The sequence below is a fragment of the Ornithorhynchus anatinus genome, chromosome 7, assembly GCF_004115215.2.
Source record: "Ornithorhynchus anatinus isolate Pmale09 chromosome 7, mOrnAna1.pri.v4, whole genome shotgun sequence".
NCBI lineage: Eukaryota > Metazoa > Chordata > Mammalia > Monotremata > Ornithorhynchidae > Ornithorhynchus > Ornithorhynchus anatinus.
This window is the reverse complement of record NC_041734.1, coordinates 58,013,301-58,069,165: the sequence shown is the minus strand read 5'-3', so window position 1 is coordinate 58,069,165 and position 55,865 is coordinate 58,013,301. Positions and strand designations below refer to the sequence as shown.

Sequence of the window (55,865 nt, the reverse complement as noted above, 5' to 3'; positions counted from 1 at the left end):
CACAGTCTTAATCCGCATTTTACAGATGAGGTATCTGAGACACAGAGAAGTCAAGTAACTTGCCTGAAGTCACACAGCTGACAAGCGGCTGAGCTGGGATTGGAACCCGTGACCTCTGACTCCGAAGCCCGAGCTCTTTCCACTGAGCCACTCTGCTTCTCTATGCTCGGCAAATAATAAATGCTTAACAAATACCCTAAAAAAACCCGTCTGAGCTGTTGAGTCCAGATGCGTCCCCAGCCCCCAGTCCCTGCAGGGTCACCTCTAGTTATTCCAACCTGCAGCACTGGCCTGTCGGATTCCAAGGGCCCTCCTATGTGCTGAGGGCTTGTCCTGCTGCTTCCAGGCTCCAAAGGGCAATGCCCTGACCAGAGACCTCCCTCCACTTCGAATGAGTCCACGCACTCAGAGAATCGCGGTGTCTGATCAGAGCCGGAGAGATCCCAGAGGGAGCACCCGGCCCAGACACAAACGTCTCGGAGGGGAGAGGGTCACCCGCCTCTTCCCTCCCCTCCTCAGAGGGGCGGGCACCTGTTCCGAGCCTCGCGGGACACTCCGGGCCTGCATTCCCTTCGATGCTGGGCTCCATTCCAACATCTCTTCTCCACGGAGCTCTTGGTGGATCGGGCTCAGGCTGGGACTAGAGGTCCAGGGGCCTGATGGTAGTCAATTTGGGGGGAACCTCTCTGGTTTGACGCCTCCATCGCTGCTCACCTCTTTCTGCCCTCTCTCTACCTGGGTTCCTAGCCCCCGCTGACGCTCCCTCTCTCCCTTCCAAGCCGTGCAGCTCTCTGGCACTCTGACTTTCTTTGGGGCAGCCTTCCCAGTCCCAGACAGGTTCCAGCCCAGCTCAGACCCAGGAAAGAGAATTAGGGAAGACTGACCCAGGCTTGAGGTGTTGGAGTCTCCCCAACACCTCTCTCCTCTCTCTCTCTCCTCACTTTTTCTCCAGGATAGATGTTCCCCACTGTCTGTCTCTGTTGAGCACGGAGGCTCTGGTTCCGGGAGACTCTGCCAGAGTGCGACCAACTGACCAGGCTCTGGAACCATCAACCCACAGCTTGGCCCAAGGGGCGGGGAGGAGGAATGGGCACACAGGACTACCGCGCCCGCAAACAGTTTTGCGCCTTAAACAATCCTCGAATGACCCTCCCTCCCCCTGCAACTAGTCTGCCTTGGGCCCACGGTCCCCCGGGGAGAGCCCTGGTCTGGCCTTTCTCCCTCCCTCAGGAGCAGCTGCCAAACTGTCAACCTCCTGCCCTCAGACCACAGGAGTCTGACCCGCCCCCTTCCACCCAGTCTCCCAGCAGAGCCTTGGCAGTTCCCTGGGTGGGCAGTGGTTGGCTGTGGGTGGCCTCTGGGTAGGGGAGAAGGTGGTCAGCAGGTGGAGAGTCACTGGTGCTGCACCTGACGGCTCCTGAGCGAGGAGGAACTGTGGATTTTCACAGAGGTGTGGGGGCTCGCTCCCGTCCTGACCAGGGCTATGGCTACTGCCAGGGCCGGGTCTGGTGACCCTGGGCAACTTGGGTCCCAAGCATCCGGACCTCACTAACTGCAGGACCCGTTTAGTCCACGCTTCAGCACTCCACAAGAACCTCCAGTGGTTGTTCATCTACCTCTGCATCAAACAGAAACTCCTTATAATTGGCTTTACAGCAATCAATCACCTTGTCCTCTCTTCCTTTTTTTACCTCTCTGATTCCCTACTACAATCCAGTGCACACATCTTGCTCTTCTAATGCCTATCTGCTCACCGTACCTCAATCTCATCTATCTAGCCGCCGACCCCTTGCTCCCGTCCTGCCTCTGGCCTGGAACTCCCTCCCTCTTCACGTCCGACAAGACGGTCACTCTCCCCATCTTCGCAGCTTTATTAAAAACACATCTCCACCAAGAGGCCTTCTCCCACTAAGTCCTCATTTCCTCTTCTCCCACTCCCTTGCACTTGAATTTGCACGCTTTATTCACCTCTCCCTCAGCCCCTTAGCATTTATGTACGCCTCTGAAATTTAATTTATTTACTCATACCAATGTCCGTCTTCCCTTCTAAAATGTAAGCTTGTTGTGGGCAGGGAACGTGTCCACCGCCTGTTAGATTGTACTCTCCCAAGTTCTTAGTACAGTGCTTTGCACACAGTAAGCACTCAACAAATACCAACGATGATGATGACCATGATGACCAGTGTCAGGGTGGGGTGGGGCAGGAAGTCACGCAAGTCCCTTTCTGCTTTGGTATCCTGTCCAGGGAACAGTCAAGCGTTGCCAGGGCAGGAAATGTGTCTACCGACTCTGTTATACTGTACTCTCCCAGGTGCCTAGTACAGTGTTCTGTACATGGTAAGTTCCCAATAAATACCATCAATCGACTGATTGGAGCCTCAGCCCCCAGTAATGGCTCCCAGTCCTAGCAACGTGGAGGGTAGCAGGTCTAACTTCCTGGGGCCTCACTCCACATGTCTGTGGCCTGCCAGATCCCAGGAGGGGGCAAAGGACGTGAGAGCGAGGAGCACGGCCTAGCTGAGGAGCGAGGGCTCAGTGGGCAGTAAGGAAGGGGGAAGCAGGGCCGGTCAGGAAGGAGAGCCCGTCACCGGGCAGGGACTGTCTCTATCTGTTGCCGAATTGTCCATTCCAAGCACTTAGTACAGTGCTCTGCACATAGTAAGCGCTCAATGAATATTATTGAATGAACGAATGAGTCTTCCCACAGCATCCACAACCGTAATTTATTGATCTATATTCATCTCTCTCTCCCCCTCTAGACTGTAAGCTCACCGTGGGCAGGGAACGTGTCTACGAATTGTTATATGGTACTCTCCCAAGCGCTCGGTACAGTGCTCTGCACAATGATCACTCAATAAATGCCATGCATTGATTGATTTAGAACCCCCTGCCACCAGCCCATCAGCTAGAGGAGGCAACTGTACCCCAACCTTCACCCAGGATCTCCCTATGTAGGTGACACTGCTGCAGCCTGGGATGCTCTGGCACCAGGAGAGGGAGACAATTGAGTTGCGGGGGGCAGTTGAGTTAAGGTCAAAGGGATAGGTCCAAGGCCTCGGCCGCGAGGCCCATCCGCCCAGGGGGTTGACGTTCCCCCCCCACCATCTGGCCCGGACATAGACGACACCGCCCGGACGCCACTCCGACAGATCTCTTTATTCTTCGGCCAGGAAGTTCGGAAGCTTCGAGCCGGACCACGGCACAGGTCAGAGGTCGGGCGGGTGCCGGGCGCCGAGGACGGGACGCCGCCCGGGACTCTTCCCGGGGCCTCTTCACGCCGGCCGGCCGGTCAGGGCGCCGCGGACGCAGCTGTAGAGGTACGTGTACTGCTCCTGGGGACGGAAAGGGGCAAGTCCTCCGCTCAGGCCTCCCCTCCCCGACCTCCCGTCCGAGAAGGTCCAGTAGGGACCAGAGGGCTGGAGGAAGGAAGGGGTGGGAGACAAGGGCTTGTTGGCTTCCTTGGGGGAAGCAGCGTGGCTCAGTGGAAAGAGCCTGGGCTTCGGAGTCGGGGGTCACGGAGTCGACTCCCGGCTCTGCCACTTGTCAGCTGCGTGTCTGTGGGCGGCGGGGCTCAGTGGAAAGAGCACGGACTTGGGAGACAGAGGTCACGGTTCCGAATCCCGGCTCTGCCACTCGTCAGCTATGTGACTGTGGGCAAGTCACTTAACTTCTCTGTGCCTCAGTTACCTCATCTGTCAAATGGGGCCTCACGTGGGACAACCTGATTCCCCCGTGTCTACCCCAGCGCTTAGAACGGTGGTCCTCACATAGTAAGCGCTTAACGAATGTCATCATTATTAAGTCACTTCACTTCTCTGTGCCTCAGTTCCCTCATCTGGAAAAGGGGACGAAGACCGTGAGCCTCACGTGGGACCACCTGACGAGCCTGTATCTCCCCCAGCGCTTAGAACAGTGCTCTGCACATAGTAAGCGCTTAACCAACATTATTATTAATTAGTCCTTGGGGCCGGGCCGGTGGGAGGCCTGCAGGGCCTCGGCCTCAGCGGCAGCAGCGGCGGGAACGACGGGGAGGGGGGGCGGCCGGCAGCACCATCTGGCGGCAGAGACGCGCTGCTGCAGCCAGGAGGTCGAGCCCACCACCATTTTGCCCTTTCCCCCGACCCCACGACCCCGGCTCTCACCAGACTCGGGGTCATAGCGCGGCAGGCCCGGGCCAGCCTCAGGACCACCCCGAACACATCCACGGCGCCGTCTTTTCCAGCCTGATGCAGCAGCAGCTCCAGGGCTAGGAGGGTCCCCAACTGCGCCAGGCCCGAGCTGCGAGGGGGGACTCGCGTCAGGCCCGGCGCGGGACTCCCCGGGCCCGGATAGCCGGGCCCTCAGGGGTGGTCCCCGGTGGGGACCCGGGGGAGGGGATCTACCTTGCGTGAGCGAGGAGGGTCCCCGGCTTCTCGTCCCGCGGGCTGGACCGGAGCACGGCCTCCAGGAAGCGGGGCAGGGCCCGGGCCGGGGGCTCCCTCCCGCTCTCCCAGTGCGGGAAGCGGAACCGCCGCAGTTGCCGTTGCTTCCCCTTCTTCTCCCGGGGGACGGTCGGGCCGTGAGCGGTGACCGGCGGGGAGGCCACCCCGTCCCCTCCACCTCCGCCCTACCCCCCGCCACCGCCACCTGGGTTTCCACGGGGGTCCCTCGTCCCCCCCCGGCCCACGGTCGCGGCTGGGCCACCCCTCTCCCGGCCCGGCACCCACGTGTTCGATCCGGAGCCGAGAGCAGGGCCACTCCACCGCGGCCGCCTCTGCTTCCCAACAAACCGTCAGCGTCTCGGTGTGGACGGGCCGACCCTCCAGGGGGTACCGCTCCTCCTGCGGGGACCCCGACCCTCCTCACTGCCCTCCTCGGGGCCCCCTCCGAGCCCACCCAACGGTCAGCCCCGCAGCGCGGACGGGCCGCCCCTCTAGAGGGGACCGCTCCTCCCGAAGAGACCCCTGTCCTCCTCAGTGGCCCCTCAGGGCCCGCTGAACAAGTCGGTGCCTCGGTGTGGATGGGCCTCCCCTCCGGAGGGTACCGTTCCCCTTGCAGAGACCTCCCCACCTTCCTCGGTGCCCCTCAGAGCCCACAGACCCAGCCTGAAGTCACCGCGTGGGCCCCATTGGGCCGGCTCTGCTCTCGGCCCTGCTCCTGGCCCCGCTGACCCCCCCTCAGCAGATCCTAGCTCCCAGAACAGGCTCCCTGTCTAGACCGTGAGCCCCTTGTTGGGCAGGGATTGTCTCTATCCGTTGCCGAGTTGTACATTCCAAGCGCTCAGTACAGTGCTCCGCACACAGTAAGCGCTCGATAAATACGATCGAATGAACGGATGGATGAGTGACTCGGACATCGTGCTCCCACACCAGCCGCCAGAACCTGTCGGCCTGCACCGAGACTGCCGGTGCCACGGAGCCCTGCGCCCGCCGACCCCCCTCACCTGGTCCTGGTTCTCCGGCGGGCACAGGGAGATGAGGACTCGGACATCGTGCTCCCACACCAGCCTCCAGAACTCATCTACCCGCACCGGGCCTGCCAGCGCCACACAGTCCTGGCCCAGGGCTCCACCCTGAAGAGGACCCTGGCTCAGCCCAAGGTGCGGGGGGCGGGGTTGGGGATGGGAGCGGGGGTAGGGGCGGGGGGCAGGGGCGGAGGTGGGAGCGGGAGCAGGGCCATCCCAATCTCTCACCATAAGCTCCTCTCTAGCATCCCTCTGTCATCAACCCTGCCCTTCCCTGATGCCAGGCCCACCTCCCCAAGGCACACATACAGCATCAACACACCCCCAGCAGCCACCCGGAGCCCTCCGGGTTGGTCCTGGGTCCGGGGCCCACCTCCGGCCCAGAACCCTCCTGGGCCTTCAGTAACAAGATACCCTTGAAGGTGTAAGGTGGCTTTGATTTTTCCAAAAAGCAGTGGCATCGTCTCTCCCTCACCCCATCTCCGTGCAATACAGAGCATCGGGGCATGCTAGCCTCACTCGGCGGGGCCCGGAGGCCCAGAGACGTCGGTCGTGACTCGGCCGTGGTCACCCAGCAGACCGGGGTGGAGCTGGAATTGGAACTCAGACGCCCGGTTCCCAGACCTGGGCTCTTTCCACCGGACCAGACAGCTCACCCCCTTCCCAGGGCTGGTCAGCCCCAGCACGGAGATAGAGAGGGGGCTCTGGGAGGTTGTGGGGGGAAGAGGAGGGAGGGGATATCTGGCAACCAGTCCAGGGTCTGGGGGCAGTGATGGGGAGAAGGGAAGGAGGACAAGAGCAGTCCAAGGAAGGCAATCTCACTGGGAAGAGCCAGGCCTGGCCCAGTTCGGAGAGGGGTCCCTGCTCCAGCCGAGAGAACTGAACCCGGGAACGGTCATCTGCAGAGAAATAGGGTGGGGTGAGGGGGCACTGCCTTTCCTGCCCGCAGCTCAGACCACCAGGGCTGACCACCCAGTCCCCACGGCCGAGTCTCCCACAGCCAGGGCTCCGACCAGGTCCGGCTGCTGTTCGGGACTCTCTAGGGCCCCGATCTCACCGCCCGATGCGGCTCAGTGGCAAGAGCATGGGCTTGGGAGACAGGGGACCTGGGTTCTAATCCCGGCTCCGCCACCTGTCCGCTGTGTGACCTTGGGCAAATCACTTAGTTTCTCTTTGCCTCGGTTACCACATCTGTAAAATGGGGATTGAGACTGTAAGCCCCAGTGTGGAACAGAGACTGTGTCCAACCTGATTACCTTGTATCTATCTCAGCGCTTAGAACAGTGCTTGGCACATAGTAAGTGCCTAACAAATACCGTAATTATTATCATCGATAATAATCATAAACGTGAGCTTCTGCCGTCACCTCCTCCGGGAAATTTTCCCAGATTCATCTCCTGACTCCCCCACCACCCACCCAGTCCCCTCCTTCCAGCCCACCCACTCTAGCTGAGACATTTGAGTCTGTCTTAATTGTCCTTTCGGATCGTCAGCATCCCGAGGCCAGGGGCTGTGCCTGCTCCCTGAGCCAGGTACAGAGCTCAGGCCCCAGAGGGCTCGGAGGCAAGCAGCCCGACGGCGAGGCGGGGGAGCGTCCCGCACTCACAAGGCAGGAGCTGGGAGATGGGGCTGCTTGGCTGGTGCCCAGGGCAGGGCGTCCCAGGATCACTGTGGTGCTTGAGTGCCTCCAGCAGGTTCTGGGGGAGGGAGAGAAGGCACATGGGCTCAGCCCGGGCGGGCACTGCCAGCCGGGGACAGAGGGGCCTATGAAGGAGAGGAAGTGGGTGAGAACCCCTCAGGCACCAGGCAGGTGGTCCGGGGGAGAGGGCGAAGCAGGCCAGATGAGCCCGTGCCTTGTGCCCGCCGCCCACCTCGTATTCCCTCAGGAAGCCAGCGTTGGCACTGGCCGACTTCTTGGCAAACTGCTGCAGGAAGCTCTTGGCTGCGATGGGACCGGGGGAGCTGGGAGACAATGGGGAGAGTGAGATGCCAAACCTGACCACCCCCTCCTCCTCCCCTTCCACCCCACGGTCTCCCGACCCTCCTGACCCTCCCTCCTCCAGCCGCCCCAATCCCTCCTCCCCTCCCGCCTCCTTGCCCACCTTGAACTAGTTTGAGTGTCAGCACTGGGAGGAAAGAGACTGTCAAGGGCCTCTGCCACGGCCCAGAGAGGGAAACGCCCAACACTGGTAGGCAACGGCCATATCCGCTGCCCTTTGTTGGGGGGTGGGGGGTGGGAGGGAAGGGGCCGGGACCTGGAAGGAGGGGTGGGAGGGCGGGGGGGGGTTTACATCTGGGACACGGCCAGTTTGGCTCGAGGGTCCTCGGAGATCTTGTCCAAGAGGCAGCTGTGCAGGAAGATGTACTGGGCCTGGGAGGGTGGAAGACAGCCAGGTCGGGGAAGTTCGTCGGGTGACCCGACACCCCCTCTTCTGGTGGGCTGGCGAGGGGGGCGGGAGGAGGAACCAGCAGGGTGCAGACTGGCAGCACGTTCAGAAAAAAATCGAACGGCTGGTGAGGGAGCCAGGGTAGGGGCAGGAGTCAACCAGTCAATATACTGAGAGCTTTCTGTGTGCAGAGCAATGTAATAATAATTAATAATAATTATGGTATTTGTTAATCACTTATTATGTGCCAGGTACTGTTCTAAGCGCTGGGGTGGGTACAAGCAAATAATAATAACTGGTATTTGTTAAGCACTTACTATGTGCCAGGCACTGTACTAAAACCCTGGGTGGATACAAGCAAATCGGGTTGGACACAGTCCCCGTCCCACGTGGGGCTCACGGTCTCAAGCCCCATTTTACAGATGAGGTAACTGAGGCCCACAGAAGTGAAGTGACTCGCCCAAGGTCACACAGCAGGCAAGTGGAGGAGCCGGGTTTAGAACCCGTGACCTTCTGACTCCCGGCCCCATGCTCTATCCACTCTTCCATGCTGCTCCTTCATCTGTACTGAGCGCTTGGGAGAATACCATATAACAGAGTTGGCAGCCGACCACTCAGGGGCCCTTGGGCAATAGGACTGCGGGCCTGGGGAGGAGGGTGCGAAAAGCAGCAGCCTCACCTGACTCCGCCTCCCCCTCTTCTGGCTCCCCGTCCTCCATCCGCCTTTCCCAAGTTCCCATTCCTCGCCTGTCTCCCCCAACTCCGCTCCTTCCAACCCCTTCCTGACCCTCTGCTCTCTTTCCAACCAATCAGCCTCCATGCCACAGTCTCCCACCACCGTCCCCCTGCGGTCCCACCACCCCCCCCCCCCCGCCGTGGCGCCCCGCTCTCACCAGGGTCTGGATCATGAGGTAGCGGTGAAGCCGCAAGGTGTACACAGTGTTGAACACATCCACGGCCTTCTCCTCTTCCAGCTGCTGCAGGAGCCGCGCCAGGGCGATGAAGGTGCCCGTCCGGCCCACGCCCGCGCTGCCAGTTGGGTGGAGAGGGTGAGCGGAGACACCCGCCCGCAACCCGCCCTGCTCCGCCCTGGCTCCGGGAAGCAGCCGGTAGGCCTGACTCCAGGCTGGAGCTCCCCTCCCTGACCCGGCAGGGGCTGGGCAGGCTTGGGGAAGAAGGGGAGAGGCGACCGAGGGGCACATAACTCAGGTCTGAGGACAAGAAACTAGCCACCTGGCCGATAAAAAAGACGGGGGAGGTGGGAGAAGGGATTGAGCTGGATGGAGGGGAGCCAATGTCCGTGGTGTCATTTGTGGCGATGATATGCACATCGGGACCACTGAGTCCAACCTTGGGTAAATCACTTCACCTCTCTGGGCCTCACTTACCTCATCTGTAAAATTGAGATTAAGTATGTGAGCCCCACGTGGGACAGGGACTGTGAACAATCTGATTAACTGGTATTTACTCCAGTGCTTAGAACAGTGCTTGGCACATTGTAAATGCTTAACCAGTACCATAATTATCATTATTATTACGGGCTAACCATTTACCTGGAGATACTAATTACATGTGCCCCGCCGATTATGTGTAAATTATCCACACAGGCCTTCAAGTCTATCCCCACCCCTGTGCCTCTACTCCCCTCTCTTCCTGAGCCTCTAGTTCCACACTGTGGCCCTTCCAATCAATCATTCAATCAACAGATGGTATTTATTGAGCACTTACTATGTGTAGAGCACTGTACTAAGCGCTTGGGTAACTACAACAGAGTTGGTAGACACATTCCCTGTCCACAATGAGCTTATAGTCTAGAGGGGGAGACAGACATTCTAATAAATTATGGCTATGTACATAATGATTCTGTTTTTTGTTAAGCATTTATGAAAGTGCCATGGGTGGGGTGAATATTAAATACTTCCCAGGCCCCTTCCCAAGTCCCAGGTCCTCCATCCAGCTCAATCCCTTCTCCCACCTCCCCCGTCTTTTTTTATCGTATTTCTTAAGCCCTTACTATGTGAACAAACACTGTTCTAAGCACTGAGGTAGGTACAAGTTAATTAGGTTGGACACAGTCCCCGTCCCTCATGGGGCTCACAGTCTAAGTAGGAGGGTGAACAGGAGAACTGAGGCACGGAGGAGTTAAACGACTTGCCCAAGGTCACGCAACAAGCAGTCGGCAGAGCCGGAATTAGAAGTCAGCTCCTCTGACTTCCGTGGGGTCCGTGCTCTTTCCACTGGGCCGGGCTGCTTCCCCCTTCGCCGTGCCCTCCCCCGGCCTGCCCCGCCCCAGCCCTTACCTGCAGTGCACCAGGGTGGGTCCGGCGCCCGCAGCCACCCGCCCTCGCTCCCGCACCAGCTCCACGAAGGCCATGATGGAGCCAGTGGATTCGGGGAGGCCGTGGTCGGGCCAGGCCGTGTAGTGCAGCTGCTGCACCCGCCGCTCCCGCTGCTGGGGACCCTGCCGGCCCAGCGGACAAAGTTAAAGCCTCCTCTTCCTCCTCCTCCTCATGACACTCCACCCGCAAGCCTTCCCACAACTCCCCTCTTCCTCCCCAGGGCTAACACATTTGCCCCTGATGCTATTCTCACCAGGGTGATCACGACATCGATTAGGTGCTTAGTATGTGCCAGGCACCGCTACCGTTCCGGGCAGGGACAAGATCACCCCATCAGAGGCAGTGCCCAGCTCGCTTCTCATGTCTTTGGCTTCAGGTTGGGCATTTGGTGTCGGGCTCGTTCCCATTAGAGGAGCGGCGAGGACTAGTGGAAGGGGCGCGGGCCTGGGTGTCAGAGGACCTGGCTGCTAATTCCAGCTCTGCCACTTGCCTGCTGTGTGACCACGGACAAGTCACTTCACTTCTCTGTATCTCGGTTACCTCATCTGTAAATGGGGATTAAGACCGTGAGCCCTATGCGGGACAGGGACTCTGTCCAACCTGAATAACTTGTATCTACCCCAGCGCTCGGTATGCCACCTGCCATGTAGTAAGGACTTAACGAGTACCATTGAAATAAAAGAGAGAGATGACTCCCCCCCGACAGGATGACAGGATGAACATGACGGGATGTTCCCTGTCCAAAATGAGTTTACGGTCGAGAAGGGGATACAGACAGAAATATAAATAAATATGGATTTGTGCGTAAATGCTGTGGGGCTGAGAGACGGGTGAATAAAACATGCGAATCCAAGAGCAAAGACAATGCAGGAGGGAGAGGGAGAAGAGGAAATGAGAGCTTAGTCCGGGAAGGTCTCTTGGAGGAGATGTGCTCTTAATTGGGCTTTGAAGGTGGGGAGAGTGATCATATGTTGGATATAAAGAGGATGGGATTTCCAGGTCAGAGGCAGGACTTGGACGAGAGGTCGGTGGTAAGATAGATGAGGCACGGTGAGTAGGTCGGCATTGGAGGAGCCAAGTGTGCAGGCTGGGTTGTAGAAGGAAATCAGGGAGATAAGGTAGGAGTGAAGGAAATTAATAAATTACTTATGGTATTTGTTAAGCACTTACTGTGTGCTGAGCACTGTTCTAAGCACTGGAGTAGATACAAGGTAGTCAGGTTGGACACAGTCCCTGACCCACATGGGGCTCACAGTCTTAATCCTCATTTTACAAATGAGGTAACCGAGGCCCAGAGAAGTGAAGTGACTTGCCCAAAGTCACAGAGCAGACACGTGGCAGAGCCAGGATTAAAACACGCCCTCTGACTCCCAGGCCCGGGCTCTTTCCACTAGGCCATACTGCTACTAAGTGATTTAAAGCCTACGGTAAGGAGTTTCTCTTTACCATGGAAGTGGATGGTCAACCACTGGAGGGCCGTGGCTACAGAGAGCACCGGTTTGCTGGTTGACGGGGAATGACAGAGCACAGTGCTGGTGGGGACACGTTGGCGTGTGTGTGTGTGTGTGTGAGTGAGAGAGTGTGTGTGTGAGTGGAATTGGGAGGAGAGAAGATATGTGGGGGAGATGTGGGAGTCCAGCTTGCTTCTGAATTTGAGATGGACAGGGAGGTTGCATGATAATAATAATATTAATAGATTAACAAGAGGCAGAGACAGGATTAGAATGCAGGCCCTCTGATTCCCAAGCCCACGCTCTTTCCATTAGGTCACGCTGCTTCTCTTCTCTGCTAGGTGACCGTGGGCAAATCGCTTCACTTCTCTGTGCCTGAGTGTTCTCATCTGTAAAATGGGAATTAAATCCTACTGCCTTTTACTTGGGATGTGAGCCTCATGTGGGACAGGAATCGTGTCCAACTTGATTATCTCATATCTACCCCAGAGCTTACCGCAGTGCTTGGCATATAGTAAGTGTTTAATAATTATCATTTTTTAAAAAATTCTCTCATGATTCAACCCAACCAGGTTTGGTCTTGTGCTGGTCTGACGTGGCTTTTCAGGCTTAGGACCCCCTCTGCTGGATCTAACTCAGGAAGAGCTCTCCCGGGAGGGTCCAGTCATGGAGCAGAAGGCCACCCAGTTAACCTGACATCTTCAAATAGCCTTATAGTTAAGTCCTAGGCCTTACCAGCCTGACCTGCTCTCTCTTCCCCAGAGGAGCAGAGAGTAAGAGGAACTGGTCCCTCTCCACTCTGGAAGAGTGAAATCTTTATAGCCAGAGGAGTGGGCTGGTGGTTCTGAAAGGCCTCGTAAGCACTAAATAGGAAGGGAGAAATAATAATCTAGTGGAGGGTTTCTAGCCTCAGCTCTACCCCAGACTCTCTGAGGGCAAGTCATTTCCATCAGTCAAGTCTTGACTGAGTGTCTACTGCCTGTAGGGCACTGTTCTAAGCCCCCAGAAGAGGACAGCAAGAGGCCAAAGGCACAATCTCTGTCTGCCCTGGAAAACTACACTTTAACAGGGATGACGGACACAACGTAGGAGAGTCTCTCCCAGGGCCCAGAGAGGTTGAGACTGTGGAATCACCAAAGCCTTATGTCACTTCCCCACAATTCCCCCACTCCTTTGCTGCCCCAGGATACTTACGTAGAACAGCTGAAATTCCCGGGTTGTCCACTCCTCCCCAGTGACCTCGGCCAGGAGGTGGATGGTGATGTGCCCAAATAGAGCAGGGATGGCAGCGTCAGAGGGCCAGTAGTGCTCACACAGTACCTGTAGGGCAGCAGCCAGGAGAGTCCAAGAGGAAGAGGTAGAATCACTGGTCTCCTCCTTCTGGAGCTTGGGTAGCCGCCATTTCCGGGATCGTGGTCCCTCGGGCCGGGCCCGGCCCAAGCCCACTCCCCTCGCTCTCTGCTTCTTCATCTGCTGCTTCCCTCCTGTGCCTTGGCATTTTCCCCTCTCCCTGACATTTCCCACTGGGAAACCCACCCAGATTCAGTGAATTTGGAGGCTCCTCCATAGGGCAGGGAGGCAATTGCCCAGTGTCCTGTGGGATGAATCTGATTTTTCCCCCAGGAGTGAGAGGGTAAAGAGGGGGAAAGTTAGTCATCTCCCCTGCACCCAGTGACGTCTGGAGGTCTTCCCCTTAGACGCTTCCTGCAGGGACCTGGCTTCATGGTGATTCGCCTGACCAGCAAGGTGAAGTAGCCTTCTGGCCTTCTGTTGTGTCCTCCTTGGCCCCATTTAAAGTCACTGGGGTTTGAAGTTTTCTTTGCCCTTGGCTGTGTTTGGCCCCGAAACTGATCTGAATGTGTGATCCACAGCCCGTGGGAATCTGGAACCTGGGACACAGCTGGGTGTAAAGATCGCCTTGATCCACGAGGGATTAGGAGGAAGAAGATTGGTCATCCAGAATTCTCCAACCTCCCTTTCCTTCCAGAGACCTTCTGGAACGACTAATCCCAGTGTGTCCAGCCCACCTTTTGCATTATTCCTGTCAGCCGATCCCTCTTGGGTATGGGCCCCTAGCGCCCTGGAGGAGAGGTGTAAAGTCTAATAATCGTTAATTGCTCATCCTCAGGAAAAAGCTGGGCTGGGAGTAGGGGACTCCTGGCTTGCTGTGTGACTTCTAACCCATGTTCATTCAATAGTATTTATTGAGCACTTACTATGTGCAGAGCACTGTACTAAGCGCTTGGAATGAACAAGTCGGCAACAGAGACAGTCCCTGCCGTTCGACGGGCTTACGGTCTAATCGGGGGAGACGGACAGACGAGAACGATGGCGATAAATAGAGTCGAGGGGAAGAACATCTCGTAAAAACAATGGCGACTAAATAGAATCGAGGCGATGTACAATTCATTAACAAAATAAATAGGGTAATGAAAATATATACAGTTGAGCGGACGAGTACAGTGCTGAGGGGATGGGAAGGGAGAGGGGGAAGAGCAGAGGGAGATGGGGGGAAAAGAGGGTTAAGCTGCGGAGAGGTGAAGGGGGGCGGTAGAGGGAGTAGAGGGAGAAGGGGAGCTCAGTCTGGGAAGGCCTCTTGGAGGAGGTGAGTTTTATTCTGTACTTCCCAAGCACTTGGTACAGAGCACCTGGCCAAGTCAAATTGTACATTTCAAGCGCTTAGTACAATGCTCTGCACATAGTAAGTGCTCAATAAGTACTATTGAATGAATGAAGTAGGTACTTAACAAATTCTTCTTCTGCTGCTACTATTACTAATTCTAGACCGTAAGCCCATTGTGGGCAGGGATTGTACTTCCCAAGTGCTTAGTACAGTGCTCTGCACACAATAAGTGTTCAATAAATATGACTGAATGAATTCTACTGAGCAGAGTGTTCCTTAGTCCCCCTCTGTGTCCCAGAGTCAGAGCTGAGGGTGATTAGCAGGAGGACAGAGTGAAAAATTGCCAGTGGGCTTGGAGCAGAGTTTATGAAAAGACCCATCATGAACCAAAAGCAGCCCCAACTGCTGCAAACAGCCACGTAGCAGGGGATGCGCAACGACACAGGAACACGTGTGTTCTGCAAGGTGGACATCACCGGTCAAGTGACTGCCTTTCAAACACATTTCCGTGCAAGAGATGAATTTGCCAGGGAGGCCTGTGAATAGGCGAGGACTACAGTGGGTCTACCTTGTGCTGCCATGCTTCATCTCTTGGTGTTTGTTAGCAAGTGCACCCCCCCATCCGTGGGGAGCAGGATTGAGGATGACTCACCCGCCCATTTTCCATGCCCACAGTCAGCATGACGACAGTGTTGACCTGCTGCTCCCACACCAGCCGCCAGAAATCTTCCAGGGTCTTTTTCAGGGGGCCCTGGGTGGCAATGAATTCCTGGGGACGGGTGTAGCCCTAGGGGTGTGGAGATAATGATAATAATAATGTTGGTATTTGTTAAGCGCTTACTATGTGCAAAGCACTGTTCTAAGCGCTGGGGGGGGATACAAGGTGATCAGGTTGTCCCACGTGGGGCTCTCGGTTTTTAATCCCCATTTTACAGATGAGGGAACTGAGGCACAGAGAAGTTAAGTGACTTGCCCAAAGTCACACAGCTGGCAAGTGGCGGAGCCGGGATTAGAACCCATGACCTCTGACTTCCAAGCCCGACCTCTTTCCACTGAGCCACGCTGCTTCTCTATGGGATGCCTATATGATGCCTATGTGAGCACAAGCCCCGGGATAGATAGAGACCCTCTCTCTCTATCTCTCTCTCTCTCTTGTTTAGGTCCCCTCTGTTCCCCAGTAATTGGAATCCCCGTGTGCTGAGGCTAGTGGGACGGTCGCAGAGAGTCTGGTTGTGAAGTCTGTTCACCAGAAGCCCACCTTCCCCCGGGTGGGCAGGAAATGTGTCTACCATCTCTGTTGTAGTGTCCTCTCCCAAGCACTTAGTACAGTGCTCTGCAAAAAATAGGTGCTCAATCATTATTGATTGATTGGGTTGGGGGAGACGGAGGAGGAGTATGGAACATTGTGGGCACTAAGCAGGCAGGGCCCGGGACTGGCTTTAGGAGAGTGCCTGCCTCCATGAGTTGAGGGGAGGAGGGTAGGGCAGGAGAATCTCCCTCCCTTCCCAGAGCTGGAAGAAGAGCAACTGGGGGCTTAAGAAGAAACATGTGATTCCCACTCAGAGTTACACCGCCAGATGTGGCCCATGATGAAGAGGCCCGATACCCAGGCAGACAAGTCCCAGGGAGAACACACCAAAATCTGTCTGTCATCTGTTTTTCAAACTATCTTTCCATACATCTGTCTCTCCATCTATCTGTTTACTTACCCATCCATCTATCCATCTCCCTACCCATCTGTCTATATACCTACCCATCTGTCTATCTGACTAATAATAATAATAATAACAATGTTGGTATTTGTTAAGCGCTTACTATGTGCAGAGCACTGTTCTAAGCCCTGGGGTACATACAGGGTAATCAGGTCATCCCACATGAGGCTCACAGTCTTAATCCCAATTTACAGATGAGGTAACTGAGGCACAGAGAAGTTAAGTGACTTGCCCACAGTCACACAGCTGACAAGTGGCAGAGCCGGGATTTGAACCCATGAATTCTGACTCCCAAGCCCGTGCTCTTTCCACTGAGCCACGCTGCTTCTCTACCTACCTAACTACCTATCTATCCACCTATTTACCCATCTAGCTATCTACCTACCTGCACACACTCTTCAAGTATGAAAGACAACTATATCTGCATATGTACATATGTAGGTATATATACAGTTGTGTATATAGTTGTCCTTCTTACCTAGAAGGCACCACAGATGGTGAAATACATCAGCTATTACAGGTATCCACTGAGCAGACAGATGAATAGGAAGGTCAGAGCATGCCGCGACTCACACATGCCCCACAGGCTGACATCACGAAACATCTGCCCAGACGCTCGACAGGCGCACAGCAAGGAAAGACATTCGGCCACATTATCCTAAAGGGGCCCCCGGGCCTGTTGCAGACAGGCGCTATGGGACGTGTGCCCGGGCAGCACTTACCGGGATGAAGTTGGCATTAATGTAGTCCGAGTTGGGCTCATCCTCCAGCCTGCTGAGTCTCACCCGCGAGTGGTCATCTGCCAGGGGACAGGGCTGTTCCCAGAGCACAGCCCCCAGACCCGTCCCCCGATCCTGCCGTCGGGACGCGGAACCCTCCACTTCCAACTGGCCGGCACTTACAGGGCAGCACGTGGGGATAGCGGTTCTTGGCAGTATTGGCAGGGAGCTCCGCCTCCAACTTGGGCTGCTCCTTGCCCACTTCCTTCAGCTCCTGAGGAGATCGGCAGATCGAGGAGCACTTGGGCTGACACCATGCTGACCCATCCATAGGAGACCGGGCTGGGCCAGGTAATCCAGGACCCCGCCTCTTCCCCCGCTTCCCTGGGCACAGGGCCTGCCCCCCCAGAGGGAGAGGGGCAGACACTCTCACCTCAAACTCCTGGAAGAAGGCATAGTGGGCACTGGCGCTCTTCGCGTCGTACGTCTGGCGGAAACTCTGGATGGGGATAGGCCGGTGGATGTGCCTGGCGGTGTGGAAGGGAGACAGGCAATGACAAGCCGGTGTCCGGTTCAAGGAGTGTCACCCTCCCTGGGGGATGTTCAAGAATCACACTCACCGGAGGTTGAGGGTAGCCATCTCTTGAGTTAGGTTTCTCTTCTCGGCTCTGAAAACGATCAATCAATCAATCAATCCCTCTGAAAGGGGAGAAAGGGGAAGAAATCAAGGAGCCGCCGGGAGGGGCCGGAGTGGGCGGGGGTCAAGGAGGCCTCATCGTGATTATCGTCATCAACGTCATCATCGTCCTAATTATCATCATTAATAGTATTCACTGAGCGCTTACTATGTGCCGAGCAGGGTACGAAACACTTGGGAGAGCATAATAACAACTTGGGAGAGTTGGTAGACAACGTTCACCGCCCACAGTGAGCTTACACAAACTCTGCTAGTCGCCCAGGCCATTTCAATGGTCTCTCATGAATCTAACCTCAATCCGTCCTGCTGCACCAGCAGCCCCAGGGAGAGCCAGGCCGCCCACCCCCTCCCCGTCGGCCTCACCTCTGCCCCGACATGTGTCTCCAGTAGAGCAGACCCAGCACAGCGCCAGCTGTCAGCACGCAGCCTGCCACGACTCCCGCTGCCACCGGCAGGGGCACGGATGCCACCGAACGGCTGGCACGCGGCTCTGGAGAGACCAAAGGGGAAAACACGGGGCTGGAAAAGGGCCGAAGAGCTTAGACATTTCCACTAGGGGAAGACCAGGCATCTGGACTGAGGCCTGCTGGAAGTAATTTGTGGCTGAAGACCTATCAATCAATCATCATTGGTATTTACTGAGCACTCACAGTATAAATAAATAAATTGTGGTATTCGTTAAGCGCTTAACTATGTGCAAAGCACTGTTCTGAGCGCTGGGGGATACAAGGTGATCAGGTTGTCCCACGTGGGGCTCACTGTTTTAATCCCCATTTGACAGATGAGGGAACTGAGGCACAGAGAAGTTAAGTGACTTGCCCAAGGTCACACAGCTGACTAGCGGCGGAGCCGGGATTAGAACCCGGGGCCTCTGACTCCCAAGCATGCAGAGCACTGTGCTAAGTGCTTGGGAGAATACAATGTAACAGAGTTAGTAGATATATTCCCCGCCTACAATGAGCTCACAATCTAGAGGGGGTCACTGAGGAACCGGCCTAGGACTCCTGGCTACTTTGGGTGCCCCAGCCCCTCCTGGGCCCAGAACTGGGGCTCAGGGCCATCTTGGAACTGGGACAGGCCCTCAGTGCCCAGCCCCAGCCTCCGGAACATGCCCTCTCCCCCAGCTGAAGGTCAACGGGGTTGGGGCGGAGGGTGGACAACCGAGCGGAGGGGGCAGCCGCTGCTGGGTCAACGGAACGAGAGCTGACCAGAATTTCACACAAGAAGCTGGGCTTCACCAACAAGAATCACCTTCATGAGTGCAGACCCCATTCGGGTGGCTTCTGAAGCCCCTGGGGGAAGGGGCAAGAGAATGATTCTGCCCTCAGCCTCTCACGCTAGCCTCTACCTCCCCAGGAAGTTCGCTCCCCCAGCTTCCTTGGATGCTATAGGTCCAATATCTCAGGTGCCTGGATTGGGGTGGGGGTGGGGGTGTCGGGATTCCCCCTGCCCAACCTCCCCGTCAACAGCTGCCTCCTTACCCGAGAAGGCCGTGAAAGAGACGTCGGGATCCACGTGGTCGTATCTGGTGAAGGCTGCAACGCTGAACCTGGGGCAAAGAGCCCAGGCGTCAGGGACCCAGAATGCAGTGGTGATGGCCGAGACATTTACACCGTGCACTGGGCTGATCACAAGATGAACAGATCTGCTGGCTCCAGGCCTCTCCCCACAAGAGACTCCAAGTCAGATGGAGATGGGCGGTCTCAGGGCAGCAAGCCCCACTGGTCCTCTGCCATGCCAACAGGTCCTCTGCTCAGGCAGTGTCCCAACCCCTGCTGCCTCATTCTCCCCTCTATTCCCAGGACTTCTCCCCAGGGGGTAGAGAGTGGGGATAGACTAAGATAGGAAGAGGAGGAGGAGAGAGCCAGAGGAAGGGGAACAGGAGAGAAAATTGAGGCTGGACAGAGTTGGGGGCCAAGGATCCCGCTTACTTTGGCACTGCCCCATGGCAGTCCAGCCCTGCGAGGCCTCCGGCCCTTACCTGTACTGGGTATCTGGTTTGAGTTGCCCATTGCAGGTGTGCTTGGTTTGACCGCAGTCCTCTGTGCCCACGGGCACCGTCCAGGAGCGGAGGGCTGCCGGGGGACCTGGCCGGAACGGGTTGGGGAGCAGCAAGGCCAGATAGGAGTCCTGCCCCCCATAGTAGTGGTCGTACCAAGTGTGAGAGATGGCTTCCCGGTGCGGGCGCAGAACTGGTCAGGTGCGGCCGGGGGCGAGGGAGAAGGGACACAGACCGGTCTGTGTGGAGGGTAGTCGTCCACCGGGAGCCCGCCCCTCCTTCACGTCCCCCCAGCCCTCTCCCTTCCCTCTGCTGCCAGTCCCAGAATGCTCTAGTGCCTGGCCCAGGACCCCACCGTGTACCACCCCCGGGCCTGGAGGCAGGTCCCCGACATCCCTTATGGGGCTCTGACTCCGACGCCCCCTCCCCCTGACCCTCACGGGTGGTGTTGGTGGTAGCCACGATGCCATAGAACTGGATGTGTCTGTCCTCCTCGCCAAACATGCCAGGTGTGATCACCACCCCGGCTCCGGCCTCGGGCTCCAGGCGGGGAGCGGCTGCCAACTTGGGGGGTCGCCAGGCTAGGGGCAGAGAAGAATTCAAAATCCAGACGCGGTGGGGAGAGAGGGAGACATACGATTCGCAGGAGATTGCGGGGACGGGCAGGAGACCGCAGGAACCCCAAGGCTGCCGCCCCGGGACCCGATGCCAGAGTGCATGGGTCTGCCGGGACAGGAGGGCAAGAGTTCTGGTACCCAGGCACCTACCTTCCGTAGTGGTAGTGCACAGCAAGGTAACCGTCCGACTCCACAGCCCATTTCTGCCCAAGACAGTGAGGCTGAGTCGGTAAGAGGTGGCAGGCATCAGACCAGAGAGCAAGAGGGCATCCTGGGAGGTATTGGCATAGAAGACGGGCAGCTTCGCCTCCCCAGTCGCCAGCTGCTCTGCCGCCACCAGACAGGTGTCCACATCACCCGTGGGCACTGTCCAGTTCAGAGTCAGGCAAGTAGCTCCAGGCTGGCACTGTATATCCTCCACTGGGCCCGGCTCTGAAGAGTAAGACGCCCATCAGTCGGCGGGCAGAGCCGGCCGGATCAATCCGGAGTATTTATTGAGCGCTTACTGCGTGCAGAGAACTGTACTAAGCTCTTGGGAGAGTATAATACAACTGATTTAGTAGACCCGTTGCTGCCCGCAAGGAGCTTAGTCTAGAGGGGGAGACAGACATTAATATATACCAATAAATTATGGATCCTGGGGGAACCCTCACCTAGGCTCAGAGTCTAACTGGAGGGGCGGCTAGGTACTGGCTACGAAATGAGGGACTGCCCAGACCAGGACCAGTGCCAACTACAGACTGGCGTTACGTGCCAGTAGGCGGGCCTCCCCCTTCAGCGTTCCCAACCTACCAACAGGCAACACCACCGGGCCGGTGGCGGCCCAGAGCGGCCCGGCCTGGCACAGCACAGAGAGGGAGATGTTGCGTCCGGGGGTGAGCCCTCGCAGGACCAGATGGGCTTGGCCTGGCTGCAGGGGCTCCCTCTGTGGGGAGCCCCCAGGCTCCGAGAACCAGGCCTGGCAGTCCCCCTGCCCCGAGGTCTCGGCCCAGCCCAGGGACACAACCGCACTGTCGCCTTGCATCGCCACCGACAGCTCTTCGGGGGCCAGGGGAGCTGTGGGCAGAAAAAGAGGGAGACTCCCTGAGCCCTCCCTGGCAACCACCTCCTTCATACACCCCGCCGCCCCCCTACAAATCACCCTGGAGACCTGCTCTCTCGCTGGCCCTTCACAGGGGAGCAAACGCAAACAGGACACAGAGCAGGGAAAGGAGTGTGTCCCGGAGCTACGCAAACAACCCAGAACTCCGACCTCTCTGGCCCCATCAGCCCCAGAGTCAGCTGTCAGAAGTGGCCTCCCAGTCGTTGCCGGGGGGCAGAGGTAGCCATGAGCAGCCCGGAAACGCCGGAGCAGATCTGCCAACGAAGCCCTAAGTCTCCCAAGCGTTTGGTGCAGCGCTCTGAACACAGAGGTGCTCAATAAAAAAAAAAAATGCTTTTGAATGAGGGATTGATTAATAATAATAATAATAATGATGTTGGTATTTGTTAAGCGCTTACTGTGTGCCGAGCACTGTTCTAAGCGCTGGGGTAGATACAGGGTAATCAGGTTGTCCCACGTGAGGCTCACAGTTAATCCCCATTTTACAGAGGAGGTAACTGAGGCACAGAGAAGTTAAGTGACTTGCCTACAGTCACACAGCTGACAAGTGGCAGAGCCGGGATTCGAACTCATGACCTCCGACTCCCAAGCCATGCTCTTTCCACTGAACCACGCTGCTTCTCGAGCCACGCTACTTCTCCTCTGCCTCACAGATCCCTGACTCGGTTTCTCCGGGTTGGAACGAGCTCATGCTACCTCCTTTTCTGAGGGAATTCAGAAAAGAATCTGAAGGAGTTACTGGAAGCCTGGTGGTGCCCCTCTTCCCTCCATCCCAGTGCCCCGCTCACAGGTCCAGGTGGTGATGTTGGCCGCTGCGACACGGTGGGGCCCTGCCTGGGAGCTGACTTCAACCTCATACTTGGTGCCTGGATTCAGCCCCGAGAAGCTGGCAGTGACCACTTCTGGCCCCACCTCCTGGGGGTCCACCACAGCTCCTTCCCGGTACAGGGTGATGAGGTAGCTGCCCCGGCCCCCAGGCGCCTGGCCCCAGGACACCCGTAGGCTGGTAGGGCCCTCACTGCTCGCATTCAGGGCCACTGGTGGCAGGGGAGCTGCGAGGGAAGAGTAGCAGGGCTGAAGGTCAGAGGGCGGCCCCTCGGCCCTCCATCCTAACCCACAGCCAGCTACGCGTGGGGATGAGTGCAAGAGAGCCTAAGGTCAATGAGCCCCAAGATGAGGAGGGGACACCGGTGGAGAAATCAACTGAGACGCAGGGAGAACTTTCCTCCAAGGAAGGTTGAGAACCGGTGGAAGCAGAGAAGATGCTCGGTAGGGGCAGAGAGGAAGCTAGGTGGAGAATTCCCATCCATGAGAATCTTTCTCATTTGAAGAGGTTCCTAGGCCCAGGCCAACACTGCCTGGGCCTAGGGACCTCTTCAAGTGAGAAAGATAATAATAATGATAATTACGGTATTTGTTAAGCAATTACCATTTGCCAGGCATTTTATTAAGCACTGGGGTAGATACAAGCAACTTGAGTTGGACACAGTTCCTGTCCCACCTAGGGCTCACGGTCTTCATCCTCATTTTACAGATGAGGTAACTGAGGCACAGAGAAGTGAAGTGACTTGCCCAAGGTCACACAGCAGACAAGTGGTGCCGCCGGAATTAGAACCCATGACTTTCCGACTCCCAGGCCCGTCCTTTATCCATTAGGCCAAGATACCCATGGACGGGAGGCGGGGGAAGGATGAGAATGTTGAAAGCAGACCGGGTACCTACAGTGCCGGGCACCAAGAGGGCACCCGATCAAAGAGGCCCTCTGCTGAGTCCGAAAATCCTGGAGTCCTGGGCCCTCCACCACCACCCCTCCCCGCTTCCCCTCGTGCCCTCCTGCCGGGCCCCGGGAGCCCAGCCCAAGTTGTCCCACCAGGTGACTCACGTGTCCAGTGGGTGATGTTGCGGGCCCAGGCCTGGTAAGCTCCTGCAATGGCCCAGGCCCTCAGGCCGTACTCTGTGCCCGGCTCCAGTCCCCTGAAGTTGTGTTCTGTGGCACTTCCCGGGAGGATGAGGCGGTGGATGACGGTGCCTTGGGGCAGCTGAGACAGGGTGAGGGCACAACTCTGGGCTCTGCCCATCCTCCAGAGTGCCTGCAAAGCTGGGGCTTCGGGGCTGCCCACGTTGGTCAGGGTGAGGTTCTCTGGGGCCTCGGGGTCTGGAGGAGGACCACGGGGCGGGTGAGTGTCAACAGACACCGCCTCCTGGCCAGGACGGCAGAGTCCACTGGCAGGCCGGAGTTGGAAGGGGTGGCCCCAGCGCCCGGGGTTTCAGAAAGAGCCCAGGAAAGCAGGATTAAGGGCCGGGTTCCACTCACATGTCCAGCCGGTGGCGTTGGCAGCGACTCCCTCCTCCGGACCCCTCAAGACAGCCAGCTGCACCATAAACTCCGTGCCCAGAGGCAGCCGTGCCCAGGAGAAGCTCCGGGCCGCGGGGCCCAGGGTGAGCTCCGCCTCGAGCCTCAGGGGTGCCAGTTGGTACAGACGCAACCGGTAGCCGTCGGAGCCCCGGGAGGGCGGCCCCCATCGGGCACACAGGACGGGGGGGCTGCCCTCGCTGTTCAGGCTCAGGTTTGAGGGAGCTGCTGGGGCTGAGGAGGCAGAAAGAGGCCGGATTGAGATTCCCTCTCCTTCCCCGTCCCCGGGATCCCCCACACAGAGATCCCAAGCCGCTGCCGAGAGTCAGTGGAGCAGAAGGAATGGGATGGGACCTCCCATAGGAGGCGGACCTTAGGTCCGGCTCTAGAAACCCCGACAGACCATGATCATTCTTCTACAAAAACGTTCAGTCTGCATTTCCCCACTCCTCAAGGATCTCCAGTGGTTGTCCATCCACCTCCGCATCAAACAGGAACTCCTTACCATTGGCTTTGAAACACTCAATCACCTTGCCCCCTCCTCCCTCACCTCACTATTCCCCTACTAGAAGCCATCTCACACACTCTGCTCCCCTAACGCTAACCGTCTCACTGTACCTCGATCTCTTCTATCTCGCCACCGACCTCTCACCCGTGTCCTGCCTCTGGCCTGGAACGCCTTCCCTTTTCATATCCGACAGACAATTATTCTCCCCACCTTCAAAGCCTCACTGAAGGCACATCTCCTTCAAGAGGCCTTCCCTGACTAAGCCCTCATTTCCTCTTTTCCCACTTCCTTCCGCCTCAGCCTGACATGCTCCTTTTATTCTCCTTTAGGGGCCCACAGCATTTATGTACCTAACCGTAATTTATTTATATGAATCTCTGTTTCCCCCCTAGACTGTAGGTTCGTTGTGGGCAGGGAATGTATCTTTTTATTGTTATTTTGTACTCTCCCAAGCGCTTAGTACAGTGCTCTGCACATAGTAAGCACTCAATAAATACAATTGAATGAATAAATGAATGTGTCTGATATTGTAGTGCTGTCCTCTCCCAAGTGCTCAGTCCAATGCCTTGCACACAGTAAGTGCTCAATAAATACGACTGATGGACTGACTGACTCCCCTGAAACCCAGACTCACCTTCCAGCCAAATGTCTGCCCGTGCCAAGGCTCTGTGGGGCCCTGCCAGTGCTTCGAGTTCCAGGGTGTAGTGTCCCGTGGGCAGCGGGCCTGGGAGAGTGGCATTGAGGGCACCGGGTCCCAGAGAGATGTTGCATTCAGCTTGTCCCCTCAGGTGGAGCTGGTAGCCCTCCCTCCTGCCTGGCCCTGCTCTCCAGCTCAAAGAGAGCCCAGGGGGCTGGGATGTTGGCACTAGGTCAAGTGGGACAGAGGGATCTGTGAAGAGAAAGAGATGGAGTGGTGTGGAGCCAGGGAGGGAACCGTGGCGAGGTTGAGTCAATTTGGCTTCAGGGACCAGATCCCAGACAAGGTCGTGGACTCTGGAGGCACCAGCCTTGCTGACTGAGTGATAATCTTGTCCTCCGAGTCCTTTCTCCCCCTGGGCATAAGCCTTGCCACGGGGGTGGCAAGCCCGAGATATTATCAGTCCAGCAGGCACTGGAATTTGGATACCACACCGTTTTTTGAAATCGAATTTATTAAGCACTCACTACGTGTTAGGCACCCTACTAAGCACTGGGATAGATATGAGATAATCGGGTCGGACGCTGTCCCTGTTCCACACGGGGCTCACAGTCTTAATCCCTTTTTTTACAGATGGGGTAACCGAGGCACAGAGAAGTTAGGTGATTCGCCCAAGCTCTCAGAGCAGGTATGGGGAGGAGCTAGGACTGGAACCCAGTTCCCCTGGCTCCCAGACCTATGCTCTTTCCATATGGCCACGCTGCTTCTCTTGCCAAAGGGGCATCACTTCCCACCCCCCGATGCCCAGAGATGGTGCCCACTGATCCCCCAGGTCCAGTCCCCCGTACCCTCTCCCAAGGCCCTTCACCCCATGGGCACTCACAAGTCCATTCGGTGGCATCGGGTCCTGAGGCCCTCAGGGGACCAGAGGTAGCTCTGACTTCCAGATGGTAAGGAGTGCCCGGAGTCAGGTGATTGAAAGTGTAGTTGGAGATGCCCCGCTTGGCAACTGCACTGCGGTTGGCCCCGCCCGTGAGATCAGACAGGATGAGATGCATCCAGGCGGCCCCCTCCGCTCCACTCCAGGAGGCCTGCAGGGCAGTGCTGCTGCCTCCATGGCGCAGTGCCAGGTGCTTGGGGGGCACAGGATCTGGGATGGGGGTGGGAAAGTTACAGGAAGGACACGGGGCCATGGGGGAATGGAACCAGCCTGGGCACAATCAGGGTAAAGGGGAGTGGCATGCTTAAGGCACTTCAGGAGCCCAGGGAAGCTTTCCCGGCTCCCTACCACAGCCAGGGCCTGGCCCAACTAACCTGTCCACTGGCGGACGCCGGTGCTGGCATGGAGCTCCCCGGCCCAGGTGGTGACCCGGAGGGCGTACTCGCTGCCCGGCAGGAGGCCATCGAAGAGGAAGGAGAGGGTGTCCGGCGGCACCGAGAGGTTCCGGGCCAGCGTCTGGGAGTCCAGGTGGTAGAGAAGGAGCTGGTACCTGTCCCGCTCCCCGGGGGCGGAGCCCCACGTGGCTTCCAAGGCAGCGGGGCCCCCGGGTCTTTGGAGCCGCAGGAGGCCGACGGGCACGGGGGCTACATCGGAGAGGGAGACACACCCACTGGGAAGGCCTGACCGGCTGAGGCCCGCTTCCTCTCCGGCTCCCAGCCCAAACGTTCAACCTGGGCCTCTTCTGGCAAGCCCCCTCCCAGGCCTGACCCTGGGCTCTTGGAGGGACAGAAAGTTCGAGATACTCTGCTGGGCTCCTCCCTGTCCCCCTCCGCCCCACTCTCCCTGAATCCTCTGGTTCCGACGCCCCGGGTAGGGCTTCCCCGCTCCCCGTCCCTCTGCCCTCTCAGTGGCCTTGCCCCGAGGGCCACCTTCCCCTCCCCAAAGGTTACTCACTCGTCCAAGCCGTGACACTGTGGGTGGCATTCCGTCCACAGGGCAGGGCCACCGTCGTCTCCACTTGGAAACGGGCGCCAGGTGGCAGATCGCGGAATTCGAAACCGGTGGCATTGGGGCCGGCCCGGCCCCGCCATTCTTCCGGGGAGCCGCGAGTGCCCAGGCGGGTGAGGCGGAGGGTGTAGCCAAGCCCCTCGGGCACTGGCACCCCCCAATTCAGGAAGAGGGTAGGGGGGCGGCCGTGGCTGCTGACTTGCAGGGAGAGCCCTGAGGAGAGGGGCGGAGCGGCACGTGAGCGGAGAGCCCGAGGAGACCCATCGGAGGCGGAGAGGGTGGCAGCGAAGGGCACGGTCCCTCCGAGAGGAGGACGGGCTGACCGAGTCCGGACGGATTACCTCCTTCCCCGGCGGTTTGCCCAGAGCTGGGTACGTAGTAAGCGCTTAACAAATATGCAGTTAATGAGCCTTTAGGGCACTCCGTCCCTAAAGGGCCTACCGTCCAGAGGAGCCGCCGCGCACCTACCTGTGTCCTTGACCACTGTGGGCCCCTCCGGGTCGCCGCATCCATCTTCCTGTGGGAAGGGTGTGAACACGAAGGGCACAGAGGGTGAGGTGGGCGTGGAGGGTTTAATGGGCAGAAGGCAGAGAGGGTGATGTTGGCATGGAGGGCAAAGTGGGCACGGAGGGTGGGTGAAGCGGGCACGGGGAAAGGGGGAGGTGGGAGAGAGGGAAGGCGAGGTGGGCACAGAGGGTGCACAGAGGAGGCAGGAGCAGGAGGGAGGGTGAGGCGGGCGCGGACGGTGGATGAGGCGGGCACCGAGGGTGAGAGGGGCAGGCTTGGAGGGTGGGAGGGGTGGGCTCGTTCATTCGTTCATTCAATCGTAATTACTGAGCGCTTGCTGTGCGCAGAGCACTGTACTAAGCGCTTGGAAAGTACAATTCGGCAACGACCCCTGCCCACGGCGGGCCCACAGTCTAGACGGGCATCGGAACGAGTAAACAGGAACGGAGGGTGAGTGAGACGGGCTCGGGAAAAGGAAGAGACGGGCACGGAGGGTGGATGAGGTGGGCTGGGGGAGAGGGCAGGGAGAATGACGTGGCCCCGGAGGGAGGAGGGTGGGTGGGACGGGCACGGAGGGGACCCCGGAGCCCGGGCTCCTCGGTGGGGAGGGTCGGCAGAGCCGGATCCGGGCCCAAATCCGGGACGGAAGCGGGCCAAGCCCGGGGCAGTGGCCGGCGTCGCCCCAGCCTGGGGGCCCCGGGGGAGGGCCGGAGTGGGGGCAGCCCCGGGCTGAGCCCTGACGAGGACCGGCTGCGGGCCCGGGGAAGCCGGGGACCCCCCCGGCCCAGGGGCCCCCCTTACCGCGCCCAGGGCCCCCAGGAGCCAGAGCAGGGCAGTGAGGAGCGGAGGCCTCATCGGAGAGTCTGCAAGGCAACGTTGGGCAGTCCTGGAGGTGGAGTCCCCTCCTTCCTCCCGCCCTCCCTCTCCCCTCCTTCCTCCTCCTCCTCCTCCTCTTCTTTCTCCCCCTCTCCTTTGCCCCACGTTCCTCCTCTCTTTCTCCCCTCTCCTTTTCCCCACATTCCTCCTCTCTTCCCCCATCCTCCTCCTCCTCTTTTTTCTCCCCCTTTCTTTTCCCCCACATTTCTCCTCTTTCCCCATCCTCTCCCTCCTCTCCTTTCTCCCCCTCTCTTTTTCCCCACATTCCTCCTCTCTTTCCCCCTTCTTCCTCCTCCTCTTCCTCCCTCCCTCTTCCCACTCTCCTTTCCCCCCCCTTCTTCCTATCCTTCCTCCCCACCCCATGCCTTTCCCTCTCCCTCCTCTTCTCCATCTCCCCTCCCCCAAAGGTGGCTCCCCTCCCCATCTCTCTTCACTGCCTCCCTCCTCCTCTTCCCTCCCTGGAGCAGCTGCGGGACGGAAGGCAAGAGCCCTGGCCGGTGGAGAAGACACCGCCACAGCCCAGCCCGCGGCCCAGCCCACGGCCCACCCGGGAGCACTCCCCACGGCTTGCCACACGGCCCATCCCACGGCCTGTCCCGCAGTCCGTCCAGGGCCGGGATTCGAACCCGTGACCTCTGACTCCCGAGCCCCTGCTCTTGCCACTAGGCCACGTTGCTCATCCCGCGTCTTGCCATGCAGCCTGTCCAGCAGCCCTCCTCGCCACCTGTCCCGCAGCCCCTCCCACAGTCTGCGGGGCAGATCGGGGCTTTGGCCACGGCTGGGGCCGACGGGGTCACTCTGCTGAGAAGGAGGGTGGGACTCTGACCCCTCCCTTGAGTGGCTGGACCGGGGCTGGGCTCCGGGCCGTGAGCCTGGCTTGTGCCAAGGCCCTGGCCACTCATGGGCACAGGAAGCGTGGCCCGAGGCCTTCCCGGTTGTGTGCGGTGCACCAAGCTGCCCGGCCCGACTATGCCTACTGTGCTCCACGGTGCCCTGCCTGGGTGAGTGTGGTACTCTGCAGGCTGTTTATGCAGTGGGAGAATCCCCGGGTAAGACAACGGCAGGCTCTCCAGGGTAGTTCTGCCTGTCCGGGGGTTGGTTCCCAAGAACAGCGGACAGGGGCTTCGCCTCAGCTCTGCCAACGGGACGGCTGGCGTGGGTCCCCTTGGTTCAAGCCGGGTTAAGGGAGGGAACCCCAGGACTTCCCTGAGAAAGCTGCTGGAGGGAGAAGAACTGGCTTCTGCCCTTGGGGTCCCTCTCACATGCCACCATCTGCAGTGAAGATGGGGCAACTCTCGACCCCTAGTTCTCTCTTTCTCTATTCCCCCCACCCGGATTTCCACTATCCAAAATACTTCCTCCTGTTTGGGTGGACCCACCTGGGTGCTTTGGCACTGACCCCATCCCCACCGGGGCTCCTGGTAGGGGCCGGGCCCCCGGGGAAAGAGTGGGAAAGCCAGGAGCAGCCCCGCCCCACCCTGGAGCCGGCTACACCACAAGAAACCCCTTCCTCGGGAGAGAAGCCTCTTCCTCGGGAGACATGCCTCTTCTCCCGGGAACCTCCAAGCGGCCGCCCCCTCGAGTGGGGAAGAGAGTTTTGCTCTAGCAAGACGGGAGTGTCTCTAGACTGTAAGCTCATTATGGGCAGGGAATGTGTCCCTTTATTGTTGTACTGTACTCTCCCCGGCACTTGGTACAATGCTGTGCACGAAGAAGGAGCTCGATAAATACGACCGAACGACGTCGACTTCGGGGACCGGCTGAGGAATCTGGGATTCTAGGGATATAGGAAGTCTCCGAATGCCACGGGGTTAAGAATTCCGGCGGATTGAGATGTCTGCAGGAACTGGGAGTTTGTGAAATGCAGTCCAGAAGGAGGCTCAGTGGTAGGTACGGTTCAGGACCCGCTCCCCCTAAGGCTCGGGGCCTTTTTCACCCAGCCTGCTTTCCTCCAGGCTCAGAACCGCCTGGTTCCCCCTCTCCCCTCATGAGCTGAGCCCCCTCTCCTCCCCCTCACCCCAGTCCCCAAACCTCAGAGCCGCCCGCCGGCCCAGACCGCCTCCGCCCCTGCTCAGCACCGCTGGATCGGGGCCTGGAAACTTAGGAGCTGCTGACTCGTCAGATTTTCCAGGCCACGGTGGAGGGGAGGCAGGCAGGGGAGGGAGGAGCATCCCAGCCTGCTTGGGTGGGAGGCATAGAGGACTGCCCTAACTCCTGCCCTCTCCCGGGATCCCTCTGTGACTGCCCCCCAACTCCCTCGTAGCCTCAGTGTACCCATTTCAAACAGAAGAGTACCGGAGGAGTGGGCGAGTGGGAGTGATAGGGGAGCTCATTCCTGCTGGGGAGTGTTTGAACTCGGGCACTGGATGGAGGGGCCACGAGGGGCACAGTGCTCTGCACGCAGTAAACGCTCAATAAGTACGATTGAATGAACGAAGGGTTCTTCCCAGGGCTCAACCGTCCGAGAAGGGAGCAGGATATAAGGGGGTGGGCGGCATGGACCCGACATCATATCCTGGCCTCCGAGGTACAGGGGGAGTCTCCTGCTGTTGGCACGGGAACTACGTCCAAGGGCAGCCCGGCCCACTCGCTCCGCCAATTTCTCTGGAAAGAACTTGGGCACACAGCTCTGCTTCTCTCTGCCTAGCACGGGGCCTTTCCCTCTGCCCCCTACCCTCCCACCCTACTCTGCTACTGGAAAAAGGTGGGCGGCTCTGGGGCGCTGCCAAATTGCACCTTCGGGTAGGCAGATCCCGACGAGCCAGGGACCGCTCAGTCTTTTTGGCTCCTTCGGGGGTCCCCGCTGCGCCAGGGCCACACGGATCTCTTGAACCGCCGACCGCGGCCCGGCCAGCCTGGGGCACCGACTCCCGGCCGCGGGCCTGGGAGGAGACCCAGTCTCAGCCCCGGTCGACCCCGATCCCAACGGCCCTTGGGCGGCTGCTGGGCTGGGGGCTTCCCAAACCGAACAATCCCTGAACATGTGAACTCTCCCCCGCACTCAGGGCCTTGAACAAGTCACTGTCCCCCGAGATCTCAAAAGTCTCTCTCTGGGTGACTGCCTACAAGGGTGCCTAGGGCCAGCAGATGGCACTCTGGAATTAGCCAGGCGGGCCCAGGCACAGTCCCCGGCTCTTACCGAATCTTGGTTTTCCAAGAAGGCAGAGAGCAGTCGGAGGCGCCATCTGCCCCGCTCTTCATCCACCCTCTTCCACGGGCAGCCCCAACTCTCAGGACGCGGTACAGTCCTCGGGGAGCCACCCTATCCAGGGGCCCATGAGAAGTCTCTTCCTCCTACTCTTCCTCCTCCCCTCAGATTAGCTCAGCAACCCGCGATCTAACAGAGGAGGGATTGTAGCCTGGGTGGGCTACTATCGCACGGCAAGTGGGCATCCCGGAAAGTAGCCCAGCAGACAGGAAGAGGGCTCTCTTCCTGGGCCCTTAAAACCCCTTCTCTTCCCCTCCACTCTGCTATCCTACTAGGCCGACCCAGGACCCCAGATCGCCCTGCCTCCCAGGCTCTGCTCTTAGTTCAGCTGCAAGCGAGGAGCCCAGGCTGGGTGGGAAGAGGCTCTCCTCCTCTCCTCACCCCTTCCCCACCCAGCATAAGAACCACACCAAAGGCACATGTGGGCACCACTCTAGCCTGGGAACCCCAGGGGTACCAGACTCCCCATTCCCGCCCCCCGTCCCGGCTCACCTTCCCGGCTCCGCGGCCCGCTCCCGGAAGAGGCCTCCCCGCTCTGCGGATCTCCTCGTATTGTACGGGACAAGTCTCGGCGGGCGGGAGGGCGGGTGGGAGGGGTGGGGAGAGGCCCGGCCTTGGCTCTCCCGGCCTCCTACACGGCCCCAGACTGGCAGCGGGGCCGGGGAAGGGACGTCCCGGGCCACGCTGACACACATCAGTCTCTCCATCTGCGGGGAGTGGGAAGGGGCACCGGCCTCAGTGCTCTGGCCCGGCCCCCCACCTTTCTTCTCATTTCTCTGGGGAAAATCCGGAATCTGCTGCAGCAGCTCCTCCTGCCTCTGAGAGGAGCATCGGGACCCCCCAGGGGGCCCGTGCTGCGTGCCCCATCCCGCCGCTCCCGGCTGCCAGGGCAGAGATTGGGACAGGGCAATCAATGGATGAGGACCCAAGCACCTGAAAACAGCTGAAAGGGTTTGGAGGGAGGGAGGCCAGGACCTGAAAACACCCAAAACTCCAGGATCTGTGGGGGAAGAAGGTCAGAGGTAGACAAAGCAGCATGACATGGTGGATATAGCACAGGTCTGGGAGTCAAAAGTCATGGGTTCCAATCCCAGCCCCACCAGTTGTCTGCTGTGTTTCCTTGGGCAAGTCACTTTACTTCTCTGGGCCTCAGTTACCTCAGCTATAGAATGGGGATTGAGACTGTGAGCCCCGTGTGGGACAGGTACTGTGTCCAACCCGATTTGCTTGCATCCACCTCGGTGTTCAGTACAGTGCCTGGAATGTAGTAAGCACTTAGCAAATACCACAGTTATCACTGTTATGCTGCTAGACCCTGGGTGAGACCCAGGCCGGGAAGGGGAGAGCAGGGTCCAGCGGGCATTGGACTCTGGTCTGGTCCAGCGTGGGCAGTTCCAGGAGTGTCTGTCGGATGGCAGAGTCCAGGGAGTGGAGCTCGCAGACTGTAAGAGAAATGGTAGAGGGAGGTCAAGCGAAGGACACCTTGGGCCCCGAGAAGCAGAAAACTCAATCGGTGGTATTTATTGAGCACCACAGAACGAGCCACTTGAGACAGCACAGTGCGGCAGAGAAGCAGCGTGACTTAGTGGATAGAGCACGGGCCTGGGAGTCAGAAAGCCCTGAGTTCTAATCCCAGCCCTGCCATAGGTCTGTTGCGTGACCTTGAGCAAGTACTTCACTTCTCTGTGCCTCAGTTACCTCATCTTTAAAATGGGGATTAAGAGTGTGAGCCCCATGTGGGACAACCTGATCACCTTGTATCCCCCACCCCCCCCAGGGCTTAGAACAGTGCTTTGCACATAGTAAGCGCTTAACAAGTACCATAAAAGTGATTACTGTTATTACAACAGAGTTGGCAGATGTAATCCCTGCCCAGAAGGAGCTTAAAAGTCTAGAGAGGGAGACAGACATTAAAATAAATCCTGGATGTCTGGTGGATTGCAGCACTCCTCCCAATCATTCATTTATTCATTGAGTATTGAGTACTCGTTGAGTATTTACTGAGCGCTTACTGTTAAGTTCTTGGAAGAGTACAATAGAGTAATAAACAGTCACATTCATTCATTAAATAGTATTTATTGAGAGCTTACTTTGTGCAGAGCACTGTACTAAGCGCTTGGAAGGTACAAATCGGTAACAGAGACAGTCCCTGCCCTTCGACGGGCTTACAGTCTAATCGGGGGAGACGGACAGACAAGAACAATGGGGCTTAGAGTCTACAGAAGCAGCGTGGCTTGGTGGAAAGAGCCCGGGCTTGGGAGTCAGAGGTTGTGGGTTCTAATCCCGGCTCCGCCATTTGTCTGTTGGGTGACCGTGGGCAAGTCACTTCACTTCTCAGTGACCTCATCTGTAATATGGGGATGAAGACTGTGAGCCTTACGTGGGATAACCCGATTACCTTGTATCTGCCCCACTGCTTAGAACAGTGCTTGGCATATAGTAAGCACTTAACAAATACCAACATTATTATTATTATTACTAGAGTGGGGAAGGCAGGCATCAATACAAATGAATAAAATAATAGATATGTACATAAGTGCCGTCCTTCCAGCACTTGCATGTTTATTCATACCCTTCTTCATCAGCGCTGATGTATCTAAGCACCATCAATTGCAAAGTAAACTTCCGACCATTCGATTTGTAAATAGTCCCATCTGTCTCCCACCCTAAAGCATCAGGGAATGTGTCTCGTGTGTCTGTTGTACTTTCTCAGAGGCGTTTAGTAGATACAGTGCAGTGCATCTGGTGGTTGCTCTATAAATACCTTCCCTACTACTGAGGAGGGAAGCGGGGAGACAGAAAAACCGAAGCTCAGGCCTGGACAGCCTTTCTGGTGGCAGACAGACAGACAGATGGGGCCCTAATTCTTCAAAATCTTTTAAAATGTGACGATTTTCTCTAGAACTTTCACATTAACAGACCCTCCCCCGGCATGAAATGCCCCAGTTTACAGGGGGCATTAAATCATTTTCAGTTTCGTAGGCTCCCGAACGCTTGCCTGTTTTCAAAAAGAAGCAGCCCATGACAAGAGCCTCATGGGGGCTTCTCTGCCTCACTGACTTCAGGGGAGATGGAGCCAATTCCGTCTGAAGAACCGCTTGGCCTGGAGCCACTAGCCTTGGAGAAAAGGTTAACGAGAAGGTCAGCTGGAAGCCTTTGGATGGGGAAGATTGGTTGAGATAATAGGGACCCCATACACCATGTTTTGCTTAAATTTAAGAAGGGAGTTCAGATATCCTGAGCAGCTCTTAGAATCCTAGAAGCTTATGACATTTTTTTTTAAAAGTCACTTGTTGGGCTCTTACTATGGCACTGGACTGGGAGTTGGGGATGATGCAGGATAGTCAGGCTGGACATAATCTCTGTCCCACATTGGACTCACAAGCTAAGTAGGAGAGAGGCAAGAGGCGTAGTGGATAGAGCACGGGCCTAGTCAGAAGACCATGGGTTTCAATCCCGACTCTGCCACTTGTCTGCTGTGTGGCTTTGGGCAAGTCACTTCACTTCTCTGTTACCTCATCTGTAAAATAGGGATTGAGACTGTGAGCCCCACGTGGGACAGGGACTGTGTCCAACCCGATTCGCTTGTATCCACCCCAGCGCTTAGTACAGTGCCTGCCACAACGTAAGCCTTTAAAAAATACCGTAATAATAATAACGATAACGATGATAGGAGGGAGTGGAATTAATCCCTAATGAGAAGCAGCTTGGCCTAGTAGATGAAGGACAGGCCTGGGAGTCAGAAGGACCCGGCTTCTAATCCTGACTCTGCCATTTATCTGCGGTGTGATCTTGGGCAAGTCACTAAGTTCTCTGTGCCTCGGTTACCTCAGCTGTGAAACATGGGACATGGACTTTGTCCGGCTGGATTGACTTCTATCTCCCCTGGTGCCTAGTACGGCGCCTGGTACAGAGTAAGTGCTTAACAAATACCATTTTTAAAAAGGGCTGGAGTGGCTCCATGGAGCCCAAAGTTCATAGTGGAGGAGATGAAAGGACCTACTTTGGACTTAGTCTCACTGCTCTATTTGCAAATCCATTTAAATCTGTTTTCCCATGACAGTACAAACTCCTTGTGGATGGGAAAAGTGTCATGTACTTCTATTGTGCTTCCCAAGTTCTTAGAGCAGTGCACTCCACTGGTTGAGCATTCAATAATAATGATAACAATACTAATAATAATATTTGTTAAGCGCTTATTATGTGTCAAGCACTGTTCTGAGAGCTGGGGTAGATGCGAGCTAATGAGGTTGGACACAGTCCATGTCCCACATGGGGCTCACAGTTTTAATCTCCATTTTACAGATGAGGTAATTGAGGTACAGAGAAGTGAAGTGACTTGCCCAGCTTCACGCAGCGGACAAGTGGCCGAGCCGGGATTGGAACCCAGGTCCTTCTGACTCCGGGCCCATGCTCTATCCACTAGGCCAAGCTGCTTCCTCTTCTACTATTGAAGCAGCATGGTGGCCTGGTAGAAAGAGCACAGTCCCAGGATTTAAGGGACCTGGGTTCCACTCCCAGCTCTGCCACTTGCTTGCCAGGTGACCTTGACTTTTCTGTGACTCGGTTTCCTTATCGGTAAATGGGGATGAAATACCTGTTTCTCCTCCCTCTTATACTGTGAGCCCCATGTGGGACTAGGACTGAGTCTGATCTGATTATCTTGAATCTACGCCACTGTTAAATTAGTATTACGTAGTTAGAACGTAGTCAGTTTTCACGATTATTACTGCTCTAAAATTGCTGAAATAGTAGGATTGTGTTTAAAGCAGAGAATACTGTATTTTGTAACAGGATTCTATTGGATAGTTTTTGCCCAATACTGATGTGACTTCGAATTGAGAAGCGACGTGGATAGAGCATGGGCCTGGGAGTCAGAAGGACCCGTGTTCTAATATGGATCTGCCACTGGGCAAGTCGTTTCACTTCTCTGTGCCTCAGTTACCTCATCTGTAAAATGGGGGTTAAGATTGTGAGCCCCATGTGGGACATAGACTGTGTCCAACCTCATTAGCTTGTATCTACCCAGCACTTAGTACACCACCTGGTACATAGTAAGTGCGAAACAAACACCATTATTTTAAAAAAAGAGTTTTAAGAGCCATGTTTATTAAATGCTGATCTCCCTGTCCCCATCCTCTCCTCACCTCAGTCCCTATTCCACCTGACAGCCGGATCGTCTTCTTGCAGTGTCGGTCGGCAGACAACTCTCTGATCTTCAGGAGCCTCCAAAGGCTCTCCATCTCCCTCTCCTTCAATCAACTAACCAGTGGCATTTTATTGAGAGCTTACTGTGGGCAGAGCACTGTACGAAAGTGCTTGAGAAAGTACAATACGGTAGATTTAATAGACACGATCCGTTATGGGCAGGGAATGTGCCTGCTAATTCTGTTGTATTGTACTCTCCCAAGCGTTTAGTACAGCGCTGTGCACATAGAAAGGTCTCATTGAATGCCATTGGTTGGCTGGTCCCTCCCCAAAAGGAGCTTACAACCTCCAGGTCAAAAGTCTGCCCTTCAAGCAGACTCAAAGCCTTGGTTCAAGGCTTTCCAGCAGCTCTCTCCATCTTGCATATCGACTTTCCTCAATCAATCAATCAATCAATGGGATTTATTGAGCACTTACTATGTGCAGAGTACCGTACTAAGCGCTTGGGAGAGTACAATATGATAGAATTGGTGGATACGTTCCCTGCCCATAACGAGCTTACATTTTCGAGGGGGAGACAGACATTAATGTAAATAAATAACATAACATGTAATTTAAAGCTATGTACCTAAGTGTTGTGGGATTGGGATTGAGGCAAATATCAAATGCCCAAACGCCTCACCCAGTAGTCCCCAACTCACACTCTCTGCATCTCCCAAATTCATCTTCTAACTGTATCTCACTAGACCCTGCTGCCTCCTACCCCCATTGGTGCTGCTCCCCCCGCCTAGAAGCAGTGTGGCTCAGTGGAAAGAGCCCGGGCTTCAGAGTCAGAGGTCATGGGTTCGAATGCCGGCTCTGCCACTTGTCAGCTGGGTGACCGTCGGCAAGTCACTTCACTTCTCTGGGCTTCAGTTACCTCATCTGTAAAATGGGGATTAAGACTGTGAGCCTCACGTGGGACAACCTGATTGTCCTGTATCTACCCCAGCGCTTAGAACAGTGCTCTGCGCTTAACAAATGCCAACATTACTAGAAATCTCCCCAAACCCAAATCTGCCCGACCACAGGTCTCCCCATCTTCAGAGCCCTCCTAGAAATCCCACCTCCTCCAAAAAGGGCTTCCCTGATTAGTCCACAACACCCCAGTCATGTCAGTCCAACACCTGACATAATAATGATAATAACAATAATAATCATATTTGTTAAGCACTTACTATGTGTATTAAGCGCTGGGGTGGATACAAGCAAATCGAGTTGGACACAGTCCCTGTCCCACAAGGGGCTCACAGTCTCAATCCCCTTTTTATAGATGAGGTAACTGAGGTAAAGAGAAGTGAAGTGACTTGCCCAAGGTCACACAGCCATCATGTGGCGGATAACCCATGGCTTTCTGACTCTCTACGCCATGCCGCTTGAGCGCTCGTGTACTTCAATCCTGTCCTCAACACTCATGCGTCGACGAAAACTTTTTTATGTATTTATATATTCATCTGCCCATTCTGTTACTGCTTCGACTGTTTGCCCTCTCTGTTGTATTGTACTTTCCCAAGTTCTAAGTACAGTGCTCTGCGCGTAGTAAGCACTCAATAAATATCAGTGATAGATTTGGTCCTTATGCGTTTGAACTGCTTCCTCCTTTATCCTTGTCCTTCTTCCTGCTTTTACGATCTGTGAAAATTTTGGAGTTTACCTTCCTGCTAAGATCCTCGAGGGCAGAAAGCTGCTGTCTTACTACTGTTGTTCTCTTCCGAACACTAAATACAGTACCTAGCACTCAGGAGGCCCTTGGTAGATACCAGTGATCGATTGATTGAAATACCCCACTTTCTTTGTTCTTTCGCCTCGATTTTCAGGTCTCTCATTAGTCTGAGTAAAACGCTCTACAATAGTAGTAGCTGCCTTTAAATGTCGGCTCCCAAGCTCGATAATAACCCCACAAACTGGGAAAAGAGATGGAAAGTCCATCGGACAGAAAGCTACATTTTGGCCCTAGGGCTGGCCTAGACAGCACCCATTTTTAGGGCCATTTCTTAGTCATTTCTCACTTTGTTGGATGGTTGGAGGAAGAGGAACACCTTGCAATTTGGGAGAACGTTAGTTGGAGGTAAGTCTCGGCTCTGAAGTGAAGGCTGGAGAACGCTGATTCTCAAAATCCTGGGTGTGCAGTCTGAGGTCTGGTCTGTTGGCATAGGCTCGAGTGAGCCCAAAGTGATGAGAGGTGGGCCCAGCCAAGAAAACCCCCTAGAGCCAGCCAAGACTTCACACCCATCCCCTCCACCTTCTTCCTCCTCCTCCTCCTCCTCTTCTTATCTTCCTTTGCTTCCTTCCTTCTCCTTCTCCCCTCTTCTTCATTTTATCTCTCTCTTCTCTTCCTTTTCCCCTCCTCCTTTCAAAGGGTTCCAATCTGTGGAATTCTCCTTGAACTTTTACATCAATTAATCAATCAATCCTACGTGTTGAGCGCTTACTTTGTGCAGAACACTGTACTAAGCACGTGGGAGAGTACAAAAAATTGGCATCTTGGTGGAGAAGGAGATCCTACAAGGGGAGGGGTGAGGTGTGATTCAGAGTCCCTTTCCCCAGGCCAGGATAGGAAGTTGGGGATGGGAGAGGGGGAATGAATCCTACTTTGTTGAAGCTAGATCTCCTCTCCTCCCCCTCCGCCCTTCCTCCCTGGAGAGGGGGGTCAGTAGTCAGTAGCTTGTCCAAAAGCATAAAGCAGCAAGTTTATCCAGTATAGGCAGTCAAGCCAGCTTCTGTGAGCATCCCAACAGACACAGAGAGGAATAAGGGTCTTGACGGAGAGCGAGTGGGCTCCGAAACAACTAGAAACCCTGCCTGAGATCTCCCCAGTTGCGCAATCTTGTCCCCAGCCCCTGCCTTGCTGCCCACGCACAAACCACGGCCTGCTCAGGACCTGGGTGGGGGCTCGGAGCCATGGAAACCTGAAGGGATGGGGCAGGGGGGGAGGGGGAGAATCTCTTGCCCACTTCCTCCTCTCCTCCCACCCTACAGTAACCTAGCTTCCTGTCCCTGATAACCATCAGAAGCCACTGGCCTAGAGGGGAGGGCTCATCAGTCTAGATCCCCTCAGTCCCAGGAGCCTCTCCTGTGGCCATCCTCCTCCTTTCCCCCTCTTCTTCCTCTCCCTCCTTCTCCTCCCCCTTCTCCTCCTCCCCCTCCTCCTTCTCCTTCTCTTTTTCCTCCTTCTCCTCCTCTTCCTCCTTCTCCTCTCCCTCCTCCTTCTCCCTCTCCTCCTCCTTCTCTTCTTCTTACTCCCCCCTCCTCTTCCTCCTCCTCCTCCCCCTCCTCCTCTTGCTGCTCCTCTCCCTCTCTGTTTCCTCCTCCTCCTTTTCTCCCTCCTCCCCCTTCCTCTTTCTCCTCCCCCCTTGCTCTTTCTCCTTCTACCCCGCATCCTTTTTTCCCCACATCCTTTTTTCCTCCTCCCCATCTTCCTCGTTTTCCTCCTCCTCCCTCCTTCCAGCACTGATCCTGACTGGGGAGCGCCAGCCTCTGGGCCCTCTGATCCAGTAGGCCCGGGGATAGCTGACCTCCCCCTGCCCAGGATCTGGATCTAACCCCCACTCCCTCAACCCCCAAACCCCAACCTCTCCCTGTCCTACAGATAGAGCAGAATGGAAGTCCGATGACAGATAGCCCACTGGCCCTGGCCCTGCTGGGGCACCCCGATGTTGCGGGACACTCTGATGTCCCTACTAAAATCTTATCTCCTCCAAGAAGCCTCCCCCGATTAACCTTTACTCTCCCCACCCTATTCTCTCTCCCTTCTGCGTCTATGCACTTGGTTCTGTATCCACTCAGTACTATGATACTCACCCTATCCCCACAGCGCTTACATCGATAATATTATTTCCTGTTGCTTTCCCTATCTGTAATTTATTGCGGTTTGTCTTCTCCACTAAACAATAAGCTCCTTGAAGGCAGGCATTAGGTCTACCAACTGCACTGAATTGAACTCTCCCAAGCGCTTAGTGCAGTTCCCTGCCCACTGGAAGCGCTCAGTAAATGCCATTGACTGTCTGGATGTCACACTGCACCATTCATTCAACAGTATTTCATTCAATAGTATTTACTGAGCACTTACTCTGTGCAGAGCACTGTACTAAGCGCTTGGAATGTACAATTCGGCAACAGAGACAGTCCCTGCACCAGTGCCGGGAGGAGAGAGGCATGGTGTTTTGAGGGCCCATCTAAAAAGAGTCCTCTCTGAGCGCCCAGGCAGGCATCAGCAGGAGGTAGTGAGGTCCAGGTTTAGAGAGCAAGTGGTCTCCCTCCGACGACGGTGTCCTGGGTCCATCGCCAGGCCCGTGGAAGAGGGGAATGCTCCCCCTTCCTCGTTTTCCCCAGTCCTCCCATTTCCGCCGTCCCTCTCCCTGCCGCCTCCCCACATGCCTACTGTACATCCCTTGTTTTATGCTGTCACCATTTGACAGCTGAATCAGAGAGGTGGGAGGAAGACAGAGGCTGGGGAAGGGGAAAGGGAAGGGGAAGCGGAGAGAAGAGCCGGGAAGGGCGGGAGGGAGGGAGGGAGGGGGTCCCGAAATGTTATAAGATAGAAAATCTGGCAGTAAACATGAACTGGATTGTCTCGCCCGCGAATCACGGAGCCAAGAAGGTGGAAGAGGCCCCGTCTTGGCGCAGGAGACGGGGCACAAGAGCTGGACCGGACCCTACCCCCGAGAGCCGCATCGCAGGAGGTGGGGAGAGGCCACGGGTAGACGGGAGACACAGAATTCGCTCCCCAAGGGAAGGAGTCGCGAAAGACCGAGAACGCTTGGGGTTGGGGGGCCGAGAAGAGGTTCCTAAGAGACAGAATGAGTGGATCCAAGGGCCAGAGCCTGGGCATCCGAGCTCTGCCCCGGCTATCCAGTCGCTGAGATGTCGGCTGGCCAGCCCCAGAGGCCACCCCAGCCACAGTCTGAGCCCTGGGACTCCAGGATCTGTTCCCCACTGTCCCTGAGGAGGAGGACTTGGGAGGAAGACCCCAGCATCCCGAGAGCCTCCCCCTCCCTGGGGCTCTATCTGATGTAGCCAGCTCTCCCCCACCCCCTGGCCCCCCGGGACAGATTCCCCAGGGGTCCCAGAGGCCTAAGCTTTCCAGTGGAAACCAGAAGCAGGGAGGGAGAGGAGCTGCAGAGAAAATGCCTCTCGCACCAGGATTGCCAAGGATAACGAGAAGGCTCAGGGCACGTTCGAGGTGAGTGGGCCGGCTGAGGCCAGTCCCAGGCTGGGGAGTGGAGAGTCTAGTGGGGTCTCTGGGGAGAGGAGGGCACCCCTGCAGGGCGTATAGCACTTTATGGGCATTATTTAATAATCATGGTGCTTGTTAAGCGCTTACTACGTGTCAAGCACCGTACTAAGCGCCAGGGTAGATACGAGATCATCAGGTCCCACATGGGTCTCCCAGCAGGAGGGAGAACAGTTACCGAATCCCCATTTTGCCGATGAGGGAACTGTGGCACAGAGAAGTTAAGCAACCTATAGGAGGGAGAACAGTTACCGAATCCCTATTCTGCCGATGAGGGAACTGTGGCACAGAGACGTTAAGCAACCTACCCGAGGTCACCCAGCAGACAGGCGGTGGAGCCGGAATCGGAACCCAGGGCTTCTGCCTCCCAGACCCGAGCTCTTTCCGCTAGGTCGTGCTGGTTCTCTAACCACCCCTCACGCCACGTCCCCAGGAAGGAGGGGTGAGAGAGAGAGACTGAGCGAGAGGGTAAAGGGTGACCGCCCGAGCCCAGCTGGGAGAGGGAAGAGGGAAGAGGAAGGAAGAGGGAAGAGGCTACAGTCAAGGTGGGAGATGGTCCCCGGCTCGGGGAACATCCCCCAGCTAAAGCCCAGTGGTTCTGGGATAGTCGCGGGGGGCATTCCACGGTCAGGCCTCGGGGCTACGGGGCAGCAGGAGATTCCAGATGCGGACTGGGGGAAGGGGTTTCGGAGGGCATCCCCACTGGCAGCAGGGGCAGCAAGGGAGAGGAGGGCAACGGGTGGCTGGGGTTTGTGTGGGGGTGGCAGTCTCAGAGGGGCGGGGTGAGAAGGGGAGGAAGCCCAGGCTGTGCCGTTTCCTGAAGCGGGTCGATCTCGACAGACAGACACGGAGCCAGACAGACGGCGGGAAGACGGCAGCTCCGGCGGACACGGCTGCTCTGGGTAAGTGTCCGGTGGGATGGAGAGGACTTGGAGACTGGAAAGGAGAGACCCCAGAGCTCTGGGAGCCGGGGAACCGGAGGGCAGCGGAGGGGCAGAGGGCGGGATGTCGTCTGGGGGCTAGGGGTAGCTGGACCCGCCGGGCCGGGGTACGACTAATCCAATTCCTTTTAGAGGGACGTCCCAGCGCGGGGGAGGGCTGCTGAGACCTGGGAGGAGATCTCTCTTTCTCCCCGCCGTCCCCCTCACCCCCGGCCCCACAGGCTACCGTTCCCCGACCCACCCTGGGGACCCAGTCTGGAGTTCCCATCCTACCCCGGAATCTAGCCTGCGGGCCGCACATGTGGTTCGAGGACATCTGTCCCCACCGGGAGAAGAAAGAGTCTCCCCTGCTCGCCGCCATGCACTCTTGCTTAAGGCATCGGTGAGAGGCCATTTCCTGTGACGGTTTGCATTGCCCAGGCAGAATGCGGGAGGAAAACCTCTGCGCCCCTTCCCTTGCCCCGTGGGCAGGGACCTCTGGAGCCAGGGCCGGGGCCGGGGCCGGGGCCAGGGCCGGCTCAGGCCAGCAGGCGCTGTTCTGGAGGGAGGATTGGTCCCTCTGGAGGGAATCCTTCCTTGGTCCCGTCCTCGCTCCCACCCCGCAGGATGTTTTTTCTCCCCAGTCCCAGGTCTCACCCGATTCCGAAGCGTCACCCGCTTTTTCCCTCTCTTGCTAATCTCTTCCTCCTCCCCTCTCTCCAGCTCCTCCTATCCCACTCCTGGATCACTTCTCCAGCCACCTCCAGTTCCCCCTTTCCCTGCTCTTGCGTCCCAAGCCCCAGCTTCCTCCCAAGGTGTTACTCTCTGACCTCTTCCCTTCTCTCTCTCTCTCTCTCTGTTTCTCTCTCTCTCTTTCTCTCTCTCCCTGCCCCCAGAGTCACTGTCCTTCTCTGAGACTCGCCCCACAGGCGGTGTTTCAGGGTGGCCAGCCCGGAGGCCACTGTAGCTCTTTGCCGGAAACCGCCGCTTCTGAGTTCGGTGATAACGCCATTCTCTAATAACCCCCGCAGCCTCAGAGAGCCGGGGAGAGAGCCCCGGCCCGACCCCGGCCTGGCCCTGCCCGGCCACCTGGCCCTGCTGACTCTTTCCCTGGCCAGGTATGCTGGGGGTGGGAAGCTGCCTTCTTCCCCGTGCTGGGTTGCCGAGGCGAGAGGCTCAGTGGGGAAGGGCGGGTCCGTGTCTTCCAGGGATCCGGGCACCCATGGCCGAGTGAAGCTACCCCGGTCCCTGGACTCTGCGGGGCCCACCCCAGCATGGTCCAGGGCCAAAGCATGGCCACTGCCCAGCCCCCAGCTCCCGGCCCCGCTGTGAAGAAACACGTCCGTCTGCAGGAGAGGTAAGGCCCAGGGTTGGGGGCGGGGGGCGGGGGAGGGGAGGAGGAGGACGGGGCGGATGTACAGTGGCACGGCCTGAGGGGAAGAGAACGGCTGAGCTGAGACCCTGTGAACAGGGTGTGGTCACTGACTCTTCCTCCAAACCCTGGCCTCTTCCTTTCCCCCACTCTCTGCCTTACTCCACCCACCCGACTACCTCCACGAGGCCTAGGCTTTGAGCCCCAGATCCCCACCCCAGGGGTACCCCATCCCATCCGGCCCCGAATGAGCTCTCGACGTGAACCGATAGGTGCTAATTTGCCTCAGTCAATCAATCATTCCATCGACCAATGGTATTTATCGAGTGCTTACTGTGTTCGGAGCACCGTACTAAGCGCTTAGGAGAGTACGAAACAGTAGAGTTGGCAGACACCGTCCCTGCCTTCAAGGAGCTCACGGTCTAGGCGGGGAGGCAGCCATTAAAATAGTTTACTGAGATGGGGGAAATGGCAGAGTATAAGGATATGTACATAAGAACTGTAAGGTGGGGGGTGAAGTGAGCTTCAAAGCTTGAAGGGTACAGATCCAAGTTCACAGGCGAGGTAGAATGAACCGAGGAGAATGGGGTAGGGAAACGAGGGCTTCGTCAGGAAAGGCTTCTTAAAGGAGAAATGATTTTAGGAGGGCTCTGAAGGTGGGGAGAGAAGTGGATTGTCAGTTATAATAATCATTATGGTATTTGTTAAGCGCTTACTATGTGCCAAGCGCTGTTCTTGAAGAAGGGAGTTCCAGGCCAGAGGGAGGATGTGGGCAAGGGGTCCACAGCAAAACAGACAAGATGGAGGTACGGTGAGTAAGTTGGCATTAGAGGAGCGGGGGTGGGGGCGCGTGCTGGATTGTAGTGGAAGATGAGTGAGGGGAGAGCTGACTGAGAGTTTTAAACCATTTAGCTTCAACCTTTCTTTCCAGTAGTCCCCTAGTTCACTGGCCCCCGGCCCACGAGCCCAGAATGGGGTGGCCCAGCCTGGGAAATGACGGTCCGGGAAGCTACTCAGGGGTGGCAACTTCCGGGTAATCCGAGTTTCGGTCTCACTGGAGGGCAGGGGAGTTGGCCAACGCGTCCTCTCTGGCTCTGCCTGCAGACGGGGCTCCAACGTGGCACTGATGCTGGATGTGAGCTCCCTGGGGACGGTAGAACCCTTCTGCTCCGTGTCCACACCCCGCGAGGTCACTCTGCACTTCCTTCGCACTGCCGGACGGCCCCTCAGCCGCTGGACCCTACAGCACCAGCCCCCGGGCCCCAAGCAGCTCGAGGAGGAATTTTCGGTAATGTCCGCCCCCGGCCGCGACCACTCCTGCCGCCCCTCGGGGCGGCCTGCCCGAGGCCTGACAGGCCAGGGTGGTCACCCCCTGGGCCCGGGACCTTGGGGGAGGAGGGAGGCCCAGAAGGGGGCAAGCTGTGAGAACCGGGGGCGGGGAGATTTCAGCAGCTCATCACCTGCCTCTCCTCACCCTACAGAAGATCCCCCCCAATTTTGTCAACCCCCAAGAGCTGGACATCCCTGGCCATGCCTCCAAAGACCGATACAAGACCATCTTGCCAAGTAAGAGCTGTGTACTTGGGGAAAGGCTGGAGAGGGGCCGGGGGTGGGGGGCTAAGATCTTGGGCACAGAGGTACAAGGGCCGAGGCGGGGGACTAGTGGATTTTGGGGTGTAACTTCCATTTGTTGACCCTAGAGAAAGGGGATATGCCGGGGCGGGGGAGCAACGGACAGCACTGCCGGGGCGATCTTCCAGAGGGGCACGGAGCCCGGCAAACTCAGTGTGACCCTACCGGTCTGATAAAAATGGAGAAATGGGGCTCTCTAGACTGCAAGGGGTTAAATCTGCAACCTCGCTGGGGCACTGGGCGTGGGGTGGGAGTGGGGATCGGGTCCCTAACGGGACTGTCCAAGTGTTTAGTACTGTGCTCTGCACATAGTAAGCGCTCAAGAAACACCATTGATTGATTGATTCTATTTATTGTCACTGTTCTCGTCTGTCCGTCTCCCCCGATTAGACCGTAAACCCGGCAAAGGGCAGGGACTGTCTCTGTTACCGATTTGTCCATTCCAAGCGCTTAGTCCAGTGCTCTGCACATAGTAAGCGCACAATAAATACTATTGAATGAATGAATGATTGAGTGGGACCAGACTGAGCCCCCCTCCCGCCGCTGGAGTCCTCTCATTCTCCCCTGCCTGGAGTCCCTTGGCCCGCCGTGTCCCTCTCCCTCCCCCAGCAGACAGATCTGCCGGCCGGCTGGGTTTCCCCCACAACCCCCACCCCCTTTCTGTGTTGAGCCTAGAGCAGGACACCTCCCAGGGCTCAGTCTGGCCCCAGGGCCGGGCCTCCTCGCAGCCTGAGCCCATGCCATCTATCCGTTAGGTTCATCTACCCAACGGTACAGGAAATGGGAGGAACCAGACTGTCTGAGTCAGAGATGAGGATCTCCTCCTCTTTTAAAATTGGTATTCGTTAAGCACTTACTAGGTACTAGGTACTCTACTAAGCAGAGGGGCAGATACAAGATAATCGGGTAGGACCCGGTCCTCGTCCCACATGGGTCTCACGGTTTTAATCCCCATTTTTCAGATGAGGTAACTTAGGCGCAGAGAAGTGAAGTGACTTACCGAAGGCCACGCAGGGGAGAAGTGGTGGAACCAGGACTAAAAACTCTCACCTCCTGAAGGCACATCTCTTCCAAGAGGCCTTCCCTGACTAAATTCTCCTTTTCTTCTTCTCCCACTCCCTCTACATCGCCCTGATTTGCTCCCTTTACTCATCCCCCTCCCGGCCTCACAGGACTTATGTACATATCGGTATTAATATTATTGTCTGCCTCCCAGCCTAGACTGTAAGCTCACTGTGGGCAGGGAATGTGTCTACTGTTATATTGTCCTCTCCCGAGCATTTAGTACAGCGCTCTGCACCCACTAAGCGCTCAATATAAATGAATGAATGAATGAATGAACCCAGGTCCGTGTTCTTTCCACTGGGTCACGCTGCTTCTCAGGCTTTGCTTGAAGCCAGGCAAGTCCGGGTGGCAGGATAATAGGACCCCTTCCTGGCTATGACTCAGACTCGCTTCCCTCTTTCCCAGGCTCCTCACATCCCCAATTCCAACCTCCATTTCCAGCTCCTGGCTGGGGTGGGGTTTAGTTTCTCCAATGGGGTGGAGATGCCCAAAGGGTCCCCGGTAGAGTGTGAATTGGGCCCCCAGCTCCTGGCTCACCTGGAGCCAATCTCCAAAATCTGTGGGCTTCAGCTCTCACTCACAAAACATGGACTAAAATCCCGACCTCACCAGCGTCTGGTCGAGGGAAATGAGCTTGGAGATCTTCCAACGAAATCGAAGCGTTGCCGTCTCTCTCTCCATCCTCCTCCATCAGCCTGAACTATGAGGGTGATGCCAGAGCCGAGAAAGACCCTCGTCAAGACCCGGGAAAGAGAACAGTGCAGGAAGAAACTCCCTGGGCATATAGCCTAGATCGCGGAGGTCTAAAGTGGCACTTTGGTTTTCAGACGGTCCCAGTACCCATTAGGAAAATTCAGGTCCGAGCAAGCTGGGAGAGCACAAAGTATCTGGATAATTTGTGTGTGCTGTGACTTTGTAGACTGGTAGTGTGGATTCCTTTCAATGACAGAAGAAAAATGGCTCTGGTTGGCAGGTTTCCCTGATCTAGAGAGACCAGCCAGCCAGCCAGCCGGGCGGAGGTCAGCACAGTGGGCCACACCCCCATCTGAGCCCTCCGCCTCTTGGGCAGCTCTCACGGTGACAACCGTCTCCCGGAGCCCCAGTCGTTCCCAGTCTGCCCTCCCCCACGGGAGAGGTTCAGGAGACCTGGACGCTTCTAGATTCTCCAGCATGAGCTTCGGGGAAGCAGCAGGGCCTGCTGGAAAGACCCCGGGACCGGGAGTGAGGGGAACTAATCCCGGCTTCCCCGCTTGCCTGCTGGGTGACCTTAGACAAGTCACTTAACTACTCTGAGTCTGTTTCCCCACCTGTCCTCCGTCCTACTTAGACGGCGAGTCCCGTGAGGGACAGGACTGTATCCAGTCTGCTTGTATTCTAGCCCGGCACAGTATCTGGCCCATAGTGAGCACTTAACAAATCCTGCCATTATTACTATTTTTGAATTTTTCATCTACCTGGGGTCAAGGAGCAGAACTGGGCACCTCTGGGTCCTGGAAGAGTCACCTCAGCGGCCTGACACTCTGCTCCAAGGTGTTGCTGCCATGGCAGCAGGACACAAACTCACACACACTTACTCACACAGAGGCCGATGGAGGGTACGTAGTTCCTGATCCGAATCAGTCATCCGGTCAATCGTATTTATTGAGCACTTACTCTGCGCAGAGCTCTATATTAAGAGCTTGGGAGAGGATGGTATAACCGTGTAACAGACACATTCCCTTCCCACAATAAGCTTGCAGTCTAGAGGGGAGTGCATCTTCTCTGGACCCTCACTCGGGCCTGTGCTCATTCTTCCAAGTAAGAAAGTTTTTCCTTGTATCTCCCCCAGTGCTTAGAATAGTGCTTGGCACAAAGTACGCGCTTAACGAATACCATCATCATTATTATTATTATTCCTCCTCAAACCCTCCGGGCATCTTGCTGGAGTGCCTGGTCGGGAGACCGGCAGTCCAGCCACCACGGACACGGAGGGAAAGGCCGAGGCCCAGCTTCCCGGATCTGGTCCTTCTGCACCAGATTTCCAGTGCAGCTCAAAGTAATCCCTGGATGAGCAGCCGTTGTGCAGATAGGGACCATAGAGTTATCGCTGGAGACAAGGCATCTGCTTAGCCTCGGGCCTCCTCCTCCTCATTCTCCGTCTAGCATGGCTCAGTGGAAAGAGCATGGGCTTGGAAGGCAGAGGTGGTCGGTTCAAATGCCGGCTCTGCCACTCGTCAGCTGTGTGACTCTGGGCAAGTCACTTCACTTCTCTGTGCCTCAGTTACCTCATCTGGAAAATGGGGATTAAAAACTGAGAGCCCCTAGTGGGACAACATGATCACCTTGTATCACCCCCCAGTGCTTAGAACAGTGCTTTGCACATAGTAAGCGCTTAACAAATACTATTATTATCATCCTCCTCTATGGGGGAGCCTCTCTCCTTGGGCCTATTGCAGGTGGCAATTAGCTCTCAGGGCAAGTCAGGTCTGGGGGAGGCCACTGGGGGGGGGAGGGGGGGCAGGTGATTCCTGGCAGCTCATGATGGGATTGGGGAGAGTGATCAGAAGGGTCCCCATGTAACAAGGATGAGGAGAAGCCAGGGCTGAACAGGGTTGTCCTCTCCTCGTCACTCCAAACCAATACATCCCCGTGCATGATCTAGTGGAAAGCAGCGTGGTCTAATGGAAAGAGCCTGGGCCTGGAAGTCAGAGGATGGGGGTTATAAGCCCGACTCTGCCAGGTGTCTACTACGTGCCCTCGGGCAAGTCACTTCTCTGGGCCTAATCTGTAAAATGAGGATTCAAACTGTGAGTCCCATGTAAGACAGGGACTCGGTCCAACCTGATTGCCTCGTATCTACCCTAGTGCTTAGAACAGTGCTTGGCACATAGTAAGCACTTAACATATGCATCTTATTATTATTATTATTATTATTGTTATTAACCTGTCCTTTTGCACCTAGACCCCCAGAGCCGTGTCTGCCTGAGGCAGGCCCAGAGCCAGGAGGCCGGGGATTATATCAACGCCAACTACATTCGTGTGAGTGACCCGGTGTCATCCGTGGAGCCGTGGAAACTGTCGGACAGTGGGAGGGGGGTTGGCGGGGGGGAGGCTTTCAGTGTCGCCTGGGCTTAGGGCTCCCCATGTGTTTATTTCCACCCTGGCCTGGGCACCCGGGGCCCTGGGTCCCTCTCCATTCTCGGCTCACCGGTGCCCATCCACATTCCACCCCTGAGTCTGTTTCTCCTCCTCCTCCATCCTTCCCCTCCTGCTTGGACTCCAGGGCTGGATACCAACGCAGGATCAACCTTCCGAGAGAGGCTTAGAGCCTGGGCGGGTGGTAGGAAGGGTTGGTTTCAGCCCACGGGGAGGTCTCCTGCACCAAGTCGAGAGGATTGGGGAGAGGCAGAGGGACTTTTCAAAGGGAAGGATCCTGTCGGGTGTCCTGTCTCGGGCAAAGGCCGCAAGCTTGGACTCAGTGTCCCCTGGTGGTTCGTTGTAGCGTCTTCACTTTCCAGTATAAGTTGGGAAGTGAAAGGCCGGAGGCGTTCATTCCAGGGGAGAAATGCAGAACGGCCGAATCGTTTTTTTTAAATTGTATTTGTTAAGCGCTTACTTTGTGCCAGGCACTGTTCTAAGCGCTGGGCACTGTTCTAAGCGACCGGCAGCCGCGTGAGGCGTGGAGGGTCACGGTCTGTGTGGGACTCATTCCAGGAATTCTCACAGTCTACAGGCGACTGTCTTTTCTGAACCGAGAGGCACGTCCACAGAGGGGTCTTTCTGCCTCTAGGCAGGGCCACACTGAACTCATCCCAGGTTGGCTGGTATCCCTCCCAGGGTCTAGAGGGAGGGATACTCTGGGCTCCCCAGAGTTCCTCTTTTAACGACCACCCCCTCTGACTTGGCCTCCCCAGGGCTATGATGGGCAGGAGAAGGTCTACATCGCCACCCAAGGCCCCATGCCCAACACGGTGTCCGACTTTTGGGAAATGGTGTGGCAGGAGAAGGCGCCCATCATTGTCATGCTCACCCAGCTCCACGAGGGCAAGGAGGTAGGTGATGACTCTCCCACTGCGCAGCATCCTTGGACAGCTAGGAATTTCTGAGAGAGACCACGTGGACTCGGGAAGATTAGACCAAGAATGATAATAATATGAAAAAGAACTGTGACATTCCTTAAGCATTTACGATGTGCCAATCGCTATACTAAGACTGGGGTAGACGCGAGATAATCGGGTCAGACACAGTCCCTGTCCCGCATGGGGCTCACAGTCTAAGAGGGAGGGAGAACCAGGAATTGACTCCGCATTTTATCAATGAGAAAACCGAGCTACAGAGAGATGAAGTTGGTTGCCCAAGGTCACACAGCCAGCAAGAAGAGGAGTGGGGATTAGATCCTAGGTCTTCTGACACCCAAGCCTGTGCTCTTTCCATGCTCAAAACCTCTTCTCTCTCCCCCTTAGACTGTGAGCTTCTTGTGGGACGGGAACTGTTTGATCTGATCATCTTACATCTATCCCAGTGATTGATTAATCGATCAATCAATGCTATTTATTGAGCACTTACTGCACGGAGGCCACTTGTACTAGACCCTTGGGAGAGTAGAATACAACAGGGTTGGTAGACGCGTTCCCTGCCCACGAGTGCTGAGCATATAGTAAGTGCTGAAATAGCACCATAATAGCAATAGTAATCATGATTATTATAATTATTTCCACTAGGCCCCACTGCTTCTAGGAATTTCAGGGGCAGGGAGCCACAGGCTCTGGGCCTCCTCTGGGCCCAACTCAGGCAGACAAGGCTCTGGGGGTCTAGGTGCAAAAGGACAGGTTAATAATAATAATAATAATGATAATGATAATGCCACATTTGTTAAGCTCTTACTATGTGCCAAGCTCTGTTCTAAAGAATGGGGTAGATACAAGGTAATCAGGTTGGACATAGTCCCTGTTCCATGTCGTGCTCACAGTCTATTTACTCACCCATCCTAGAGCAGGCAGGGAGTCGCTATCTCTGTCTCTCTCTCCATCGCTAGACTGTAAGCTCATTGCGGGCAGGCAATGTGTCTGTTTATTGTTCTATTGTACTCTCCCAAGCGCTTAGTACATGCTCTGCACACAGTAAGCGCTCAACAAATGTGATTGAAAGAATGAATGAATGAACACCAGCTACTGAATTCAGGCAGTGGAGCTCCCGAGTTCTAAAACCAGGGGAGGGGCCCCTCTTTCTTCTGCTCCAGCCGGGGTGGGAACGGACAGTCCTGCCAGTTCACCGACCACCCAGTCCCTCTTTTCTAGAAATGTGTCCTCTACTGGCCCACCGAGGAGGAGACCTATGGGCCATTCTGCATCCGGGTGCAAGAGAAGACAGAGGGCCCAGAGTATTCCATTCGACAGCTCTCCATCCAGGTATGGGATACGGCGAGGCCAGAGCAAGGCCACCTTCTCGGGGCAATTCCCGGAAGGGGTCAGGACTTCCGACGGGGCAAGCGGTGTCCTTCTGTCCGTGTGGGGGCTGAACCACTGGGGCGCCACAGGGCAAAAGCCAGCTCCCCTCTCCCATTCTGCTAAAAGCCCTGCCCAGTTGTGATGCCAGAGTGGTCAGCCCCCCAGCCCTATTCTCACATCCTGGGCCCCTTTTCCAGTGCCAGGGGGAATGCCGTTCGGTGACCCACATCCTCTTCGAAACCTGGCCCGACCACCAGACTCCTGAGTCAGCCGGGCCGTTGCTGCACCTGGTGGCCGAGGTGGAGAGCAAGGTGGGAGCAGACAAGGTGGGACCCATCGTGGTGCACTGCAGGTAAGTGGCGAGGTCCTGAAGCCCTGGGCCCTCCCCCTTCCTGCCAACACCAGCGCCTGGCGCTCTTTACTGGGTCATCCCCGTTGCCCAGCAGCAACACTGTATTGTAAGGCCTTTTGCTCTTTCTAGATAATCAGATCAATCCATCAATCATATTTATTGAGCACTTACTGAATGTGGATCACTCTACTAAATGCTTGGGAGAGTAGAAAATAAAACAGATTTGAGAGACACATTCCCTTCCCACAAGGACCTTACGGATCGGAGGGGGAGACGGATATTTAAATGAATTACGGATACAAACGTAAATCCTGTGGATCTGAGGATAGGGTGAATAAAGGGTACAAATCCAAGTACGGGGTGAAGCTGAAGGGAGAAGGAGTAGGGGAAATGAGGGCGTAGCCGGGGAAAGCCTCTTGGAGGAGATGTGATTTTAATGAGGCTTCGAAAGTGGAGAGAGTGATCGTCTGTCAGGTATGAAGTAGGAGAGAGTTCCAGGCGAGAGGTAGGATTTGGGCGAGAGGTCAGCGACAAGGTAAATGAGATCCAGGTACGGTGACTAGGTTGGCGTTAGAGTGAAGTGAGCGAGCCGGACCAAGACCGTGTTCTGACTTGTATGAGGCAGAAGAAATGGGCACTCCTCATCTAAGTGTAGGGAGGGGCTGGGAAATTCACCTTCAGGCAGTATCTAGTTCGTGCCATGGCTGTCCACCTCTCTGGGAGCCAGTCTGCTCATGCCCACTGCTGGGGGTGGCACCAAAGCGTGGATGGAAGCAGCAGCATCTCTTTAGCCCGTTTGGCTCCCTGAGGGAGGTCCATTTAGCAGAGGTCAACCGATCCAACTGAGAGTTTTGTTGGTGACCTGCACCTGGAAGAATCAGTCTTGGTCAGGTCTAGACGGTCCTGAATCCTAGCTGGTACCCGATTTCTTGCTGGGGAGAGCAGGTCAGCTTCAGGCTCCGCCCCAGGCCATTATTCTGTGGACTGAGCCTTACCCCAGGAGCTCCTAATTAAGCCCAGCTGCTGGGCCAGAAACTCAAATCTTGGCAGTGGGGGCCAGGGCGGCATTTAAAGCCAACCCACTGACCCGGAGGACCTAAGAGCTAGGGTTCTGCATGCTAACGGTGCCCTGGAGGGACCCTAGCTAGACCCCAGTACAAAAAGAAGAGAGCAGTTGGCCATTTGGATATCCACATTTAGCTTCTGGGTGAATAACGTTGCTGGTTCTCCCTCCCGGCAATGACAGTCGGCAAACTGCTGCAGACGGGTTAGTTATGGGGGCCCCTGAGAGTCCCTGGCACGCATCCCTCCCAGGGACTGGGTGGCTCCAGGATGCCCGTTGGCACCCAGTCTGTGCTCTGTCCAGTGCAGGGATCGGCCGGACGGGCTGCTTCATCGCCACGCAGATCGGCTGCCAGCAACTGAAGGCCCGGGGTGAGGTGGACGTCTTGGGCATCGTGTGCCGACTGCGCCTGGACAGGTGGGTTCCTGACCTCGTGGGGGAGGGCAGACGAGGGGAGGGGGAGAGCATTTCGGCAGAGAGGAGAGAGCCGAGGAGACCATTTGGGGTAGGGGCAGGTGTTTGAGTGCAGTCACTTTCCCCTTTCTTTCCAGAGGGGGCATGATCCAGACCAGTGAGCAGTACCAGTTTCTCCACCAGACGCTGGCCCTGTACGCTGCCCAGCTGCCCGAGGAGAAGAGCCCCTGACCTCCCCTCCCACTCTGGCTGGCACATGCCCTCCATCCACCAACCTCCTTTGGAGCTGCAGTCTCCTTTCTGCTCTGTTCGCTCTGACTGTCAGACGCCTGGGTACCCAAGGAGAATGGGGTGGCATTGTCCTGGGGGAGCTGACCGGATCGGCACCGGGACGATTGAATGAATGACAGGACACCTAGGGCTCAGAGTCTCCTCCCAGAGAGAAACGGGACCAGTGTGGGCCGGGGCCTGCCTAGGGCTTTTGACTCTGCCTCGGCCTCTCTGCTGAGCCGGTCCAACCTGCCTCCTCAAAGGCCCCCGCAGTTAGAGACGTAGGCCTAGCTCTTGGCCATGAAAACAACGGGCAACGGAGCCAGAACCCAGGTGCCTAACATCGACTCGACAGAAAGCCACTCCCCCTCTCTGTGCCTATTTCCTGCACCTTGTTAAGGGCGTCGGGCCTAAGGTGCTCTGAGATCCAAGGAGCTATAGCAATTCCCAGGGGTCGATTCGGCCATATCCTTCCAGGTTCATGGCCAAGACTGACTACTGCAGCCTGCAGACACTTCTCTTCTGAGGCCAGCACAGAGTATGAGTAACAAAGAGGAGCCATTGAAAAATCCTGCTCCCCCAGTTTCCCCGAGCTTCCCTCTCCCTCCTCCCCACCACTGCTCCGGGGGAGCTGGGCTCTTTCGCTGAGGGCGGCCTCTCTATTCTATTACTTGCCGAGCTCTGGGATAGGACAGAAGGGTGGAGCCCAGCACTAACCCTCAAACCATGGTCTCGGAACCCCTCACCTTACTAGGAAAACCCTAGACCCAGCCACCTCTGCCTCACCCTTCTTCTCGCAAAGACTGCTTCAGTTTCTGCCCAGGCCAGGAGGGTAGGTTTTAGGGAGAACCTGATGACACACTGGACCAGAGGAGGCCTGATAACTACGAAGACCTGGAGGTGCTTTGTTCTGACACCTCAGACCCACTGTGTCGGGGGGGACCTCCAGTTTAAGCTAACCACCCCCAGTTTAAGCTAACCCCTAAAGCAATGTAGTTTCTCAGGATTCTCCAGCCTGGGAGTGACTGTTGTGACCATTTTAGCCAAGCCAGCTGGGCCAGAGAGCCATCCCTTCCCCCTACCCTCCATCTCGGCCAAAGCATCCTGGGACCAAAGGTGGCCAGGTCTGCTCTAAGAACAGTCAGAAAGGGACCTTTCCTCACCTTAGCTTGTAAGACAACCTCAATGAGGAACTCACCATCCACGCAGGGCCAGTTCCCACGACCATCCCTGCCTTAGCTAACCAAGAGGACGGCCCAAGGCCAGAGATGACAAGTGTGTCTCCTGTCCCGAGTTCAGATCCAGCCTGCCTGGCCACCCCTGACAAAACAGAGATACTAAAGAGCAGTCTTCCTTTCACTTTCTGCCCCCAACCTTTAGGACAGGCCAGATGGGCCCGGATGGCCACGATGGGCCAAGATGGGCGCTGGGAAGTTGTCACCGAGGAGCTGGAAAATAAAGAGGTTTCTTGGCTAAGTGGTTTATTCTTTGCAACAACCGACTACGGGGGCCCTGCCTCTAACTCACCCTGAGATGAGTTAGGCACAGCGACACGGCCGGCCGGTGGCTTTGAGGCTTGCAGGGGCTTGACCACACCAAAGGAATACACACTACCAGACCCCTTCACTGTCAGAAGGAGTTAAGCAGATAAGGGAGAAGCAATTAGGGAATCGGGTTCCGGAAGAGGAGGATTGGAGGCTCAAAGCCACCCTCCAGGCTCTCGTAAATCACCTGTGCCCAGAAGAAAGTAGTTCTCTATTCTGACTTTTCTAGTATTTTGCACATACAAGGACACGGAGGGCCAG

General features: G+C 56.5%; 2 protein-coding genes across 5 annotated transcripts; one reads left to right on the top strand and one right to left on the bottom strand.

Moving 5' to 3' along the window:
- Window positions 1-3,133: 3,133 nt before the first annotated feature.
- LOC100077200 (receptor-type tyrosine-protein phosphatase V-like) lies at window positions 3,134-31,670 on the bottom strand. 3 transcript variants are annotated; one of them, XM_029069936.2, is made up of 33 exons: window positions 31,619-31,670; window positions 27,844-27,905; window positions 27,004-27,052; window positions 26,482-26,748; window positions 25,902-26,171; window positions 25,471-25,737; window positions 24,585-24,839; window positions 23,404-23,676; window positions 22,972-23,244; window positions 21,878-22,141; window positions 20,780-21,043; window positions 20,138-20,419; window positions 19,811-19,951; window positions 19,353-19,563; window positions 18,853-18,920; window positions 17,735-17,861; window positions 17,295-17,342; window positions 17,108-17,201; window positions 16,858-16,948; window positions 16,678-16,754; window positions 14,896-15,030; window positions 12,815-12,940; window positions 10,131-10,291; window positions 8,724-8,859; window positions 7,735-7,814; window positions 7,315-7,405; window positions 7,050-7,140; window positions 6,266-6,342; window positions 5,423-5,551; window positions 4,707-4,820; window positions 4,383-4,534; window positions 4,143-4,278; window positions 3,134-3,332 (listed from the first exon to the last, which is right to left on the bottom strand). In XM_029069936.2, exons 2-33 carry the CDS (start codon window positions 27,895-27,897, stop codon window positions 3,273-3,275), a joined length of 4,863 nt encoding a protein of 1,620 aa, XP_028925769.1. In that variant the 5' UTR covers window positions 27,898-27,905; window positions 31,619-31,670; the 3' UTR covers window positions 3,134-3,272. The 3 variants fall into 3 exon arrangements, with proteins under 3 accessions (XP_028925769.1, XP_028925770.1, XP_028925771.1); XM_029069937.2 differs by lacking the exon at window positions 21,878-22,141; XM_029069938.2 differs by lacking the exons at window positions 27,004-27,052; window positions 27,844-27,905; window positions 31,619-31,670 and having other exon boundaries at window positions 25,902-26,043; window positions 26,482-26,538.
- A 9,494-nt stretch (window positions 31,671-41,164) lies between these two features.
- PTPN7 (protein tyrosine phosphatase non-receptor type 7) lies at window positions 41,165-55,536 on the top strand. Of its 2 annotated transcripts, XM_007667606.3 has the most exons (11): window positions 41,165-41,495; window positions 42,387-42,448; window positions 43,675-43,823; window positions 44,943-45,126; window positions 45,320-45,404; window positions 49,477-49,553; window positions 50,429-50,566; window positions 51,812-51,922; window positions 52,159-52,313; window positions 53,680-53,793; window positions 53,928-55,536. In XM_007667606.3, the coding sequence occupies exons 3-11, from the start codon at window positions 43,741-43,743 to the stop codon at window positions 54,019-54,021; spliced, it is 1,041 nt and encodes a 346-aa protein (XP_007665796.2). In that variant the 5' UTR covers window positions 41,165-41,495; window positions 42,387-42,448; window positions 43,675-43,740; the 3' UTR covers window positions 54,022-55,536. The 2 variants fall into 2 exon arrangements, with proteins under 2 accessions (XP_007665796.2, XP_039768691.1); XM_039912757.1 differs by lacking the exons at window positions 41,165-41,495; window positions 42,387-42,448 and having other exon boundaries at window positions 43,564-43,823.
- Window positions 55,537-55,865: the final 329 nt, after the last annotated feature.

What these genes read in the sequence shown, in the direction of transcription:
- LOC100077200 (XM_029069936.2), bottom strand. Translation starts at nt 27,897, where the DNA reads ATGAGGCCTCCGCTCCTCACTGCCCTGCTCTGGCTCCTGGGGGCCCTG. An exon ending in GTGCACTACCACTACGGAAG is followed by an intron (nt 19,952 to 20,137) that starts GTAGGTGCCTGG and finishes CTCTGCCCCTAG; the next exon opens with CCTGGCGACCCCCCAAGTTG. An exon ending in CTATCCCCACGTGCTGCCCT is followed by an intron (nt 16,755 to 16,857) that starts GTAAGTGCCGGC and finishes GTCCCCTGGCAG; the next exon opens with ATGACCACTCGCGGGTGAGA.
- PTPN7 (XM_007667606.3), top strand. Translation starts at nt 43,741, where the DNA reads ATGGTCCAGGGCCAAAGCATGGCCACTGCCCAGCCCCCAGCTCCCGGC. An exon ending in AGCTCGAGGAGGAATTTTCG is followed by an intron (nt 45,127 to 45,319) that starts GTAATGTCCGCC and finishes CTCACCCTACAG; the next exon opens with AAGATCCCCCCCAATTTTGT. An exon ending in CCCATCGTGGTGCACTGCAG is followed by an intron (nt 52,314 to 53,679) that starts GTAAGTGGCGAG and finishes TGCTCTGTCCAG; the next exon opens with TGCAGGGATCGGCCGGACGG.